This window comes from Pezoporus wallicus, unplaced genomic scaffold (genome assembly GCF_028554395.1).
Source record: "Pezoporus wallicus isolate ANWC-B61680 ecotype Strahan unplaced genomic scaffold, APGP_CSIRO_Pwel_v1 contig_3710, whole genome shotgun sequence".
NCBI lineage: Eukaryota > Metazoa > Chordata > Aves > Psittaciformes > Psittacidae > Pezoporus > Pezoporus wallicus.
In genome coordinates this window covers 358,245-420,494 of record NW_026640315.1, presented here as the reverse complement: position 1 = coordinate 420,494, position 62,250 = coordinate 358,245, and the positions used below count along the sequence as shown (strand labels likewise).

The 62,250-nt window shown below is 55.2% G+C and overlaps 6 protein-coding genes, 1 long non-coding RNA gene and 1 other non-coding gene across 14 annotated transcripts in view; 3 read left to right on the top strand and 5 right to left on the bottom strand.

Moving 5' to 3' along the window:
- Positions 1-6,445: 6,445 nt before the first annotated feature.
- SPATA20 (spermatogenesis associated 20) lies at positions 6,446-14,005 on the bottom strand. The gene is made up of 15 exons (XM_057418411.1): positions 13,868-14,005; positions 13,537-13,601; positions 13,135-13,289; positions 12,738-12,881; positions 12,312-12,513; positions 12,089-12,219; positions 11,905-12,009; positions 11,374-11,448; positions 10,966-11,178; positions 10,677-10,869; positions 9,818-9,986; positions 9,217-9,425; positions 8,894-9,093; positions 8,712-8,792; positions 6,446-6,671 (listed from the first exon to the last, which is right to left on the bottom strand). Exons 1-15 carry the CDS (start codon positions 13,975-13,977, stop codon positions 6,501-6,503), a joined length of 2,223 nt encoding a protein of 740 aa, XP_057274394.1. The 5' UTR covers positions 13,978-14,005; the 3' UTR covers positions 6,446-6,500.
- Positions 14,006-15,197: 1,192 nt separating this feature from the next.
- EPN3 (epsin 3) lies at positions 15,198-24,307 on the bottom strand. 4 transcript variants are annotated; one of them, XM_057418412.1, is made up of 10 exons: positions 24,075-24,307; positions 20,948-21,593; positions 20,497-20,615; positions 19,137-19,217; positions 18,761-18,868; positions 18,565-18,649; positions 18,023-18,331; positions 17,098-17,208; positions 16,605-16,826; positions 15,199-15,777 (listed from the first exon to the last, which is right to left on the bottom strand). In XM_057418412.1, exons 2-10 carry the CDS (start codon positions 21,516-21,518, stop codon positions 15,458-15,460), a joined length of 1,926 nt encoding a protein of 641 aa, XP_057274395.1. In that variant the 5' UTR covers positions 21,519-21,593; positions 24,075-24,307; the 3' UTR covers positions 15,199-15,457. The 4 variants fall into 4 exon arrangements, with proteins under 4 accessions (XP_057274398.1, XP_057274396.1, XP_057274395.1 ...); XM_057418415.1 differs by lacking the exon at positions 17,098-17,208 and having other exon boundaries at positions 15,198-15,777; XM_057418413.1 differs by lacking the exon at positions 24,075-24,307 and having other exon boundaries at positions 15,198-15,777.
- On the top strand, positions 23,494-28,339 carry LOC130604119 (uncharacterized). 3 transcript variants are annotated; one of them, XR_008973374.1, is made up of 4 exons: positions 23,494-23,593; positions 24,481-24,583; positions 26,061-26,141; positions 26,943-28,339. It is a non-coding gene; the product is annotated as an uncharacterized LOC130604119 (long non-coding RNA). The 3 variants fall into 3 exon arrangements; XR_008973375.1 differs by lacking the exon at positions 26,061-26,141; XR_008973373.1 differs by lacking the exons at positions 24,481-24,583; positions 26,061-26,141.
- Positions 27,855-38,865, bottom strand: MYCBPAP (MYCBP associated protein). The gene is given in 19 exon segments (XM_057418409.1): positions 27,855-28,000; positions 28,484-28,654; positions 28,808-28,920; positions 29,389-29,501; positions 30,201-30,322; positions 31,157-31,423; positions 31,596-31,742; positions 32,103-32,290; positions 32,817-33,006; positions 33,321-33,429; positions 34,064-34,176; positions 34,881-34,996; positions 35,252-35,402; positions 36,061-36,176; positions 36,498-36,672; positions 37,150-37,326; positions 37,328-37,510; positions 38,053-38,177; positions 38,766-38,865. Coding segments are annotated over 19 exon segments (2,781 nt in total). The 3' UTR covers positions 27,855-27,895.
- Positions 38,866-38,930: 65 nt separating this feature from the next.
- RSAD1 (radical S-adenosyl methionine domain containing 1) lies at positions 38,931-41,224 on the bottom strand (the record flags this gene model as incomplete). Its single annotated transcript, XM_057418648.1, has 9 exons — positions 41,087-41,224; positions 40,578-40,711; positions 40,288-40,492; positions 39,848-40,213; positions 39,695-39,758; positions 39,470-39,617; positions 39,336-39,390; positions 39,162-39,259; positions 38,931-39,084 (listed from the first exon to the last, which is right to left on the bottom strand). Coding segments are annotated over exons 1-9 (1,362 nt in total), but the record flags the coding sequence as incomplete, so codon positions are not given.
- Positions 41,225-43,101: 1,877 nt separating this feature from the next.
- Positions 43,102-43,183, top strand: TRNAS-GCU (transfer RNA serine (anticodon GCU)). Its single transcript has one exon. It is a non-coding gene; the product is annotated as a tRNA-Ser (tRNA).
- A 3,934-nt stretch (positions 43,184-47,117) lies between these two features.
- The window catches only part of ACSF2 (acyl-CoA synthetase family member 2), a 35,157-nt gene continuing 20,024 nt past the window's right edge, over positions 47,118-62,250 (bottom strand). Inside the window, exons 11-16 of the mRNA XM_057418416.1 lie at positions 50,783-50,890; positions 50,499-50,650; positions 49,961-50,102; positions 47,611-47,721; positions 47,396-47,464; positions 47,118-47,304 (exon numbers count right to left, since the gene is read on the bottom strand). Coding sequence (XP_057274399.1) covers positions 47,254-47,304; positions 47,396-47,464; positions 47,611-47,721; positions 49,961-50,102; positions 50,499-50,650; positions 50,783-50,890 — 633 coding nt within the window. The 3' untranslated portion in view covers positions 47,118-47,253. The remainder of the gene's footprint in view (positions 47,305-47,395; positions 47,465-47,610; positions 47,722-49,960; positions 50,103-50,498; positions 50,651-50,782; positions 50,891-62,250) is intronic.
- The window catches only part of CHAD (chondroadherin), a 7,985-nt gene continuing 5,089 nt past the window's right edge, over positions 59,355-62,250 (top strand). Inside the window, exon 1 of one of the 2 annotated variants that reach the window (XM_057418422.1) lies at positions 59,355-60,438. In XM_057418422.1, the coding sequence (XP_057274405.1) occupies positions 59,665-60,438 (774 nt within the window). In that variant the 5' untranslated portion in view covers positions 59,355-59,664. The remainder of the gene's footprint in view (positions 60,439-62,250) is intronic. The other variant, XM_057418421.1, reaches the window with a different exon arrangement.

Sequence of the window (62,250 nt, the reverse complement as noted above, 5' to 3'; positions counted from 1 at the left end):
CTCTCGGCCGTGCCGCCAGCAGCCCCTTTGCAAACAGGCTTATTACTAATAATCATCATAGCAATAATATCATCATTTCCAGAGCAGTGTCTGCACCAGAGGCTGATTACCTGGCTCTGGCGACCTGCTCCAGGCAAAACAAGCCTCTGTCGGGAACACACAGATCCCTGACCACGGCAGGGGTGAGGAACGGTCAGAGCAATAGGGAGCTATAGACTGGAAAAGCAAAGCCAGAGACCAGCCTCCCCATGGGCTGAAGGGTGCCCAGACACCATAGGGAGACCCGTTCTTGCTTCCAACCTCCGTCCAAGCTGCTGGGACACATCCAGCCCCTGCGGGGTTGAAGTGCAATCCTTCATCAGTGCTCAGGATTCACATTAAACCAGGACTCCCTCCAGCACTTTTGTCTTTGTATACTCTTTCTAAATTAGATTTTGCTCTATTCTCTGTTATCCCTGCCAATCCCCTAGGAGCTCTGAAATAGCCATGCCCCCTTCTTCTCCCCCTTTTCATTTCCAGTTGCTCACCAAACGTCAGTTCATTTTCTTGCCTGCTTTTCCAGGAGATAACCATGTCTGTGCTGGCCACGCTTTGCACATCCCAGAGGCAGCTGGCATCCCTGGCATGCTGCAGGGGTAGCAGCTCCCCCATCCCTCAGAAACTGATGGAGACATCGGTCAGAGCACAGACACCTGAGTTGTAAAGCATGAGACAGACGGTGAGGAAGAGGTGCTGAGGGGTGTAGAAAGCCTGGTGCTGTCAGCATCCTGAGTAGGCACTCAGGAGGGATCCGGGGGTCTCATGCAGGAACAGGGTCTGGTCCAAAGGCAGGACCCAAGGGCTGCTCATCCCCTGTTCCATCACACTGTGGGGCCACACACAACCACCATCCATCCCACCATGGAGCCGGGGGTGACATCAGTGCCACGGTACCCAGCACCCTGGCTCCATCCAGGGCCCCATGACTAATTTGAGATGCAGTGGACGTTTTTAATATGCTGCTATAAATATTCATGGGCTGTCAGCTATGAGGAAGGACTCTGCCTCCCACCGCACTGCCCTGCCAGAAGGCAGCACACGGGAGATGGAGCGAGCCCTTGCTGGTGGCCACGGTGGCTCAGAAAGCTTGGGGACCACTGGGACATCCCAGCGAGCATCCCATTGTGAGGGTGCCTGATTGTGGCATGCGCCTTCCGTGGCCTGACCCAACTTCTGCCCAGGTTCTGATGGAACCTCAAGCCAGTTCCCTTCACGGCTATGACATTCCCGGCAGGCACAGAGGAGAAAACACCGGCACGGCGGGGGCCGCCTGTCAAACCCGTGCCTCGAATCCCACAGAGCCGAAGCTCGCGCCTGTCACGGCAGCCTCCAGTCTGCTGAGCCGCACAAACCCCGATGAAAGCCTTGTGCTGAGTTGCAGTTCTGCTTTGCTCGCATGCATCGCCCCAGGGATCGCCTGCCACCCGCTCCTACATCTCCTGCTCTCCCTCCTGAACACACCACTGGAGCATCACCACTGCCCCGGCCTCAGCAGCATCATCCCGTAGGGATATTATAGCCTGTTTTCTGCATTCCTGAATACCTATTGATTCCTCTTTTATGTGCTTCACCCCAACGTATCGATCTGATTTAGCCTCCATAACTCAAAGCAAATTAGCTGCCTTTAATCCGTGGATAATTGCAGCAAGCCCAGCTCTGCCTGTCCCAGATTCGCGAGGGAGGAGAGCTCTGGGTCATACAGGGACATTCAGGTTCTTTGTCTGTGGGTACAGCCCCCAAAGCAGCCCAGAAGCACTTTGAAAAGGGGCCTCATGAGAGTCATGCTGCAGCCAGAAACCAGCTCCTATGCCTGGGGACCCATCCTGCTGTTCCCATGGGAGCTTTGACCCCAAAGCCTGGGCATCACCACCTGCCTTCTGCTTTCCCTGGGGTCCCTGATGTGGGTTTCAGCCTTAGCTGGTACCATCAAGTGCTGCTGCGTGCTCCAGCCAGGCTGCAGCACACAAGGGGTTAAGCCCAAAATCCACCCTTGCTGGAGCCTTAGACAAAACCCGAGATGAAAAGCGGAGCCTGCTCCCCTTTGATGAGCAGCCCCGGATCCCTCAGCATCTCTCGCCTCTAATTTAGCAGCTCACAAAGCACCAAAGGCACTGGAGATGCCACCAGCACCTCACCTGGACTGACAGTGTCTATTGGGGACATCGCTATGGTGGTGATGAGGCTGGTTGGGATCCACTGGGGCCCTGGTCCCTCTGCGCACCCTCAAAACCCCCCTCCCACCCGGGGACCCACAAACTGCACCCTCCTCCCCGGACATCCTCCTCCTCCCTTCCGTAAAGCCCCCAAAATCCACATTTAATTGTGATTTAACGCAAGTTACCGTGGTCAATAAACGCCAAAACCCCAGCCCACCCTAGCCCATCTCCCCTGGGCACTGACCACGCACTGCACCCAGCAGCATCCCAACAACAACCCACATGCAAAGGCAGAGGCATCTTCCCATCTCTGGGGTTCCCCCACTTCGGGAAGCGCTGCCTGAAACACAGGACTTGGGGTGCCCTCTTTATCCTGGATCAAGAGGAGCTGGAGCGCAGGATGGCTCTGGGAGAGGCCAACCCGGGCACACATTCCAGAGCTTAGTGATGGATAGGAATCGCCAGGATATGCTTTCACGGGAGGGGAAACTGAGGCAGCAAGATCCCCCTATAGAGCCGCCCCCATTCCCTCGCACCAATCCACATGGAAAGCCAGCTTAAAAGGGGGAGATGGGAGAAAAAGCACATTTTGAGCAAAATTTGGCCGGCTTCAGCTGCAAACTCACTTGTCAGGAGCACTGGAATTAGCGGAGCTGGATGGCGTGAACATCTGTGCAATGCAAACAGCGAGGGGGGAGCGGAGCCCCCGCTGCTGCCTGCGGATGCTCTAGTGGGATGCAGGAGGAGGGCAGCTGGGACACAACATGTACCCCCCCACCCACCCCCTGGTGCAAGGGGACCCCAAAATACCCTGGATAGGAGGCTGCAGCTCAGGGACTCGCCATTGCAGCTCGGTGGCTGTGAATTCCCTATGGATGAATACTGGAGTAACTGGGCTCAATGGTGCACAGAGGGACTTCTTGCACCAGCCCCACGTCTCCTGCCCCTTGACAGGCTCCCCTGTTGTGGACATCGGGCTTTTCAGAGCAGCCACAACCAGCACTTCCCGACCTCCTCCTGCATCAGCACCGCTGCAGCCCTCAGCTACCAAAATCTGCCGGTTTATGCCCAAAATAGCCCTCGGGCAGGAGCTGATCAGCCCCTGAGGCATGAGCAGCTCGGGTGCTCAGGTGTGGGGTAATTAGGTGTTCAGGTGCTAATTGGCCACCCAAGCATGGCGCAATGGGGTGCTCAGGCGTGACTTAACTGGGTCCTGATGTGTAAATTAGTTGAGGGATCGGGTGTGAATGAGACACCCATACCCAGGCAAAGGAACTGGGTGCAGAAAACTCATTGTTTTGCCCAATTTTGCCCTTGTCGGAGGGGCTGGAAACAGAGATTCCCAAAATACATCCCAATGTGTGTCTCGGGAAGGGAATAAGCATTGGAGCAGGGTTGGACCCGGGCTTGGGGACATCCCTCTCCATCCTCTCTCCTGCACAGATGCAACACCACAAATAGCAAACAGCTTTCAAAGCCCCATCTCCCATTGATGTCACATCAATGCCAACAGAGATAAAAGCCGAGACCCAAAACCAGCGCCGGCTTTGCCAGGGAATATTAATTAGAGGGAAAGCCTCATTAGAGCAGCAAGGGTAGCCACCGGTGCTACCTCCTCCATGTACCCTAGACACCCCAAAGGGGTACCATGGGTGTCAGAGGGCTGAGTAACGGGGTGCACTGCAAACCCTCCAGCATAGGCATTAAACATTGAGATGCTGAAAATGTTGGGGTTCTTATTAAAAAGAAGGAAAGAGGGAAGGGGAAAACCTACTTCTCGCCATCCACAGCCCTTGAGGCTTCCAGGCAAGCTCAGAGCCCCAGAGCTTGCCTAATGGCAATCCCCAGGGTTTAGGGGGGAAGAAGCAGCACAACAGTGATTGATTTGATGCATTCTGGGGTTTCATTTTGACAACTTTGCAGCTGAAGAGGAGCAGGGGGAGTGCAGGATGCTGCCTCCTGCCGCCCTGAGCCTTCCCATCCATGGGGAAAAGGGGTCTGGTGCTGCCCCACGGAGAGTCCCCAGCATCTGCCACCAAAGGGAATGTGGGAAGGGGTCAGGGAAATGGATACCGTGAAATGGCACAGGATCCCTGAGCACCAAGAGCCTGCTCCAGCACCCTGCTAGAGCCCAGCCCTGTCCCCCGTTAATCACCCCAGAATACAACACTTGCAGCGAATCAGTGGGTGAAATCAGTGCATTAGTGACAGGACGAGGAAGCAAGCAGCACGGGGAAGGTTTAACTGTGCCCAGCTTCTGCAGCCAGGCCCTCCTTTGGCAGCACCTCCCAAGGAGGAGCATCACCCATGGGTGCCCTGGTGCACAGCCTGGCCGAGGGACACTGAGAGGATCGGTGAGGGGGGTGCTGCAACCGAACTCAAACCACCCGTTGCCATGGCCATAAAGCCAAAGGAGCAGGCAGGTGGCCCCAGGGATGGGGTAGACAACGCGGGGCTGCACTGGATGGGGCCATGGTACCCAGGCAGCAGCGAGGCAGTGGCACCAGGAGGACCGAGGTGCCACCACATCAGTTGTTTCTTGCAGAGCTCTTCCCTTTCTGTTGTGTTTCTCCCAAGAGGTGAGCCCGATTCATCCTGACACTGTCTCTCAGCACACATTTGCCCAGCGGCTGCTTACAGGGACGTGCTGACAAGCAACACGGTGCGGGAGAAAAGCACCCTGTGCCTGTGCCACAAGGGGCTGGCAGGCACCAAAACAAGCTCAGCACATCAATCCCAGCCCCGTGCCACCTCCGGGATGGCTGCTGCACATGGGCCTGGCTGGCCATGGGGTCCAAGGCATCTGGGCTTCCCCATGGGTGCTCAGCACCAGCCCTGCTCTCTGAGGATGCTCTCCCAGTCCCAAGTCGGTCCCAGCGCTTGTGCGGATGGGTGTCAAATCAATCCCTGCAGCACAGATGCCAAGTTAAAATGACAAACCCAGAGGAGAGCAGCCACCCATCTGCCACAACTGCAACTTTCAGCTGGATCTCCAGAAACACTTCAGCTCTGAAAACCAAGAGAGGAGAGAAAAGAAACCCCCCTCCTCTTCCACAGGCGTAGAAAGCATTCACAAGATGAGGTGCAAAATTCCTCTTTGACTTCAAATGCGTTTCTCCTGGCTGGTTACACCAGATCTTGGCACAACCCATTGGAAAGCCAACAGGAGCACAGTTCAGAGCCGCTCTGCTTCCAAGTGACAGCATCCTGCTGCCTAGGGTGCGGGATGCTGTGCTGGGGAGCCCTGGGGTGTCAGAGGGATGCTGAAAACACAGTATTCACCCCTCTGGAAGCAGGGAGGAGGGATGGGGAGGGAGGAAGGGAAGGATAATGCTTATGCTGCAGCAAAGGGAGATTGTGTGGCTGGCAACAGCATTCCACTTTTGAAAGGGCGGGTTACATCCCTCTGCCAAGATCCCACAGTGCCATCCCCATGGCCGGCATCAGCAGGATGCAGCCAAGCTCCCAGTGAGGCTGGATGAGACCCTCGGTCCAGCCTAGGTTTTGTTTGGAAAGCTCAGGGCAAACCCTCCCTCCTCAAACACTGCTCAAAAGGTGGTTTTAGGGCTTATTTCTTGTGCTGTTACTGAAACATTATGCAAGCAAAGGCAGCCCCAAGCACCCCAGCATCAGCACCCACCCAGAACAGTGCATTCCCAAACCCCATCCTGGTGTGGATGCAGGCACTGCCCTGTTACAAACAGAACAAGACTTAGAAATGTGCTTTCTCGAGCTGAGCTGGGTTTCTGCACCCTTGGCAAAGCCAGTACAAGCTGTTTAGCTCTTTGGAAGTGCTCAGGCTGAGTCGTGTGGCACGTTTTCATCAGCTGTGGTGACCAGCAGGGGTTCTGCACGCACTATATGTTAACTTAATGTACGTTACAATCCACCCTGTAATGGAAAAACACTGTGGCTGCTGTAGCTGGTAACACTTTCAGAAGCACTTGACTCCCAAGTCATCCAGGTGCTTTTGACAGTGTTATCCTGGGTTGCTATAGGAACTCTAATAGTTTTCCCATCTGACTTCTCCATTAATACTGGGATTTATAGTTAATTTGTTTTCCTTTTCCTTGGTGAGAAGAGGCGAGGAGCAAACGTGTGTGCACAGGGGGAGGAGATGCTCCTCAGTGGGTACCTCTTGGCCATCCCAAAGCCAGCACTGGGGAGCAGAGCTGGTTCTGCTGAGATGCTGCCAGAGCCATGGTGCAAGCAGAGCCCAACCACGCTGCCAGGGACAGGCCAGGATGCAGTTGATGCTGAGGGTGGGTTTATTATGGGTGTCTCAGACCCTCAGGAGCAGAGGGCTCACGGGCAGAGCATCCCACGCAGCTCCTGGAGCGAGGTGACGGGCAGGGAGCAGGTGAAGTTGCTGCAGACATAGGCGGTGGCTTTCCCATCCTTCCTCTCCAGGGATGCAAGGAAAGGCAACTGGCGGTAAAGGAACCCAGCTCTGTCTCCATCTGCCAGCATCAGCACCTGCCCGAGAAGGAGCTGTGAGAGCTGGAGAGCACAGGCAGCATCCCCCATGCACTCATCCATTGAAGGGATACGGACGGGGAGCCGAGGGGACACAGCCAGCGCTCTGCCAGGGTCCCACAGCGGCAACATCCCCATCACACCTGCACTGGAAGGAGTGTGTGATCCACACCATCCCCAGCAGCTTTGCCTCCCTTTTCTGGCAGGGACCAACACCCAGTGTCCCAGAGGCAGTCAGCTCCCTGCGGATACCCACCCAGCCCAGGGGCAGCTCCCATCCAGTATCAGCATCACCCCATCCCACCCTGCAGCCCTTCAGCTGCTTCCCAAGAAGCTCAGTCACAGGCAAGCGATGGGCTGGGGGCTCTCCCAGCTGACAGAGCAGCACAGCCAGAGTGATGACAGGGCTGCCGGGATAATTAGCTTTTCTGAGAGGGAAAATGTTTGTTAAAGCCTCAGGGCCTGTGGGCTCCTCAGGGAAAGGCCAGGAGCCAGCCGGGAGCCTGATGCCCACACAAATGCAAAGGGTGAGCAAAACGCCAGTCATTCCCAAAGTCCAAGGCACAGCGGCAGCATCCCACTGTTGGGAGTATATGGCTCTCTCTCATCTGCCCCAGCCCTACCAGATGCACCCACTGTGGTGCCCACCGAGCACTGACACACTTGCCACTTGTTCATGCTGCCGCCACCAAGGGATGCTGACACTAAGCACTGCCACCCACAGCACACACATCTCCCACCCCTGCGTGCAGCATCCTCTGCTGATGGACCAGGAACAAACACAAAGCCAGGGATGACACCCAGCAGAAACACCATGCAGCCTCACCCAGACCTGGCAGGGGCTGCTCCATGGGGTCACCATGTCCCCAAGTCCTTGTCCTGGATAAGGGCTGCTGCAGCCCCATGCTGTCCCCCATCACCCCTCATCACTGCTCAGCCCCTGCCTTGATGCAGCGCTGGCTCAGCCTGTCTCCCTGCCTGCCCCTCCTGTTCTTCCCGCAGCCTCCTCCCCGCTCTCCTTTGTCTGGAATTAATTCCAGGAGTGATTAATTACCAATTCATGTCCAATCTGAAATTCATTATTCATTTTTCTCACAAGCTCCCTAAGGTCCTCTTGCGGGGCCAGGATGAAGGCGAGCACAGGCTAGCGCTCTGCAGCTGAGGAGATAATGGGATCCTCCATAATTACCCTAAAGACCATTAACGGGGCAGGGATCTATACCAGGAGCAGGGATCCAGTCCCCTCTGCACCCAGCACCAGGATCCCCAGGGAAGCAACCACTGGCATCACCCTGGAGCATTAACAGCCCCATGGCAGTTGCCTGTGGCAAAGGGCTGCTCCGGTCACAGGGTCCGCTGAAACCTGTGACCTCAACGTCATTTTATCATTACAGCAAGAATTTCAACGTGAGGTTTATAAGGAATTAATTACTGGAACGACCTAACTAATTGTGCTCCTGTAGACGAGCTTAGCCCCCAGCACCCTGCCAGCACTGAGGGAGCATTGGTGGCAGGGGACACAGCTGAGATGTTTTCCCAGCTCCTTGGCAAAGTTGATTCCCAAAGCTGCTATGTCCCTGGAATGGACCCGGGGCTGCCCAGCCTCAGGCAGCTCCTTGGGGTGGGGAAGGAGAGATGAGGGGAGGCTGAAAGTGGGTAGAAAAAGGAGCGCCTGCATCTCCGTACGATGCAGCATGGAAAGGGGGATGGCTGTTGGGAAGCAGCAGGATGGGGATGCTGGGCTCAGGCTGAGCTGTGTAAACAGCCAGCAGTGACAGCAGCCACTGCTGCAGCCGCTCCCTGGGCTGGGCTGCCAGTGCTTTGTGCCAGGGAGAGGGGTGCAGGGGCTCAGCCATGGCTCTGCAGGCTGTGCTTATGGATATGGAAAGGATAGGATGCTTCCCAAAAGGAAGGCAGGACAGAGGAGGAGGAGGATGGGTGCTATCGCACTGGGAGAAAGGATGCAGGCAGCAGCAGGCAATGCGATGACAGCCAATGGGAAGTGGCTATGCAGGGAGTAGGGAGGGCTGGCACCTCTACCTTGGTTGGGCTGAAGACAGAGTGGACACAGCGCAGCATCTCTTTGGTGTCTTCTCCTTGTGGGTCCCCGCAGATAACGACCTGTCCAGGGAGAGCATGGATGGCAGGAGGGAGAAATCAGAGCTGTGACTGCACCCACACCACCCAGGTCATGTAAGGGGCACCGAAGCCCCAGCCTGTACCTGTTTGACGCTGTGATGGAAGACAGCGGTGGCCCGGGCCATCTCTGGCAGGATTATTGGGATCTTCTGCAGCCTCTCTGAGTAGGCAGCCAAGATCTGCCTGGCTTTTTCCACCCAGTCTGTCTGGCCAGAGTAACAAGCTGCTCGGAGCAGGTTTGTGACAGTGACAGAGTTGGGAGTGGGCTCTGCTCCATCTTGGTCTGCAGGGGACAATATCTTCTCCATCAACCCAATGAGTCAGCACCCCATGGCTTAGTCCTCCAGCCAGGCATCACCCCTGCCCCACAGCATAACCCACGGCATGGCCATGTCCCCGAGCTCACCATCCTTCAGGCGCAGGAGCAGGGAGGGATCGCCAGCCTCACTGGAGAAATATGCAAAGCCCTTGGGGTCCCAGAAGAGCTTGTCTTGCATGTGCTGGAGCTGCAGGGCCCACTCCAGCCAGCCCTGATCCAGTGAGGCTTCATACAGGTCAAAGAGAGCCTGGATGACGAAGACATAATCCTCCAGGAAGCCCTGGATGGGCACAGCACTGCAATGGCAGGGGAGGAGCATGAGGGTCTCTACACTGGCCAAGTGGGAATTGCTCTCCAACCCAGCAAAGCCCTACATACTGGTCTCTGCTAGCCAAGCAGAGCTCAGTCCAAGACAAGTGGTGGTTGTGCCATCACACAGCTGAGCCTGGGGTTTCTATACAGTCAGGGGAAGGTTCATGCCAAGATGAGGAATGGGAAAGGATTTGACCTTCATTCCTCTGCACTGGGTGAAGGGCACTAATCCATCCAAAACAGCACTGGAGGCAGCTCTGCACCAAACAGCCTCCCTCCCTCCACGTTCAGCCCTGCCTGCAGGAGAGGAGGACGTGGCCTGCAGAGGGCAGGGGGTGCCCTGTCGGGCTGCAGACACCCCGGTACCACCGCTCACCTCTGCTCCACCGCGTGGTCCTTGCCCCGGTAGCAGCTCCGCAGCAGCCTCCCGCTGCTGGGGTCGAAAAGGTACCTCCGCAGGAAGGCGGCTGCCTGCGCAGCCCGGCTCACGTACTCCTGCCTGCCCAGGGCTGCCCCGGCCTGGGCAAAGCCCGAGATCATCAGCCCTGCACAGGCACAGGGACAGGGACAGGCTCAGGGCGGGCACAAGGAACCGGTGCGGATGTCACTGTCTCTAAAGGATGCTCAGCATGAAGCTCACCCTCCCTGATGCTCAAGGCAGGGCTCAGCCATCAGCTCTTTCCTCTAAGTCACCTGCTGTGACCAAAGAGCAGGGCAGAGCGCTGCACAGCCAGCAAGAATTAAACCTTCACCTGTAGGCAGAAATGGGGCTTAAGAGAGTCTTTCTGTTTGCAGGACGTGGTCTAACTAACACCAGCTGCACACTCTTCTATCCAGGCACTCATATCCATGGGAACACTGCCTGGGGCACTGCATTATTACCTGCTGCAGGACACCCGGACACAGAGGTATGGTCCCCGTGCTAAAGCAGCAGTGAGATGGGCTCTGCGCCCTGCCGGGGTCCTGAATCCCCACCTCCATCCCTTTCCCCAGACCCACACCGAGCAGCTGAGCCATGGGAAGAGTTTTGCTGCTCTCTACTGGCAACAGGGGAAGGAAATAAAGCCTGACACTCGGCAGCCCCATGGCTTTCAGGTGAGGGTCTGCTTCCCCACAGCGCTCTCGCATTCCACACCCCAGCCCACCCATCACCTCCGTGTCCCATTCCCATCAGGACTCGTTGCTACAAGCCCCCAATAACGTGGTGGCCCCTGCAGCCCAGAGCCACCTCTCACCGTTCCACGCCGCCAGCATCTTGGAGTCCAAGTGCGGGCGCGGGCGCTGTGCCCGGGCAGCAGCCAGCCTCTGCCGGCCCTCCTGCAGCACTGCACCCAGCCGCGGCGGCTCCAGCCCGAACCGGGACGCTGTCAGCTCCGGGGAGCCCCGCACAATGAGGACGTTCTTGCCCTTCAGTTCCTGGTGGGGGTCCTGGAAGGACAGCCCCGTTCTATGAACACCACCGGGATGAGAGGGGTTGGACCCTGCGCGCATTGGGGATGCTTTGCCGTTCCCCCATGCCCTCACCTTCATGGGGTCCACGTTGCCAGTCTCCTTCACTCCATAGTGGTGCATGAAGACATCTCCCAGGGTTGTCCCCTCTGCGGCTCCCTCGACAGGGTCCGGAAGGAGAGCCCGGATTTCCTCAGCTGCCCACACACAGAAAGCTCCTTCTCGCTTCTCTCTGGATTCGGTGGTCGGGTGGGAATCTGCATCTTCTGCGCTGTAAAAACCTCCTGACTGGGAAAAGAACAACAGAGAAACCTTTTAGTTATAGCCAGGTCTCCATCACTGCTGAGCTGGCAGCCCACAGTGAGACACAGCAGTGCCCCAGACCAAGCTCAGCTGGGAAGGGAGGCAGGGAAAAGCAGCCCCAAGACACATCCCAGGGCAGGGTAAGCAGCTCCCTTTGGCCCAGGTTGGGGAACAACTTACCTGGTCACTCAGGTCCCGTGAGACATAGAGCAGAATGTCCTGGGCAACATCGGCAAAGAATTCATCACCAGAGACCTGCAGGGCAGACATCAGTGTTACAAGGACAAGGGGGCAGGCAAGAGACGCAGCAAGAGTGGAGGTTGAGATTCAAAAGAGAGGAAACACATTTGAAAGTCCAGGGATTTTAAATGTGGGATGGATTCAGAGTAAGATCTCTGATGGGAATCTATGGGCACTGGAGAGCAACCCTGGAGTTACACCTAGAGGCAGCAGCACGTGTTTGCTGACTTGCAGGCCAGCCAGAAGGCTGTTGCCTCCCATTATACCGAAAACCCTGGGGCTATACCGTCACGGGTTTTCGCTCCATCTCTGGATGAACAGCAGTAGATGAATGGGAGTAGGGGCCTGCTCCAAGCCCATGGGATGAGCATCATCTTGGGGAACAGGCTTCGAAGCTGCTCCTCAAACCAAGCCAGCCTTCCCAGGCAGCATTCAAGTGAGATCCACAGCAGAGGGATGCCACAGCCATACCTGAAACGCTCTGCTATACGTAGCTGCCAACTGGCCCTGGTCATAGAGCATCTTCTCAAAGTGAGGGACGTGCCAGTGCTGGTCAGTGGAGTAGCGATGAAAGCCCTGCAAAGGCCAAGAGGACACATCCCATCCCACACCTCCTGGACATGCCAAGGCTTTACCCCCACGGCTTCCCTCCTACCTGACCGATGTGGTCATGGATGCCCCCATGGGCCATCATCTTGAGAGTATGCAGAACCATCTGCAGAGCACGGGCACCCTGTGGGGTTGTTCGGTGCAGGGCCCAGTATGTGAAGAGGAAATTCAAATTCACTGAAATACAGGGAGAAAATGGGAGGCTGTGGGTTAGGCTCTGCCCCACAGCGCTGCCTGCCCCACAGCGGGGCTCAGCACCAGAGTCTGACCTGGGGTGGGGAACTTGGGGGATTCAGAAAAGCCGCCGTATTCCTCATCATAGGAATTGCAGAGCTGCTGGAAACAAGTGGCCATCACCATTTCGGATGGTGGGGGTGACTCCTGGCCCCGCACACGGATCTCAGTAGTGTGTAGCAATGCTTCCAGGATCCTCTGGCTGTTCTGCAACAGGGCATCTTTGTTCTCCTTCCACTAAGATGCAGAGTGAGAAAGTCAGCTCTTCCCTATCTTGTCTGCTTCCTGCCTTGCATCAATCCAAACTGCTCCTTCAGGTCAAATCCACCTCTAAGCCAGCCAAAGCTCTGACAGGGGACACTGCTTCTCATGACTGTATCTCAACAGTCACCCATCAAGCCACAATCTCCCCGTGGTCCCTTTGGTTGAGCACTGCCTGCTCCCCCATTCCTGCTCCATACCTGCTCTGCGATTCGGAGCAGCACAGTCCGAAAGCCAACGCGATGAACTCCATCCTCAGGGGGAAAGTACGTCCCCCCTACAAAGGGCTTGAGGTCCGGTGTCAGCCAGACACTCATAGGCCAGCCACCTCCACCACTGGTTGCCTGAGAGACAAATCATGGGGGCACCAAGGTCATACAAGAGGCACCTTCTGCTCTTTAACATCAAGGTGTCTCACTGCAGGACAGACACGCACTTCTCTCCACCCTTGTGGTCATGCATGGCCCCATAGAGACCACCCCATATATCAGACCTATATATCAGACCACCCCACACACTGGTTCTTCTTGCCCGAGGAACATGACCATGAACCTCAACTTGAGAGAGCCAGTCCGATCCCTGTCCATGCCTCCTCACCTGCACGAAGGTCATGTACACCTTGTCCACATCTGGCCGCTCCTCGCGATCCACTTTGATGCACACAAAGTTCTTGTTCATAATCTCCCCGATCTCCTCATTCTTGAAGGACTCCTCCTCCATCACATGGCACCAGTGGCAGGTGGAGTAACCCACTGAAAGCAAGCTCAGGTGAGTGAGGAAAGGCCCTTGGCAGGGAGCAGGACACACGTTATGGGGAGATCTCCCAGCCGGGGGGGAACCCTGCTATGGGCAACATCTGCTGCCCCCCAAGAGAAGAGATGGAGGAGCAGGGCCATGGACACTTGCAGGGCCTCCTGGACTCTGCTCCTCCAATCTGGCCAAGAACTCTGGTCCTAACAACACGCATGGGAACACGAAATATGTTTCATTTCTGGTTACCTGACAGGAATATCAGCTTGTTTTCCTGCTTTGCCTTATCAAAGGCTTCCTGACCCCAAGGGTACCTGTGGAGGGAAGACAAGGAAGGAGCTTCAGTGGTTATAGCTGCCAGGACCTGGGCTCCTCTAAAGCTTCCCAAGAAGCTGCTGCCTGGTGGAGAGCAGTCAGGACAGCCAGAGCATGAATGGCTCAGGAGCATGGACTCAGAGCCCATTGGGAGCTGCACAGGAGGCCAGGCTGCTTCGCCTGCCATCGCTTCCACAGCACTGAGTCCCTCAGCCCCGTGGATGCAAGGAGAAGAAGAGGGAGAAAGGCAGGAGCCTGCTCTTACCAGTCCACAGGGTTGTGAGCGTGCTGCAGGAGGTACGGGGACTTCTCGTTAATGAGGCGGTTGGTGTGACGAGGGATGCTGGGGGGGGGCGTTGTGCCCCCCGTGGCCATGGTCGCGCTCCCCGTTAGAAACGTGAACCTGGGACACCAAACGGGATCATTTCCTTGCTCGCAGCAAAGCACAGCCCTGCACAGAGCTGGGACGCCCCAGAGCAGCACCACCTCCACCCGGCTCCATGCTATTCACTCCCTGAGCCAGGGGAACCACTCTTAGCCCCAGGGCTGGGTGGCTCTGCTGGGGTTCAGCCCATCCCTAGCACCCTACAAAGTCTTCCCTACTTGTGTGATGCTCAGGTGAGGTTGCTCTCCTGCCCTGGGACTGCCATCCCCTAGGCTCCCTCCCTTCCAGCCACCTGCCAGTGCCCTTTGGGGGCCACCCTACAGCCATGGGTACAGGCACAGCACCTGCAGGATTTGACCTGTGCATTCTCAGAGAGGAAAATCCCCTCCCGTGGGTGCAGGGGTAAGGGCAGGGCAGCACGAGCTCCCCATGGCAAGGGGATGGAGGTACAGGAGGGGAGCAGGGAGATCCTCCTGCTGCTGGGCAGGATGCAGGGAGTAAGTAAATGCACGGTCATGCCCGGGATACAGGGATGCAGGGATGTTTGCTGAGCTCCAGGGAAGATTTCAGGGAACACAGGAGGGCTGCAGGGATGATTGCGGGAGGATGTCAGGGAACACCGGAGGGGTGCGAGTGCGCGGAAAGGATTTAGGAGGCATTCAGGAGGGCGCAGCGGGGTTTAGGGGAGCTGCAGCAGGGGCACAGGGCGCCGCAAGGACGCAGCAGCACTGAGGGGGATGCGGGAGGCACGGGGGAGATTTCGGGGGGCGGCGCAGACGCGGGAGGGCTCCCGGTGCCCCGCACCGCCCCCGGGGCCGGCCCCGCCGCTCCCACCGCCCCCTGCCCGGCTCCCCCCCCGCCCCGGTACCTGCGGGCCAGGCGCAGCACATCGCTTCGGTCCGAGCGTTTTATTGTCTCACAGGCAGCCCCGAGCCGCCGTTTTCAGCAGCGCCGAGCCACCGGCGCTCCCACAGACCTCCCCCCCCCCCCCACCGGAGCAGGGCCCAGCAACGTGCGGGCGGTGGCACCCTCCCCGCAGCTCCTTCGGGGGGGGGGGGGGGGGGGGGGGGGGGCATGGAGCAGGAAGGGGGCGAGGAGCGGGGAATAACGGGCAGGGAGCGCGAACCAGCCGGGGACCGCGGGGAGCGGAGCGTGGAGGGGGGTCCGCAGCTCCCTCCGGTCCCCCGCAGGTACCCGTCCAGCAGCGAGCCCCCCATGCACCGAGTCCCCATCCGCAGCCCTTTCGGACGCCCCCCCCCCCCGGGCAGGGGAAGGGGGTCCCCTGTGGTCGGTGAAGCGCGGGGCTCATGCTGCTGCTCCCCCGACGGCAGGCAGGGGGCTGGCATGGGTGGCACTGTCCCTTGCAGGGAGCGAACCGCCGGACCTCCGAGGTCTTGGAGGGAGGAAAGGGGGGGGGGGGGGGGTGTTGTAACAGCGGGGAAGGGGCGAGAGTCTGTTTGTCCATAGGGTTCAGAGGAAGGGGTTGAGCCCCCCCGGAGCGGGCGGCGGGGCCGGGGCTCCGCTCAGCGGCAGTAACGGCTGCGGCAGGTTGCCGGGGAGTTCGGGGAAGGTGCCGGCCTGCGGGAAGGCACTGGCGGATGCAGGGAGAGCAGCGGAGGTGGTGGGGATGCTGCTGAGCGGCAGCGGGAGGGATGCGCTGTAGGTCATGGAGTTGCTGGGGAGGCCGGCGGGCAGGCTGGGCACCGGGGAGCTGGTCCGCATCTGGTTCAGCGTCGGCTTGGGCTGCTCAGCGAGGCTGAAGGGGTTGGTGGGGGACGGCGTGCTCAGACCTAGCAAGGAGAGGATGGGACACATCAGGGCAGTCAGAAGAGATCCAGAGCAGCCCTGTGGAAAAGAACCTGGGGGTGCTGGTCAGTGAGAAACTGAACATGGGTGTTGTGTGCACTCGCAGCCTGGAAACCCCATGTCTCTTGGGCTGCATTAAAAGGAGCATGACCAGCAGGTCAAAGGATGTGATCCTGCCCCTCTGCTCTCGTAGGACCTCACTTGGAGTGTTGTGTGCAGTTCTGGTGTCCTCAACATAAAAAGGACATGGAACTGTTGGAACAAGTCAAGAGGAGGCCACAAGGATGATCAGGGGACTGGAGCACCTCCTGTATGGAGACAGGCTGAGAAAGTTGGGACTGTTCAGCCTGGAGAAGAGAAGGCTGCGTGGAGACCTCATAGCAGCCTTCCAGTGTCCGAAGGGGGGCTATAAAGATGCTGGAGAGGGACTCTTCATTAGGGACTGTAGTGATAGGACAAGGGGGAATGGGCTTGGGCTTAAACTTAAACAGGGGAAGTTTAGACTGGATATAAGGAGGAAATTCTTTCCTGTGAGGGTGCTGAGGCACTGGAATGGGTTGCCCAGGGAGGTTGTGAATGCTCCATCCCTGGCAGTGCTCAAGGCCAGGTTGGACAGAGCCTTGGGTGCCCTGGTTTAGTGTGAGGTGTCCCTGCCCATGGCAGGGGTTGGAACTGGATGATCTTAAGGTCCTTTCCAACCCAAACCAGTCCAGGATTCTACGATTCTGTGTCGCCCCCGAACCTCCTCTTCCTCCCCCACACACCCCTTTTCCCAGCCCAGGGAAGCTCCCACCACTGCACCAGCACCTACCCGAGAGAAAGGGGTTGCGCGTCTTGGAAGCAGGTGTAGGTGCGACCAGGGAGTCCAGGTTGACCAGGGAGGAGGCGGCGGGGCCGAGGAAGGCCTCGGGGGTTTTACAGTCCTTCCGCTCCTTGCCGGACTCGGGCAGGGAGTCGGCCAGGTTGGCGAGGTCGAAGCTCTTCGCCCCATCCTGCCTGGTGCTGGGGAACAGGTCACCGAAGGGGTCCAGCTCTAGGGCAGCGGGGGGAGATGAGCCGCATGAGACAGCCGGGAGACACCGAGGGTGATGGTGTCCCCGCACCGGGTGGGTAACAGACCTATCCCCTTGGCTACGGGGCAGCCCGAGCCCACGGCACGCAGATGGGAACAAGCTTTGCCCACACCAGCAAGCAGCCACGCACAGCCCGGCCGGCCCTGGAGCTGCCTCTGTTGCAGTGGGCAGGGGCAGGTCACTGTGCCCAGCCTGCCCCAGGTCAGCCCCTGCTGCTCCCCTGGCTCTTACCAGCGGGGCTGTTGGACTTGGCCGAGGAGGGCGGCTGTGAGGGGTCCTGCTCCGGTGGCTCGGCGGGCTCGGGCGGCTTTGCAAAGAGGTCGAAAGCGTCCCCCCCTGGAGCTGGGGGGAAGAGGTGAGACTCAAGGAGGGGAGCAAGCGGGGAGGTGAGAGGCAGGAGATGGACGGGCAGGAGAGAGGCAGGGGCGGCTGCCTGCAAGGAGACAGAGAAGAGGGCGTGCGGTGGGGGGCATGGGGCTGGGGGTCAGGAATGTGCATTGGTCTGGGGAGGGGGCTAAGATGAGCCGGACCACTGGGAGTCATTGCAGACCAAGGCAGCCCCACAGTGCTCGCAGCCATCCCCCCAGCAGCAGGCAGGTCCCTTTCCCAGCCCCAATGAGGTCTGCAGCAATGTGTTAACAACCAGCACTGGCCCCAGACCGGGTTTCATCTCCTCCCCAGCACTGAGGCACACACAAGGAGCTATATGAGGCCAGAGGAAGCACCAAAAGGAAGCACCGAGGAGGAACTGAGAGGGGGTTTGAGCTCTGAAACACAGACTGGTCCTGCAACCGCTCCCCCATCTGCAATTCAACAACCGCCCTGTCCCAGCGGGGCACAGGGTGCTGCTTTGGGGTGACCAGGTATCACCAGGACACACACACACACACACACACCCCATCACCCCACTGCTGCTATCCGCTCCCATGGGAGGGCTCCGTTAACTGTGCCATGTTAATTAAAGCAGCTTATTCTGTGTGGAGAGAAAGCCTTGAGGCCTTCAAGATGGCAAGGGGTGAGCGGAGGTCCTGCTGCAGGGCAGGAGAGCAGGAAGGCTGTCTGCAAAGCTAGCTATGGGAGCAGTGGGAAAGCACCTTGGGGCTGCAGGAGGGCAAAGCTGCCCGCAGTCCCCAGCAAAGCCAGTCAAGCCTCTTACCAGGGTTAGGAGGTTGCTCGGCCACCGGGGCCCAAGGGTCGGGAGCTGGTGTAGGAGCAGGGCCCTGGGCAGGGGGGGACGCCGTCACCCAGGGGTCCGCAGCAGGGAAGCCAGAAGACAAGGGCGCCTTCCCCCAGGGGTCGGAGGCTGCCGTGGTGCCGGGGGGGAAGTCCCAGGGCCCGGCAGAGGTTTGCTGGGATGAGGCACTCGCCTGGGACAGGGTCTCCCCACCAGCGGCTGGGACCGGTACCCATGGGTCAGGAGCACCGGCCCAGGCAGAGGCTGCCGGCTCCGCTTTGGGTTTCATATCTGAAAGAAGAAGGGAAGCTGTGGAACAACGCAGGGTACAGAGGGATGCTGAGAGTGGGGATGTGCCCGGGGGGGACCATGGCTTCCAGCAGCACCACCTGGGCATGAAACAGACATGGCAGCAGAGAGAGAAGCAGCAAAAGGTCCTTTCTGCTGAGCTCCTGAGGATTGGGAAGGGACAGAGGCAAAGGAGAGGTTTCTGCTGCTGTCCCAAGCCTGCGACTTGACCCTACCTGGCATATCCCATGGGTCAGCAGATGTGTGGCTGGAAGGGGCTGGTGCTGGCCCGAATATATCCGCCAGCTCCAGGATAGAGGACTGCAAACAGAAAGGGAATAAAGAGGTGAGGGCAGAGCTGTGGCATCACCCCCCATCTCCCCACAGCCCCCGGGCTGGCTGCGTGGCCATCCAACCCCATCAGTGCTGTACCTGGCTTTTCTTCATCTTATCTTCCTCCTCCTCTTCCTCCCTGCCCTGGGCAGTCTCCTCCGCACCTCTCTGTAGCAGGGAGTTCTCCCCTTGCCAAGCCCTCACCTCCTGTGGGAAACAAGGGACAGGCCCATGAGCTCCAGCCCCGCATCCAGCACCTTCTCCAGGAGACAGACCAGCACAGGAGCTGCCACCGCATCCCGAAAGGTCCCGGCATCCGAGCAGAGGCTCCTCCGGGAGCGAGCTCAGCAGGCAGCCCACAGCAGCGAAAGCGAAGCAGGCAGCGGAGCGAGGCAGCGTTGTGGGCTCCAGAGCCCCAGAGAGAAGCCCGAAGTGCAAGGCGAGAGGAGCGCCCAGGGCTGCGGGGCACAGGTACCTTCTCGTGCTCCTCTTTGCTCAGCGCGAGCGCGAGCTGCAATTGCCTTTCTTCATCTGTGCTGGAAATTGGAAGTGGCTTCTGCCAACAGAGGAAATGGGGTGACATTTCAGCTTGCCCTCAGCGCCGAGGTGCCTGTCCTCACCACTGCCTGCACACCATCTCTGTGCCTCTTTGCTTGCGAACCAGGCTCCCCTGCGGCCACTGCCCCATCTCCTTCCCCTACCCCTGCATCAAGGCTGGGATGACCCTAAAGCAGGCAGGGAGGTTTTCATGGCCTCAATGCAGGCAGCAGAGAAGGGATTGATGAGGCATCCCCTCACCCTGGCAGCCTGATAGGGAGAAGGACTTGTGGTGCCTTAACTTGGGAATCCTGCCCAGCTGCACTCTGCTGGGGAATAAGCACCCAGCCCTGAGGCAGATTTGGGGGGAGAGGCTGTCCCCTTCCTGCCATGGCAGCCCTGATCACTGCGTGTGATGCTTGTCCAGCGTGGGACCGGCTGGGAATGGTGTCCCTGGTGGGGCTGTGCACGCCTGTGCAAGTGTGTGTGAGCGTGCACACGTGTGCGCAGCCCAGATGGACTCCAACAGGCAGTGCTTTCAAGAGCGTGTTCCTACAGCGCTCATCGCAGCAGCATGTGGAAGCTATAAATACTCCGATTCCAGGACAAAAATAGGGATATACGCTCTGCTCCATCTCCAAAAAAGCCTCCATCGGGCAGGGAAGACAGGCAGCAGCAAGAGCTGTCTCCAAAGCATGTCCCCTGCATGGCAGGACCAGGCTGATGGTGCTCAGTGCCAGCTTGGGCTGGGGAGGACACACGCAACAGCTCATTTGGTGCCTGCATCCCTTTGGTGCTGTTTTCTAGGGCTGGTCTGAAAGGATTCAGCCCCATTGAGCTTCCAGCCCAGTGCACAGCCATGGGAATGCTGCTGTCCCACCACACAAACACGGGGAAGACATCACCTAAAACCTCTGTGGGAAGGTGAGAGAAATGGGGGAGCTCAAACCAGAAGCCCTCAGCAGAAGAGGGCAGCCAGGTCTGGGGAGTCTCAGGAGGAATCCAGACCCTCAAGCCCACCCTGGGGTATGGGATGATGGATGGGTCTCAGCCTGGTGCTGTCCCAGCCAGTACGAGGACAGGGAGCGGGGACAGCCATTGCCTCCATCTGCCTGCTGGCCATTCTGGATGCCGGGCACAGTGCGAGCAGCCTGGTGCGGTTGCAGGTGCATGCACCGGCCTCGGGCAGACCCCAAATCCTCCCTCCTCCCGGGGAATGACCCACAATGCCCACAGACAAGGCAAGGTGCTGGGAAATGCCCATCCTCTGTGTCCCAGGGCAGGCAGAGCCCTCCTACCTTCTCTGCCTCCTCCCGACTCATGGCCAGCGCAAGCTGTAGCTGCAGCTCCTCCTCACCCGTTGTCTGGGGCCTCGCTTGCTCCAGGTCTGAGGCGAACCGTGGGGATGAGGATGATGCTGGAAGATAAAGGGGGAAAAGGGGAAGGAGCAGCATCAGGACTGGGGTATACCAGGGAGCACATCAGCAACCTCCTCCTGGGCCCCATCCCAGCACATCAGGGGATGTAGCCCCACGTTAGAGCTCCCTACCATGAACAAGCCACGGGTTTAAGGCTCAAGGCATAACCAGCTGCCAACACTGCGGGGCTCACCACTGGCACAGCCAAACCGCTACCCGTGGTACAGGATGGAGAGGGTCTTCACCGCCACCACCCCAGGTGAAGGGGAGCGACGGGCACCAGGCTGGTGCGACCCGAATGCACTGCTACACCCACCCCAGCAACACTCACAGTTAAAGGAGGAGGGTGAGCCCCGTGCCCGGCCATAGTCTTCGCCATAGGGAGATGCACGGCGGCCGTAGGCGACCTGGTGGCTGCCGCTGCCCATGCCCTCGAGGGCCATGCGCTCCTTGGTCTGCAGCGCGTGCGCCCGCTCCTGCTTCAGCCGCTCCTCATCCTTCAGCAGCGCCATCACCTGCTTCACCTTCTCCCGGATGTTGATGCCCTGGTCTTTGCCGTCACGATCCACGTACTGGAAGTCCTTCAGCGTCTGGATGGTGTAGAGGTTCTCCCGGCACTGGTGGGTCACCTTCTCGGAGCCGGTTTTGATGAGGTAGTCCAGGAGGGTGAGGGCTTTGTAGACGTGACGCCAGTTCTTGCCGCTGTCGTTCAGCCGCCGCCAGATCATGCCCATGACCTCGGCGAAGGCCACGGTGTTGAAGGTGAGGTCGGCGATCTCTGACATCAGAGAGCTGGGGGGTCCCCAGGGATCATTGGAGGTGGCCTCCCGCACCTTGATCTCTGCCTCCGAGTAGTTGTGCACGATGTTCTTCACCTGCCGCCGCAGTGCCGAGGTCGTCATGGCTGCACGGTGCCCGGCAGCGGGCAGGGATGATGGAGAAGGGATAAGCACTCACGGCCGCAGCCTCACCGGTGCCTGCAGCAGGGAACAAGGACACACAGACCTCAGCATCACCCTGACCCAACCCCAGAGCCCTTGGCTGGCATCTGGGACACTTCTCAAGGTGGAAGTGCCCACCATCGGGCTATTAGGTGCCGTGCAGGATGCTCAAGGGGAAATAAAACCCTTACAGCAAGCTGATCCCCAGCACCGCAGAGCCGCTAAGAGATTTGGCTCCAGATTCAGCAACATTTGGAGGAGATTTTACCCTGCACTCCTGCTTCTAAAAGTAACCACCTGAAAATGGCAGCTCCCTCCTCCAGATCCCAGCTGCCTCAGCACCACCGTCCCAGCAAAGCTGGTTGCAGGCCCTCAGCCCTCGCACCAGCCAGGGGCTCCCCTGATGCTCCATCCACAGCTCTATGTGGCCCTGCTCACCCCGGTCATCACCCCAAGGCTCTCAGTGCCACCAAGGATGCATCGTGGTAAACCTAAACCCTGCTGTGAGTCAGAGCCTGCCACAACTGACCAGCCTGGCAGCTGCTTGAGTGGGTTTTCCCAGCAAACTCAGTGATCCTGCTTCCATGAGAGGCTGTGGGTACAGAAGCATGTACTGTGGCGGGATGGTGAATTCAGGGTGCAAACCTCCTGCGCCAGGATGGATAACACAACCCTCTGCCCCCAAAAACCCCAAGCTGCCTCAGGGCCTTCTCTGTACTCAGATGCACATCCAGGGCAGCAAGGGCTGGTGTAGCCAGGAGCTTCCTCGCTTGCTCCCCATGGAAGCAATGCCTGTCCTTGGGATGCAATGCACCCGACCTGATTCAGAATGGCATGGGTCAGTCTGGACCCATCTTCCCATGAGCTCATCGCAACTGCGTCCCCTGTTCTGTGCTAGCCCTAATCCTCACCTTCTGCCTGCACAATGAGAAGACAGGGCCAAGCAAAGCCAGGAGGTAGAGACTGCCTGGAGCTGCCTTGCCCTCAGCAGGGCCGCACTGCAGGGCCAGGGAGCCAGAGCTCCCGCTGCATCTGCTACAAAACTCACTGGCAATGTGCTCCCCATCCAAGATAACACTTGCAGGCAGAGCAGTATCTCCCCTGTGCAGCAGTGCCTGCAGACAGCGATAGAGCATCCATCCCACCACCCACCTCGGCGCCGGTACCTCCCCGGACCGCAGCCGCTGTGCTGTGTCCAGCCCTCTCCTGGCTCAGGACACCGGAGCAGGGCCGGGACTGTGCTGACGTGCCCACGAGCCACGCATGGCACCCACCACGCTCCCGCACAACCCGTGCGACCGGTCCAGCACCTCCTGCTGCCGTGGGCCGGCGGCCAGGAGCCCCATGGCTGCGCCGGCAATGTCTCCTGTGAGTCAGAGAGGAGCCTGGCACCGCCACGCCGAAGTTTGTCTCCAGACACTTCCCTGCATCAATTCCCTTTCGCAATGCAGCCTGTCACCGTGGCCTTTGGATCCTGCCGGGACAACCCGTGCTGCAGACGGACACGCTATTGCCAGCCTGGCGCAGGAACGCATTCAGGACAAGGGCAACAACACAGCAAAGTCCTCCGGGACTTGGCTCCGTGCTCTGCTTTCCACCAACACCCAGGTGGGAGATAAAGTCATGTTTTCCAAAGGTGCCACTGGCCCAGCAAACACCATCACTCCTCCTCTGGGGCAGGATGATCCCTCCTGCCTCCAACAGGTTTCCTGGCAGGATAAACCCCAGGCCCAGCATGATGGGCTCCAGCACTGCTTGTCCTGGACAGAGACCTGATCCCAGATGGACTTTGCTCGCCGTGAATGAGATGGGCCAGGAAGTCTGAATGGGAAGCAGGGGCAGGGGGGGAGAGCAGCAGGGCCCTGACTGAGCGCTGCCAGTGGCGTTAAGAGCAGCAGGGATTATCAAACACAATATCTCTCCCCCCCCCCCCGGAATATAAAGGCAGTGAAACAGAAGCTGTGCAGGAGATAAGGCAGCAGCACCCGGCAGCTCATATGGAATTACTGCAGTGACCTTGAGCGAGAGGCTGCCAGGTGGGAGAAGGACACAGGGGTGCGGGGACAGGTCCCCATCGCCCCGCTGCCCGGACAGGAGACTGCGGACCCGCACCGGGGGGGGGGGCGACAGGAGCAACACGGAGGGGAGCAGGAGGAGATGGGAGGGGAGGAGAGCGCAGAGAGGAAGACGGGGGGAGCCCGGCGGGGGATTACAGCCTCCTCCATCCCCGATCAGGTGCGGGGCTGGGAGGAGCAGCGCCCGCCATGGAGGGAGCGGCGGGGGAAGGCTCCCGGCAGAGCCCTCGGCCCGGCTCCCGGGGCCGCATCGCACCCGCACTCCCCGCGGGGCCCCGAGCCCGGCCCGGGGGGGCCCGCAACCAGCGGGGCCCGGCATCCCCCGGCCCGACGCAGCCTGCGATGCTCCGGCGTCCAGAACCTTCCTCTTCCTCCTCCTCCTCTTCTTCCCCTCCTCCCCCCGACCCCGCAGCCCGGTGCCGAGGGGCACAGCCCCGCTTACCTGCGCGGCGCGGAGCGCGGCCCCGCCGAGCCGGTGGCGGAGCCGGAGCCGGTGTGAGCGGGCTGGAGGCGGCCGCAGCCCGCCCGCTGCCTGCTGCGAGCTGCCGGGCTGGCTGGGCAGGTCCCGGCGGCAGGTCCCGGCTTAACCCCTTCGGGGCCGCCCCAGCCCCGGCCCGGCTCCCTCCCGGGTACCGGCAGAGGCGCTCAGCCCGCCCCGGCGCAGCGCGGTGCGGAACCGGCCGCGGGGGATGCGGCTCCGAGCCCCTGCCCCGCCGCATGCGGGAGGCGGGGATGCTGTTAAGTGCTCAGTCACTGCCCCTCGCTGGCAGCCGCCCAGGCGCCGCTCGCTGCTGCTTGCTTTGCTTTATTTTAATGATTTTTGCCCTCCCCATCCCCCTTATTTTTAGACAGAAATCAACGGTCCCGGGTTCGGAAGCGGCTCCGGGGGATGCCGACCCTCCCCAGGGCGCAGCTCCCGCGCTGGTACCCAAGGCCACGGCTGCAATTTGGGTTTGTTGCGCTTTTAATTTATATGGGTTTGGGTGTTGTTTTTTTTTTCCTTTCCTGGGATCTAAATTTGGAGCGGATTCTTCCCCAGCTCTGAGCAGCTCCCGGAGCCTGGCTGGGGGAAGAGAGGGAGGCATCAGATGACATGACAAAATAAGTCATGTCTCTCAATCGTTTCAATGCCACCCCCTCTCTCCCGGCCTCTGCCTTCCATTTTAATCACTGACAGGCCTTCAAGTATTATGGATATATATCATCTTTTTAATATCACTGACATTTTCCATAATGGAAAGCATCTCCTGAGTGCTGAGACATTCTGGAGGGGGAGCGTGGCTTCCTGCGATGCTCCTGCCACGCAGAGCTGGGACTCATCTTGCCCCCGGCACTGAAGGTCCTGCCTTGGGCAGCGGGGGGAAGGCGGGGGGGTGGGCTGGGAGCTGGGGGCACTGCCTCCGGGAGCTGTGTGAATCACATCAGTGTACATGTAGTCCCATTCTCAGCTGCAGCATCCAAACCATCCTCCAGGTCACCCTGGAGCACATCCCAGCTCAGGCAGTAGGAGGCATTCTCAGATCCAGGCATTCCTCCATTCCCAATACTCCCAGTACAGCTGTGTCAGGCAGCCGAAGCAGCCAGCTTGCCCCTCTTCAGGCACTGATCTTGTATGAGCAAAGGAGGGTCAACACCCTACGAGCTGCAGTGGAGATGTACAGACATAGGGTTCGCTTTGACAGACATCCCATGATGCCACCACAGCCATAGAGCCCATCCAGGCTCTAAAGCTGATTTCCCTCAGCCCTGGCCCAAGCCAACTGCTCACCCAGACCCCCTTTGCCATAGAGAAGCCTCCGGAAATGTGCCAGCACCTTCTGCTTGCAGCATTTTCCTGCAATTCCCCTTCCCGGCCTCTCTAACAGTTATGGTGTCTTCAGGCCCTGCCTCACGTGATGGGGTTGGTATGTTAACTCCCAGGGCCAGGAAGGTTGCTCACCTTGGTTATTTAGCAAACACAACACAAATTATTAACAATAATACAAATAATGCCTACGTTTGGCAGAGGAGAAGGAATACTCTGTGTGCCTGGCTGATAGGAATTGTCATTATTGGGGCTGGAGCATCCGTATGTCCTTTGGAGCGTGGGGTCTAAAGCTCTAAAGGCTGTATATCTAAAGGAAGGACTCAGATCTCATACCAGGCCTTTCTAAAGGTGCTGTGTGGCAGCCAGCTCTAATTCCACTGCAGTTCGTCATGTAACTTCACAAATCAATGCAAAAGGAGGGGAAAAAAAGGCATCTGGCTCAGAGAAAGCCACAGCAGCAGCCAAAGAGCAGCGCAATGCTGACCCTGCATGTCCCTTCCTGCATGCTGCTCGTACCTTGTCCCTTGAGGACACCCTTGCCCAAGGCTGTAAGAGACACAGGCGATATTAATGACCAAAAAATAAGGTTATTCACAGCATTTGGGTTTGTTCTCCTTGCAGAAGTTCTTGCGTCACTCAGCTGCCCTGTGCCACCAGGCTCCTCCCTTGGAAGGGAAGGAGATACGAGCACATTCTTCCATGGTACATGACTGACGTGAAACTCCCATCTATCTACCTGATTTTGTATGAACAAATACCCCTGAGAACAGAGGTACACATGGAGCCTGGTTTCTACAGGCTGCACTGGAGGCACAGCTCTTGCGAAGGGGCCTTGCCATCTTTTAAGGCAAAGCTACCACGTTAAAGTATTCCTGCCTTTGAGACAATCACGTTGCCTCTATAACGTGCAGACTCCCTCTTGCCTAGAAACAGATGGCTTGAGCTGCTTGAGTTGGGCATATTCACAGGCTGATAATCATCTCCAGGGAGGCAGGAGCTATTGTCAAAGCCTGTGAGACACGCCCCAACTCCAGGCCTTTTCCCTTCTCAAGCTCAAAATGTTGCTGAAATTCTCACTACAGGAATGCTGAGCAGAGACATTCCCGTTGTGGGTCTGTGCCCGCTAAAGCCAGAGGAGGCTCCTGGCTTCCACACAAGTCAAAGCGCTTCCCTGCTAACAGAAAGCATCCCAAAGCACAAGGAGCCCCACCTGGCCGGCAAAACCAAATGAGCTGTGCTTTGCCAGCAGGAGGAACATCTCCTCTCCCCAGAGACAGCACACGAGCTGAAATGAGAAAGCAAAAGAGAACAGTTCTGCAGAAGGAACAGTTATTTCATGCGTGTCAGGGTAGGGGAGCACGTGCCCGAGGCTCACACGGCGGGTGCAGTGACGTGCGGTTTGTAACAGCGATGCTCAGCACGGATACACATCTGCTGCCTCAGAACCACCAAGGTATCACAAACCTCAATTAATAATCTAACACTGATGTCATCTCTCTGCAGGGCCAAAGCCTTTCCGGGGAATGCTGTCCAGCTGCTTTAGCAGGAAGACGACACTTTACTGGCATACGCCAGGTCTCTCGTGATGATGCCAGGTCAAGAGACCCTGCACCCAGTTCATCTGCCTTGGAAACCTGCTCTGAGCCAGGCCCAGCTGCAGTGTGTGTGACAGTCCAACCTGGAATGCCGCTACAAAAAGCTCCATTCCAGCTGTGATGCACAAGGAAACCTGGACAGGAAGCAGTGCTAAGCCCAGACACAGACTGATGGAAGCAAGAGGGGTGGCTCTAACTCAAGGCCTTACCATGCTCACACTAGTTACAGTGTGGCTTTCACCCATTTTAATTCAAGAGACATTAGTCTCAGAAAAAAGCAAGCAAGAGCTGGCTCAGAATGAGGCATGGGTACCTTGAGCTGGATGGAAAGAGATGGCAAGATCAGCACAAGAAGTAAACTCATGGGTGCTAAACCAGGCAAGGTGGCACACCCCTTGGGACAGTGTGTTTTCCCAGGGACCCGGGATGCCTCAGAGAAGCCTGGACAAGCAGCCAGGAACATGACCCAAAATGGAATGGATTTTTCAACGCCACTGTCCTGGCACTTGGGCTCATGAACACAAGGGACACCTTCTGCTCACCCACCCGCTAACCAAGCAAGACCAAGAAACAAAGCGTAAGACACATCTCGTGTTGACTAGCGCTTTTAAAGCCTTCCTCTTTAGCAGAAATGTCAGTATTTGCTAGTCCTAACGGCTTCTGAGCTGTGATATTTCTTGCCTTGTCTCTCCTTGGCAAGTGCTCATCTGCAGAAGTAACAGATGATCTAGCAATCGTCTCGCATCACAGCATGTCAGAAAGGAGGCAGCCCACTATCTGTAATCACTGCATCACCTCACAAAGAAGAATCTCCGCTTGATCTGTGTAAATGTGCTTGTTTATTGGTTTAAAAGTCTCTTTCTAGTTACGAAGGGCTTCACTCTCCCACTTGAGAGCACCTTGTTTCTTTAGTTCCTCAAACAAAGAAACCATTTTGCTCACCATTGAATCCAGCAGCCCATAAACCTGCAGCAGAAATTAACAGCAGGTTAATTGCAGTGAATACACAGGGAGAAAGCCTGGTGATGAGATGACAGACACAGAGATGGTGTCTCACAGTGGAGCACATTAACGTATGGGCACGCACTCATAGAAGAGGCTGCCTGCTAACAGAGCTTAGCTCTAGTAATAACTTTTCTGGCTATGAAGTGTGTTTAACATTATCTGAGGTACAATTAATTCTGTTCATCCCTCAAGAGTCCACAAGCATGCTAAAGACATCCCAGATAGAAATCCTGCACGTGGCTATGGGATGGCTGGGTTTATGATAGCAGGTTCCAGGCGGGAATAAAGGACATCTTACTTTGTGTTTCATGCTCACCTTGCTACAGAATTATGGACATATGTTTGGTAGCTTTCCGAGTTGATGCTTACCCCTCCACCTAAGCTTCGATGTAAGCTGACAAGCAGAGAACAAAACCAAGATACAAGCTTTGGACACAGACTTACTTCAATATAAAGTTTTTCCTGGTATATCCCAAACAAAACAGGGTCCAACTGCTCCCGAGGAGGTTCAGCTCCCTCCATGGGCTGTGCTCCCCCTTTCACGTCCAGCAATGAAACAGAAGATTTAATCTTTTTATCATCTTTTCCTCTTAACTTTCTGCTGCTTGGATGTTCCTATTGAGGGACAGACACAAAAAACACCCCAAGTGACACAGGTCAGAACACTTCAGCTTGTTGCAAGATGCACCTACCCCGAAGCAGCACCTCATCCATTGGGTGGATGACAGCCGCCAGCACTTAGGTTTCAACAGGCATCCCCCCACACACCTCTTTCCCTGTCTTTGTTCTTCTTTTGCCTTCTCTGTCCTTCCCACCAAATAACCTCTTGTCCTCTCTCCTGATGGTTATTCTGTCTCCTTTCACAGGTACCTTTATTTCCACTATAAAAGAAAGAATTTCAATTACTCAAAACCAACATTTGCACACCCAGAAGCCAAGCCCCCCGCGTCCATGCAGTGGAATTATTACTTTTACAATCTGCTTTCCTCTTTTGATTAATCTGACCTGTGTATAGCACTGAAAAACAACACTTTGAAGAGTACTTTGTTTAAATAACGACTTGTATCAGAACAAGGCTGTAAAACAGCTTAGGGGTTTTCTGGTTAGTCTGTGTGAAAACCATGTACATCTAGCTAAATTAAAAGGCTTTATTTGTGTGGTGGGTTTTTAATGGCACCAAACCACAGATCACAACCGGCATCACACAAATGCCTTTTTTAATGATGCATTTTCTCACAGAAGCTTTGAGGGGAAACCACTGAAGTTGTCATTTCAGTTGAACTTCAGCACGTGTTGAGGATTCACAACAGTTCACAGACACAGGGTGCTGTGCTACAACCACCATTTACCTGCTTCCTCTGGACCTTCTATATAGGTGTCCTTCTCAGGCAAGCCAAGCAGGGATCTCAGCTTCATAGAGGCACCCACCAGAGCATCAACTGTTTCACGCCACAGCTGGAGACTGAGGGAAGTATCAGAATCAGAAAGGAGACAGCACAGTGATTGCCAGGGGTGAAGGCAACTTCCAGAGCTGCTCTGTCCATGTAAGCCAGTAAAACAGCACCCACTGTCCGGAAATCCATCCAGAGGGATGCTCAATCACCTTCTTCATGTTAGAGCCCTCTGAGGTCTCTGAGGCTTGCAAATCAATGGGCTCCCATGGACCCACATGTATTACTGTGAAACTAGATCTGTGCATTCGCTAAGGACATGTAAATCAGCATTAGTCTGCTCTGTGTTCACCAAGAGAAACCTGCATCCTTCTCACTTAGAAGGAAACAGAAGCTTGTTGATATCTTTACAGTCTGAAAGCCTGAGCAAAGAGCAGAGACTCAATACAGTTATCTGAGTAAAAGGGTAGAGAAAATTACCCATAGGTTTTATAAATACAGACTGGAACAACCTTGCCAGAAATAATCCTGTATACTCCCCAAAATTACATGAATTTCATATTCTAAACTTATCTCCAGGGAATAAAAAAAACCCCACTTGGGTCCTAGACAGCTGCTAAAACTCAGCTATAAAAAAAACAGAGTGTAAAGACAACTTCTAGACCTTGTATCATTATCTGCACTCTGAATCACAACGCTTGCAACACAGCTTGCTAAGGCTGTTGATCACACAGCGCATTGACAAGCTTTATCTTGCAAAGGTAACACACCAGATTTGATGCAAAAGGTCTGACTGAGTTGGCCTCTGTTGAACACACAGGTCCAGTGCTGCCTTATTGAGCTGGGCCAGCGCTGCTTCCTGCTGCTCTTCCATGGGGATTGACTTTATAGCCTAATGTGAAAGAAAACACACGGTGTAAGCAACACTTCTCCTCAGCCTTCACTACCAGCGTGTGGACCCTGCAGTCAATACCATGGCTCTCTTCTCGGACACGAGTATGAAACCAGGCTGCACTGGGCACTTATACACCCAGATCTGGCTTCCTCTATGGCTGGGGTTTGGCCAAGGTGCACACATGACCCTAGACCTGGGGAGCATTCCCAGACCCCCAGTTAGGTTGCAATAAGCCCCTCTGCAACTTCATAGGTGTGCTGGAGAACAGGGATTGAGGCCAGCCAGAAGACCCTGAAGTAAAGATTAGTTATGAAAGCAGCAGAGAGATTTCCAAGAGAGCAATCTATATAAAACCAGTGATGACAGAACCCAAACCACTCTTGCTTTCATCTAGGGAGGTCTGTACTTTATCCACAGCCTGTTATGAGTGCTCCCTTAGTGCTTGGATGAATAGGAAGGACTCTCCAAGGAGACAAGCCCTTGGGGAAGCCACAGGAGGCTGTAGGATTAGCCTACCCCCCCCGCATTCAGTCCTGGGATGACAGAAAGCTAATGGCAGAAGAGCTTAAAATATCTATTACATTGTCTGGTTCTCTTTTCTTCTCCACACAACAGCCCTCAAAGGCTCTCTTGGGAATGTCTTTACAAGAGCACTGAGGGTGTGGGGAGCAGAGCTGAAGTGCTTTTCTGCAACACACATCATAAATCACCCCTAACTTGGGGCGCGTTGGAGGCAGCGCTTTGGGTGGGCTCACACTGCAGCACGCCTGGCTGTAGGGGAATGAAAACACCACCACTGCTCACTGCAATAGCGGGAATAGAGGCCACCACCTGCTTAAAGTCCTCTAAGGAAAGGTTCCATCCTGAAGGGGCTGGTTCTTTCTCCTCCACATTCAACATTTGACTCGGAGCTCCCTCGAGTGAATTCCTCCAACCCAGGCTCTCTGTGATGCTGCTCTGAGCAGAGGGACCCTCTGCAATACTCTCCTGGTACCGCACGTCCTCCACACTCGTCTGGCCCAAGGGCACTTTCTCCTCAGTCATGTGCTGTCTCCACAGTTCATGCAGCTGCTTTACCACTTCGTGCTGATAATGCAACTGTGATAAAGGGGAAAAAGGTAAACAGTGAAATGAGCTATGCCTTTCCTCTACAAACCTGACTGTTAAAGCCACCACAGCAGACTGTGCCTGCCTCCAAGGATGCAGCAGTCCCACTGGTCTTCCCTCCCTGCTGTTTCAGTTGTGTATCCCAGCAAACAGCAAACATCACCTCAGGGTTCTTCCAGTGGAACAACTCTTCCTCGGTGACATAGGCATCCACGGGAGATGGGGTGCGCTCTGGGGTCCGAATTCGGCCAAGAAGTTCCTTTATGCTCTCTTCTACTATAGCAGCACCTTCTCGAGCAGCCAGGTCACTCTGAGGCACCACAACCAGAACACGTGAGAGTCCCTGATATCACAGTGTACAACACACAATCCCATCCTCACCAAGTAACTAATAAACACATTACCAACAGAGCTTTAATTCTTTAAAGGACCAATGTGACCAGTTTGGGAGACACAATCATGTCTTTATTAACAATATCAGGCTGCAGAGTTCTTCCTTCTTTCTCTTTTCAGCAAACCTGTCCAAGTATGTGCAGGTGCTCTGTAAATCAGCTCATTCTCAGCCCTAATTGCATAGCAATAAAAATACCATGTCATCCACTCCCACCCTTATCCTCTATTTGCATATTAAGTTCAAAGCTCACAGTCACCCAGTTACATGCTTGGTTACCTCCAGTTTCTCTCTGAGGTCAGCCAGTTTATCCTCAGACACAGCAATTCCCCAAAGGGTCACCTGCAGCACTGCTCCTGCTAATAATAGGGGATGTGTCCTGAATTCCCAGGCCTCGCTGAAAATGCCTACTCTCTCTGACTTGAAAATAAAGGAGAACTTCCTCGTTTCTCCAGGCAAAATTACACCTGAAATAAGAGAGAAAAATGGACTGGTCTGCAAGAAGCCACCTGGTTAATTTGACCCTTTTCCAACCCCACCCTGCATGTCCTTATCTCAGTACGAGACTCTCTCCCCATAGCTTAGCTGGTTATCGCATTTCATCCAGCTATTTTTCTCCTTCCGCATTTACTTCCAGTCACCACGTTACTGAACTGGTGTTATTTCCACTACACGCTGCTTCCACAGCGAGCTCAGTGCTCTCTCCAGCAGATTATGCCCAGTTTTTCATCAGAAAATGATTTGCTTCTCAGTATTCCACCCATTTGCATTCAGAGCAGGGGCAGCCTCCTTTCCTTTAAGGGATCCCACGAAAGGGATCTGCTCACACACCTCTTTAGGTGTGAGTCAGCTCTGACACGCAGGGTGGCTTCCTAAGGAGAATCATCCAACAGGCTTGCTCTGCCATTAGTCAGACTCCACATCTCAGATAACTCCTGCATACGTGTTCTCTGGTCTCTGTACAAAGGTCTCTGAGATCAGCAGCTCCCATACCTGGTCTGGTATCAAAGTAAAAACACTGCATCCTCTTCCCCTTGTGTTCTCTGGAGGGAATCTTGTGGGGAAGCCTCATCCAGTTATACCAGATGGCAGCTGTGCCATTATTGCTCACTGTCAGGGGGCTTTCAGCTTTCTCACCAGCCAAAGTCTCAAAGGTGAGGCGGGCAGCAATGCCAGTTAGATCCTACAAGAAAGAGGGAGAGGGCAAAGATAAGTTCTCCTCTTGCCTGAAGTCACACCACAACTAAGAGGGTGAGCCTTGAACCTGTAAGGCAGGTCCAATGAAGTGGCCATTATACACAGAAAGCCTGAGAATCTGAGCTTCACACCACAGACAGAGCAACCCCTTCTGCTTCTCCAGAGCAAACACAGGGATACTCTATTCTGCTCAGAATAAATCCCCTATTCTCTGGCCCAGAGGTGACACTCATTGTACAGCTGTGCGCTGGGAACTCGAGCAGGCTTAGCTTGACTAAGCAATAAGAAGTGCACAATTACCCTGCAAGAGCTGCAGTTGATCCAACGAGCAGGCTGGCCACAGAAAACTAAAGAGGGACCCAGTATGTCTTCTGGAGCTGCAAAGGGGTGGTCACTTAAGGAGTCACTGCTGAAGAAAACAAGAGCCACTGTTTTCATGGAGTAAAATTCACTTTCAGGGAGGGGAGAACCAGGGGTGATTCACAAGACCCCATAGGAAATCATTCCAACCACTGCTTTTCCACATCTCTTCAGGGACAGAGCCCTGCAGGTGGGGTAAACTCCAGCTGCTTGTCACCATCGAGGAGGATCAGCCAGCCAGTATATTAAAGGATGATACCTGCATCCAAGGAAGGCTGAGGGTATCTGACTGAATAAGGAAAGGCCCTTGGGTTGTGATAACAGATGGAGAGGACAAGGGGAAAAGGGCAAATTAATGATGGAAGTGGAAGGCTGGAAAAAGACAAGCAGATGGAGGTAATTTAGAACAGAATCCCCACCCTGCCTGATGTAAGCTCTGGAACCACACAGAGGGAAGGCTGGAGGAAGGGACTAAAAACCCCTTCTGATTCTTGCTCCTTAGGCCCCAAAGCACAAAGAAACAGCTTGATTCCTAAATTGGGTGATTATAATATCAGACTATGTCTTTTATTGTGCCCCAGTGGAGACTCCTCTCCATTTCAGGTAAGAACAGCCAAGGATAACCACATAGGCTGCTGGTGCATACCTGGAATTCTCTATTTCTGCCATGAAGGAAAACTTACCTTAGGCTCTCAAGTGTCTCAGACTCTTCAGAAGTGATGAGGCATGGAATAGGCTCTGCTGAGACAGATGTGAAAGGCTGCCCTTTACCGATCACCTCCAGCCCATCCAGATCCTGGACATACAGAAATGACCAACTCTTGATTTCTCTCTTTATACAGGAAGGAAGTAAAAATACCAGACAAATGTACCATCTGAGCCAAGTAAAGTGAAGTGGAGATATCTTGCTCCTATGATGGTTTTTAGAGCTATCCAACATATGTTCCAAAGACACTGGAAGGAACCAGTTCTGGCTCCCCCAAGAATCCTAGATGACTGCATTGCCCACTACAAGTGATGCATGGATGGGAAAAGTCTCCTTCACACACATTTCTCATCCCCAGAGCCAGGTCTCAGAAAGGAAAAGGTGAGGTTTGCCCAGCTTTTAAGAGGAGGGGCTACCTGCCTGCAGGAGATGATTTCAGATGTGTGTCTTTCACATGGGTAAAGGTGTCTTCCCTCTGCCCTAAGGCACTAAGTCAAACCCCTACATCACTATTTGGCAGGTTTCTTCATTGCCCGGGTCTTGGCAGCTGCATGCTGCTGGTTCAGGGTCCTATTCTGAGGCTCCTAGACCATTCCATGCAACACTTAGGGAGGGTCAACAACCCCTTCATGGCCCTTTGGAAATGTGGGAACTTCCAAGAAAACTTCTGTGGGGATTATGGTTTAGATTTCTGATGCTTTTTTCAGATCCAGCTCTTGGCAATTTTATGTTACTGTATAGCATCTGAGAAGAGAAGAGAGATGCAAAGAATGTGCTTGCTCCTCCAGTCTTACCGGCTTATAGAAATCTAGCTCCTCTAGGACAGATTTTAGCTCCTGCCGCCGATGTTTCAGGAAAAGACTCTTATCCCAGGTTAGATGGAAGGGGATCCTCTTTGGAGGCTTCAGGCCTGTGGAAATACCCATATAGGAGCTCACTGTCTACATACCCACACGCCTGTTCATTTCCTCCTCTGCCAAACTTTGGTCTCATGGTGTTTTAAAGAGGAGAACCAACAGATGACTGGGAAGCAGCTTGTGCTGCACCTATCAGAAGGGACAATTCTAATGTGAGCCTTGGTACTCCTGTGAGTCACTGATTCTGCTGATCCCTCCACACTGGTACCCCATTTCTATGAAACCACCTCTCTGTGATGTTCCCTTACCCGTCTCCATCCGGACAGTGTGGGGTTTCCCCACGTGAGTGACTGGCCCTGGGTACCCACGTTCACTCTGAGTCAGGGTCATCGTCAGGCCTGTGAGTTCACTTCCAATACGCTCGGGCTGGCTCCAGAACTCGCTTCCTTTTCGGTAACCCTAGGGAGGAAATCAGGGCTCCCACTGACACTCTGAGCTATTCTCACAGAGACCAGACGCTAAGAAGAAGAAGGGGTCCAATTCTGCTTATGGGAACACTTAAAAAGCCTGTAAGTTATCACTTTCTGCAGAGCAAGCCAAAATTCCTATCAGGCTGCTGTCAAAGACAAAAGCACTTTCTTCTACCCAGTGCTATATGAAGGTTGAATGATATTAAAATAAAGCCTCACACAAATATGAATTCTTTCATAGTGCTATAAATGTCAAATAAAACATTTTAACATAGGATACTCCCATAATCCTCCTGACTTGCCCATACCCCTTTCTCCATGGCAACCCTTTAAAAATCGAGCTTTCTGTCGCTGGAACAGCATTTGTGCCACTCCCCATGCACGACAGCCTTTGGTGAGAATCGTGAAATGGCACTTGCCCACATACAGCAGCTCGTAAGCAAGGAGCCAAGCACATCACCACTTTCCTCTGACCAGTGTTCATGGCTTCAGTTTTAAAGTCTCTGCTTGCACACTGGGCTAAAGGACTTGGAGTGGCTTTCATAAAGACCTAATGACAGGTCTTCAGGGATGTTACTCATAACACCGTGTCTCAGCTCTGTCACAAGAACAGAGCAGTCAGGATGCAGATGAAGCGGGGCTCTCACCTTTCCAGGAAGCAGGGCGGGGAGAGTCCTGTCAATGAGGTCACGTTCTTCCTGGATTTGCCTGTAACCCTCTGAGATGCTCATCAACAATTCATTCTCTGGCCTCTGAAGGACTTCTATAAAGAGGAAACACCAAATCACTGGTGCTGCACTTCTGGTCACACCCTTTACCGCTGCTGTGATTCATGTGTAACCCCCTTACACTGTCCCCCACCAAATCCACTGTCCTTTTCCCAATTAGAACCACCAGCTCACCTCCCCACAGCACCCATGGCCGCCAGTACTAGCACTGTGGGGAGCCCTGAGAACATGGAATTAAGACTGCAGTGGCAACAGGATTAAACCTGGTTGGCTATGACCACTACACTTTGTTGTGGTGCCACCAAACTCCACCATCTGCACACAGTGTCACAGAATGAGGCCTCAGCTTTTCTCACCTCCTATATATTTCTCCTGCTTCTTCCTGATTGCCATATTATGATACCAGTTTTGGAGAGCTTTGTGCCCTTCTAGTGAGGTCTGATGAACCTTTTTCTTCTTCTCTCCTCCATGTTTCTCTTTTAAAGCTGCTGCAGTAACATCTGGATGAGAAACCTCAATAAGATCTGCTAACTGAAGAGAAGGGAAATACTAAATTAACCTCTGCACGCACACAGGAACACCACAATGAGAATGGGAGAGGCGAGAAGAAAAGAACTCTTCAGATTGACATTACTTTTACCTTATCACCCCGAGAGGAACAAAACCAGGGCATTGGGAACACACTCAGAAACAATGGAAGGATTTATCTGAGTCATTTGACTCGAGCAATGGTATTGCTGCAATTCGACTCAAGCAATGGTATTGCCGCAACAGCAGAAGCACATACGGAAGTGGAAGCCACCGTAACTCTTCCCTCTGTGACCTCCTCCTGCATACAGGACTTCAAAACCTGCTGGTGCAGTTTGTCTGAAGGCAAAGGCCTCCCTGCAGAGCGTGACAAGGCTGGGAAAACCACACCTCAGGCCTGAGCTGCTCCTGACATGCGCTGGAGAGCATCGGAGGGTACAAGTGCCACAGAGCAGCACTTCTGTAGCTTTACGAACTAACCCGAGTGTTTCCTCTGGCCAAGGCTTCCATCTTGAACTCCTGGAGACTCCCCAGAATGTGATGAGGGAGAATCTTTCCACAGCCATCACCAAACTGTCCTGCTCCTACAACACACACAAAACCACCGACCCCAGAGGTCAGGCCACCAGAGCTGGGCTCGGCAAAACCAACCCACAAAAGGTAAGATGTGAAGCTTGACCCTACCAGCAAATGTCAGTGGTGCTGTGGGCACCTCTGGGGAAGCAGGACACGCCACGAGGAGCTGCGTCTCCTTTGTCTCTTTGGGTTGGTGCTTTCGAACAAAGTATTTCTTCCTGACCGAAGCTTTCCCAGCACCTTGGGGAGGGCGCGGAGCATGAAGCTTCAGGAAAGAAACAGTCACAATGCAATCAGGTACATGCTACTCACCGCCATTCCTTCTGATCCTTCTAGGATACACAGTCACTCAGTGCAGGATGGTCCTCCCCTAAGAGGCACGTTACACAACTGTGCAGATACCAGCTCAGTTATTGGCTCATTCTTATAACTGGGACAGGGAAGAGAGACTTAAATCACTTTCCCAATAGTTTTCTGCTGTGTCACTTGGTGTCAAGGTGCTTCCACTCACACAGGTTGACCCCAGTTTTGGAAGTGATGCCATGACAGCTACTGAACAACTTCCGTATCTTTTTAGACCGGAAAGTTGGAACCATAACTGTGAAGATGCAGATGACTTCTCCTCCTACCTGAAGAGGCTGTGTAAGGATCAATACTCCTCTACTTTTGGCAGCTGAACCGCCAAGTCATAAAAAGCAGGACAAATGGAAGGAGAACTGAACCCCAAGAGTGAGTTCTGCTTGAAGTAAATGGCCTCCAGAATCAGTGTCAGGTAAGGGAGCTCCTTCTATCAGTACCCATACATACTTTCTCCAGGTCCTCCACCTTAATGGCAAGCGCCTGGATGTCATCTTCTTGCAGGACACATGGAACGGGCTCCGGCTCTTCTGCAATGGTTGAGGGGGGCGATTCCTGTGTCTTTTCCTTCTTGTCTGAAAAACAGATGAAGAAACCTCCTCTTCAGCCTCCCGATTCCTCTCTCAGCCTGGCCGCTCATTGCTGAACTCTGTTTAGTTCAGTATATTTAGGGCTGGGGTTTTTCAGGTAGCACAATACAAACTCAGCATCAATTCTAATTGGAAAAACCAAACTGAGAAGCCACAAGGACCAAAGTGAGTCACCAGGATTCGACTACCTCACGCTTTATTCTTACACACGACACACACACAGCCCGTGCTTCCCGCACGGAGAACAAATTCCTGCCGTTTCCCACCCCAGCTCCGGAGCACAATTCCAACAGCAAGGCACGGATTTTCACAAGCTCTTAAACAGCGAAACAGCCCTTAAATACCAACTGCCAGCACAGGGGACCACCAGGCAGGCCCTCAGCTCAGACAGACCCACCGCAGGGTTATGTGCCCGCTTATCCTCATCCCGCGTCCGCTCCAGCTGGGGCTGGGTTAAAACGCGAGGACGATGAGGACGGGGAGGGGAAGGCGCTGATTTGCGGTGGCTCGGGAGCACCGGGGATGCTGGGCCCGGGTCCGGGTCATGCCCAGGGGGGTCCCGTCCAGCCGTACCCTGCGCTGTGCTGGCCTGGCTCTCCCTCCGGGTCAGCGCAGGCCGGGTCCCCCCGTACTCGGCCGCACCGCCTCGCCGCGCTCCTCGGCCGGGTGCCATGGCAACAACGCCGCTTCCCGCGGGCACTGCGCAGGCGCCGGAGCCCGCCCCGTCCCGTCCCGGCTCCCGCAGGCAGCGACCGCCGGTTCCAGCACCGGGATCCTTCCGCCCGAGGTGGGTCCCGGTGCGGCCGGGCCCCAGGCCCGCTGCAGCTGGCAGAGCAGGTCGGGCAGCAGCGAGTCCAGCACCGCCAGGCCCCGCGCCGTGCACCGCAAGCCGCTGTGGGGAAGCGTTGGTTGAGCCCCGGTACCGGAACTCCTCCCTCCGTCCCGGTACCCCCCCCCTCCGGTGCTCACCCGCCGTCCAGCACCATCCATCCCTGCTGCTGCAGCGCCTGCCCCGGCGCCCCGAACACGGCCTCCAGGCTGACGTGGGGGGAGAAGCGGCCCCAGCGCTGCACGACCGGGAGCAGGCGTTAGCACCGGTGTTAGCGCTGCGGGGAGCCCCGGCCCGGCCGGCTCCTCACTCACCTCGGGGGGGATGCCCTCGTCCGTCCGCAGCCCCAGGGCGAGCACCTCCTCCAGCCTGCGGGCACATGGGGAGATGCAGAGAGTGCAGCATGAGGGGAGTATGGAAAGGTGGGGGACCATGGTCCTGTACTCACTGCTCCAACGGGCTCAGCATCACCCGCTTCCCGGTGCCGTGCCCCCGGCTCTGCACTGCCTGCATCCAGGCGATGGGTTCCAGCACCTGGACACGGGCCTCCCGGCTGCAGCCACCCTCGCCCCGCGGTACAAACCGCCCGTGTGCCCCTGCAGCGGCAGAGAGGGGGCAGTGGAGCTTGGGGAGGCACACACAGCCATGTACAGCCCCAGTCACCCCTGCTTACCAGGCCCCACACCGATGTACTGCTCAGCCCGCCAGTAGGAGAGGTTGTGGGTGCTGAGGGCGCCCTATGGGAGAGCATTGTATGAGGTGATGGGGCTGAGCCTGCTGCAGGGGTGGCACAGCGCATGGGGGGGCAGCACGGAGGGCACCCCACCTTTCTTGCAAAGTTGGAGACTTCGTAGTGCCGGAAGCCAGCAGCCACCAGCGTGGTGCGTGCTGCCTGGTACATGTCAGCCAGGAGGTCCTGGGGGGGTGCAGGCAGGGCTCCCCCCCACACCTGTGCTGCCAGCGCTGTGCCCCGCTCCAGCGTCAGCTGGTACAGGGAGATGTGGTCATCGCAGAGCCCCAGCGCTGCCTCCAGCCTCTTGGTCCAAGCATCCAGGCTCTGCCGCGGCAGCCCAAAGATCAGGTCGATGGAGGTCCGGCCAGGGAAGAGGCCTCGTGCTGCTTCCACAGCCGCCTGTGCCTCCACTGCCGTGTGCTCCCGGCCCAGCAGCCGCAGCTCAGCATCGTCCAGTGACTGCAGAGAGAGCACAGTGGCAGTGGGGAGCACAGGGGGGCTGCAGGGGATGAGATGGGGAGAGCAGCTCTCACCTGTACGCCGATGGAGAGGCGGTTGATGCCGGCTGCCTTGAAGCCAGCGAGGCGCTGTGTGGTGGTGGAGCTGGGGTTGGCTTCCAGCGTGACCTCGGCACCAGCAGGGAGGTGGGCAGCCCCTGCCAGAGCCTCCAGCACCGCTGCGATGGTGCCAGGGCTGGCCAGGCTGGGGGTGCCACCACCAAAGAACACAGAGGTGATGCTGTAGGGCAGATAATGGAGTGGGGGGGAGCTGTGGGGGGAGCACTGAAGGGCTCTGTGCTCCCCCATTGTCCCCATGCACCCACCTCTTCACCTGGCTGAGCTGGAGCAGGGTGCGTGCCTCCTGCACCAGGCAGGCGCGCACGGCCGCCTCGTCCACCGCCGGCACCACGTACGTGTTGAAGTTGCAGTAGGAGCAGCGCTTGCGGCAGTAGGGCCACTGCGGGCATGGGTGCCATGGGGAATGGCAGCACACTCACCCCAGGACACCCCGCTTTGAGCACATAACCCACGGGGGCCACCCTCCACATGCACAGCTCAGGGACCCACATAGCATCCCCACCACTCCAAGGCAAGGGAGCCTCATGTGTGCACCATGACACCTACAAGGACAGGGTGCCCTCGCACGTGTGCACCCACATATATATAACCCCCAAGGTCCCACTTTCACCCCCCGAACATGCGCAAGCATCAGAGTCCCATGTGTACCCCTACATGTGCAAGCTCCTGGGTCCCACATGCACCAACCCACGCGTGCAAACCCCGGGGTCCTTCCCCCCCCCCCCCCGTGTGCAACCCCGGGTTCCCCGCTCACATGCACGTAGACCGAGGCTGCGGCGGGGGCAGCCGCTTCTGGGACCGGTTCCGAGGCAGGACCGGCTCCCGGGGCCCGTCCCGGGCCGGGCCGCACCGCAGCGATCGCCGCCGCCCGCCGCCAGCCCCGCGCCGCCATGGGCACCGCAACCCCGCCCGGGGGCGGGCACCGCGCTCGCCCGCCCCTCGGTGGGGACGGGAAGGGAACGGGGCAGAGCCGGGGCCGGTGGCGCTCCCAGCGCCGCACGCACGGTCCCGGGGAGGCTTTGGTACCCCGGGAGCTGCCCCCGTCCGGCGCTAGCGGAGGAGGTTCCGCTTTTCTGTGCCTCCGCAAACGCGGCACTGAGGTCCCAGACGTTACTTGCTCTGTTAATAGCCACGGGGGAGCGAGAGCTGCCTGCGGCACGAGTCACGGCACCAGTTCCTGTTAACAGGCCACGAGTTTGGGGTATCCCACGCTTGATGTAACCCTCTCTGCCCGCAAGAGCCCCCGGCTCCGGCAGTTTCCGAGCGTTATAGGAGCAGGAGCAGGTACAGGGAAGGGCAGGAGCCATGGAGCCTGCTGCCAGCCCCGGCGATCATCCCTTCCCCTCCTGTGCGTGTTTACAACCGGGGTTGCTTTGTCCTGGTGGGCTGGGGTGGATGTGGGACTTCTCAAGGGGTGGCCTGGCTGGTGGGAGCCGAGCTCCTGCCGCTCTGCCTGCAGGAAGGGGCCTGCGCTGCCCTTCTCTCTCTCCCCAGGAAACCTCTGTCTTTCCTTTTCTTTCTCTGCTTTCCTCTCAGTTCCCACGTCTTACCTGGGCTTTACTTGCCCTCCAAAATGCATTGCTTAAGTTCTCGTCTGTTCCATTTTCCCTTGATTATCTCAATAAAGACATCAGGCATCAGCTCTGGAAGACATCTTTCTTTCCTCCTTCCAATCCCAGCCAGCAGAGTATCCAGAAGCGTTCTTCCCTTGGTAAAACTATGGCTTTCTCCATAGTTTCTGGGCTTGACAGAGCCTCCTCTTTTGCCCTTGACATCCCATGGCAATGGAGATTGCCTTTCCACAAGTGCAACGAGCTGGACAGCTGGGCCCTCCATGGCTGTAGCAAGAACTGTGGTTGCCTGGCAAAGGTAGAGTGCAGCACTCAGAGATCTGGATGGTTGTGGTCTCCCTGGCTGTACCCAGAGAACTTCTGGGCTGAGCAGGCATTTCCTGACAACCTGGAATAGAACTGTTGTGGAACACACACACCACTGAGGTCAGGATGGAACTGATGGCTGAAGCCAATCATCTTATGAGCCTGTAAGTAATTGCCCCAGGAGAAAGACACTTTGGGCTCTCCTGGACTGCACTGAGCTGCAACCAGGTCTCTCCCTCTGAGTGGGGCACCCCTCAGAGTTCATAAACTCTCAAGGTTATGTTCCACTGCACGCACCATTGGCCAAGTCTGAGACCAGGATAGGAGCCAGGCACAACCAGGCTCCATCAGGAGTTTAGAAAGCAATAGGGGTCTGTTCTGAATGTTGTCACTTAAGGGGAGGGTCCCCCTTATCCTTGTCACCTTCAGTCTCAATACAAATCATTTTAGCTTGGTTCTACCTTGATTTTCCCTTATGCATTCCATTAGACACAAATTGTTGACCAAGTCTGAGACTAAGACAAGATCCAGCTGCATCCAGGCTCTGTCAGGAGTTTAGAAAGCAGGGGGCATCCGTTCTGAGCCTCACGACTCAGCAGCAGCATCTCCCTTACATCTTTGTGTCTTCAGGCCCTATATCAATCCCCTTTAGCTCGGTTTCACCTCAATTTTCCTCTCTACATCTATGTAATAAGTAGTAGAGTGAGCCTTGCCATCAAATTCTGTTCAATCATGCCTTATTTATAAACTGCTCTTGCTAGTACCTCTGATGGTCATTTTTTGAAGCATCATTGGCATCATCAGTAGCAGCAGCATTAGGATAAGGAGCAGCAGCAGCAGCAGTGGCAGCAGTGGCAGCAGTGGCAGTGGCAGCAGCAGGAGGACTGACCTGGACGAGGTGGCCGAGTGGTGAAGGCGATGGACTGCTAATCCATTGTGCTCTGCACGCGTGGGTTCGAATCCCATCCTCGTCGATGAGCTCAGTGTGTGCCCCAGATAAGACTTTGTTTTGAGATGACAATGGCCTGAAGAGACCATGCAAGGTTTTCACGTGGCTCAGCACACACCTCAACCTCTTCTGTCTGCACCTAGGCAAGAGGAACAAGAAGGGAAACAAGGGAGATCCATAAACTCACAGATCCTTGTTTCCTTGATCCCTGCAATGATGGGAGAGCAAAACACCTGGAAGTGTTTTACAAGAACAGGTAGCACAGGAAGGTGCTTGGGAGTTGGAGGCATGGATTTATGAAGGAGAGAAGTCTTCCTTACCAAGCTGGTAGCCTTCTATAGGGAAGTGACTAACCCGATGGAGAAGGCAAGAGCAGTGGATGTTGTTCACCTTGCCTTCAGAAAAGCTCAGCAGGCGATACCCAAAATAGGCGAGGTCTCCTAGGGGGACAAATGAAGCTCTTAAGCCCCACTGGCTTCAGGAACTCAATTAAAGGGAGTGAGTTCTGCTGGGATTCAACTACAGCTGCAGCCTCTGGCAGGCCATCCTAGGCTGGCTCAGCATTCTTCTCATGCTGAGGATAAGCTCACAGGAGGGGGTTTCCACTGAATATGACCAATCAGCCTGATACCAAGGCAAAGAAACCAACACAGGCTGAGAAACAAAACTCAGCAAAGCAAGAGCAATTGGAAGCAAGTGGAAAAACAGAAGGAAGAGCTTGGCCAGTCAGAAACAAAGTTTAAATCACCGTCCCCTTTGGAGAATAAGCTGCCCAATACTAAAGTGTCCTGGTTTCAGCTGGGATAGAGTTCTTGAGCTCCCTAAGAGCTGAGAGGAAGCAGAGACAGGACACCTGACCCCAACTAGCCAAAGGGCTGTTCCAAACCACAGCACGTCATGCCCAGTATAGAAACTGGGGGGAGTCACCCAGAAGGGACCAATCAGTGCTCGGTTCAAGCTGGGTATCAGTTGGTGGGTCCTGAGCAATTGTGTTGTGCAGCAGTGTTGGGTTTTGTCTGTTCCCTTTTTAGTTTCAGATTGTCTCCCCTTGTTATATCCATTATTATTATTATTATTATTATTATTAATTATCATTGCCATCACTATTGCCACTCGCCTGGGTCATCTGTGGAAGAGCTGAGGCTGAGAAACACAGGTCCCGCAGGGCCACGAAGGGCTCAGTAACCAGCCAGGCCCTGGCTGGATGCCTTTCTGGCCGAGGGACACAGAAAGAAGGGAACTCAGATCCCCAGAGGTGGTCGGAAGTTGAAGGCCAAAGAAGGACCCTTTGTGGGATGGAGAGAAGCACCATTGTGTGAATGAGGGGGACACTGGGAGCATTCCTAGAGGTGGCCTCAATACCAGGATAAGAAGGCTGAAGGGGGAAAGGTCTTGCTGCAGGGCAATGTGTCATTTCTCAATCCCAAAAGTCTCATTCCCAAAGTGAGTCATCAGCCCCAAGGGTGCCAGCTCAAAGGGGCAGAGGAGCAAACCCATGGGCATTTGGCTGAGGGTGCTTTCCACTTTGGGTGTCCTTGCCCAGGCTGGGAAGGATGTGTCCTCTGGTGCCTGCAGTTCAAAGCAGAAGGCTTCCCAGGGAGCAAGTGCGGGACTGTGGTGTCCGCTTCCTGCCCTCGGGTGTTCCCATGTGGATGCTGAGGCAGGTGGATGCGAGTGCTCTGGAAACGTCTCTGAGCAGGAGCATCAGGGCGCATCTGTGCTGTCCTCCTTTGGCTGCTGTTTCACCCAGGAGCACAACAGGGTTGCAAGGAGTCCCCAAGTGTTTGGGCAAGATGCTGACAGTTATAGCATCATAGAATGGTTTGGGTTGGAAAGGACCTTAAGATCATCCAGTTCCAACCCCCTGCCATGGGCAGGGACACCTCACACTAAACCAGGGCACCCAAGGCTCTGTCCAACCTGGTCTTGAACACTGCCAGGGATGGAGCAGTCACAACCTCCCTGGGCAACCCATTCCAGTACCTCAGCACCCTCACAGTAAAGAACTCCTTCCTTATATCCAATCTAAACTTCCCCTGTTTAAGTTTGAACCTGTTAGCCCTTGTCCTATCACTACAGTCCCTAATGAAGAGTCCCTCCCCAGCATCCCTATAGGCCCCCTTCAGACACTGGCACACTGTACAAAAAGCTGCATGTCTGCAGGAATGAACACGGATGTGAAGCTGCACCTCTGCACATCTGAAGCCACTTCCCCCAGAGGCCCTGGTGCCAGGGCACGGGTGATTCACCCCGAAGTGGAGCTGAGGTCTCTCATAGTGGCTCAGCACTTTCTGGTGGCTGATGCTGCCCCCTTGCAATTAAAGGGCCCTGAAGGTGCCCATCTATCCCTGAGCTGGGCAGAACAAGCTGGACCCTCTGGGTCAAGTGACCCGAACAAGCCACCCTCCAGTGATGCAAAGAGGAACGATGCTGCCAAAGCCAACAGGTCCACTTGGTGATGGCTCACACTCGGGCATGAGTCAACAGCTCCTTCATCACTCTCCAGGCCACGCTGAGCCACTGCTTTCACTCGGGAGAGGGGATGAAAGGGGAAGGGGAAGCTTCCCAACCTCTGCTGAGACTTAGGCCCATGAACCTATGATGCAAGTAAGGCTCAGGGAAGCAGGGATGGGGTGACAGGGGTCTGTACCCATGTGCTGGCTGTGCCCAGTGCTTGCTGTGTTTCTCAGCAGTGTGTCTGCCCCTGCATGCCAGAGCCGACTTCACTTCTTGCCAGTAACTCCCCAGCTATGGTGAGTACATGGGGTGTTTCTGGGCAGCACTGGGGTTGGGTAAGGGGTGGTGTTATCAGACAGGAACCAGAGGAGAAGCTCCTCTCACTGCAGGCCTGGCAGGGGGAAAGCAAAGGAAGGTAAAAATTCCTTCCCTAGACACCAGACCTAGAGGTCCACTGCATCCCCAAGGTCCCTGGCTGCAGTAACAGCTCCTCTTTGGGGAAGGATGGTTTACAAGGGTCTGAAAACCAGAGCAGGGAGGAGGCCTGGGTTTTGCTTGTGCACAGCCCATTTACTCCAGGGTGGGCAGAGGTGAAATGAGGAAACACCGACTCCAGCTCCACAAGCAGTTTGGGAATGGTGGAAGAGCTTGCTGCAGAGAGACAGCATACAGGAAGGATGGAACGCAAAGCACCGCATCCCCTGTTTGTTTCCTCTTTCAGAAAGCAGATAGGAACAGCGTGCCTGTGTGCCACTGGGTCTGCTTCCATGGGTACAGCCCCCAGTCCAGCTGGATTTGAGCCCTTGCTGACTCTCCCTGTAGCATCGTTTCCCCTGGAGGAAATTCCAGCATGGAAGTGGAGGCCCAGCCGCCAGCCCTGCTCGGGCAGGAAGCAGGAGGGAGATGGCATGGATGTTGGTACCAATGTTATCCAGTTCCCAGCTGGGGTGGGACACTGCTGCGGGCGAGGAGGAGGAGCTCTGCTCTTCCCCTTCTCCAGTAGTGTTTCGTGGCTGGGAGGTACCAAATAACTACCATAAAATGCTGTCCTGGGCGTGCTCTGCTTCACAGTGACGCTGGGACAGGAGCTTTGGTATTCCTGCAACCTCCTCACTGCCTGCCTTGTCCAAAACACCACATAAACCATGCCAAGTGGACAGGCTGAGCATCTCCAAGCTTTAGGGAGCCCCTTCCCATCCAAAGTCTCACTTCTAAAGCCCCTGTCCCTCATTTCAAGCTCATCCGCTGTGTTACATGACCCAGAGACTCAGCAGAGAGGGCATCCCCCTCCCTTGGGAAGCCAGGCTTTAAACACCAGTCAAATACCTCCCAGCATCCATCCAAGTCCTCTGCAATGGCTGCAGGCAAATGTCTCAGAGAGACACAAAGCTTCAAAACCCTCATAAGGTCTTTCAGTAACCCCAGAAATAAGCATCCCTCCTCACACCACAGTGTCTGACGGCAGAGAAACAAACCCAAGTGGGGACAAAGGCACTCTGTTTTATTAACTAACCCTGCCACCGGCCTGATGGCAGCAGAGAAGGTCTCCACCGCACAGCACAAGGCGCAGGGGAAAGAGACCCAGAGCTGGTTGAAGTGGGGCTGATTTGTGCCGTGCTTTGCTCTGCCTTCCGCAGCTCAGAGCTGAAGGTGCTTCTCCATCTGCTCCCTCAGCTTGTACTTCTGAATCTGGAATGAAGTGCGGAGAGGAGGAGGAAGAGAGGCTCAGGAGATGGAAGAGGAGGCCAGGGTACCCACCCTGCCCCAGCCCATCCCTTACCTTGCCCGAGACGGTGAGCGGGTACTGATCCACAAACACGATGTACCGCGGGATCTTGAAATGGGAGATCTGGGAAGAGAAAACAGCTCCGAAGGAACCTGCTGGGACTGCCCAAGCTGGGAATGCCAGGGCTGCATCCCCAGTTCCTCCAAATCCATGGCTGTGCCCAGTGGGATGTACTGGTCTGGTGGGGAACTAAAGATTGCGAGACCCACCTTCCCTTTGCAGAAGGCTTTAATCTCTTCCTCGGTGCATTCCTGCCCAGTCTTCAGTCGGATGCAGGCGCAGATCTCTTCTCCCATCCGTGAATCCTTCACACCAACCACCTGGTTGGGACAGATGATCATCAGTGTGACCCATGGGGACATCCCTTTCCTCCCACAGGGTATGTGTGCTGGCCATGGCGCAAGCCCTGACCTGTATAAAGGGATGAGGGATGCTGGAACCACGGCATGGGGTCTGTAAGGGCGGTTTGAACTGCCTGACCACCCCACCAGTGTTTTCTACGTGACATCGAGCCTCCCTGGAAACACTTCCCAACCATTTGCCAGAGGAAAGCTGGCAGAGCAGGCTGGGTGCCAGGACACCAACACCTTCCTTTGGCTTTGCAAAGCCACTGGAGCGAGGTAATGAGTCAGACCAGGCAGGCAGCAGTTCATTGTGAGTGCAACAGGGACCTGTCCTCCCTCTGTGTGCCTCTGCTTCCCTGGAAAAGGGGGCAAGAGGTTTCACAACCAATAGGGAGATGGGAATCTCCAGATGGAACAGCAGGAGAGGGATGGAGTGAAATGAAAGGATTAATGGCCTGTGATAGCAGGAGATGGACTTCCCACGCCTGATCTCTCTCCAAAGCTTGCTCATGCTATTCCACGAGATTCCTGCCGTCATTCCCCGCCTTGAACCAGCATCTCCAAATCCTAGAGACACGTCGATCCTTTTGAGTCCAGAGCAGTGACATAAAGCCCTAGAAACTACATAAACAGGGCTGGTTTGCAACCCATCTGCACTGGGCCTGTTCCAGGGAGAGATGCTAGCCTGGCACAGGCGCAACGCTGACTAAATAGCTGGTTTATTTATGGGGAAGGAAACTTGTCTGGCACAAAACCTGGAGCAGAACAATCCCAGCAGACTGGGAGCAGCTGCTCCGTGCTGCGAATCAGCGCTGCCTTGTGAAGGACTGAAATCGGCTCTCGCTCCTCATCGCCAGGGACTTGTTGGAGGCGGCTTCTTGGGTTTAGGAGTTTAGTGAAGATCCGTAAATCAGTGAAAGCTTTCCAAGCAGGAATGTCAGAGGGAGCTCTGGAAGTGGACAGGCAGTTTAAAACCTGAAGAAGGATGACAGTCACTGCTGTGCAGACGTGAAGCTGGTGCACAAGAGGAACTGACATGCCCTATGCATGTCAACATAAAAAGGACATGGAACTGTTGGAACAAGTCCAGAGGAGGCCACAAGGATGATCAGTGTCTGGAGCACCTCCTGTATGGAGACAGGCTGAGAAAGCTGGGGCTGTTCAGCCTGGAGAAGAGAAGGCTGCGTGGAGACCTCAGAGCAGCCTTCCAGTGTCTGATGGGGGGCTATAGGGATGCTGGGGAGGGACTCTTCATTAGGGACTGTAGTGATAGGACAAGGAGGAATGGGCTTAAACTTAAACAGGGGAAGTTTAGATTGGATATAAGGAGGAAATTCTTTACTGTTAGGGTGGGGAGGCGCTGGAATGGGTTGCCCAGGGAGGCTGTGAATGCTCCATCCCTGGCGGAGTTCAAGGCCAGGCTGGACAGAGCCTTGGGTGTCCCTGCCCATGGCAGGGGGGTTGGAACTGGATGATCTTAAGGTCCTTTCCATTCTATGGATTCTATGCCAGGAGCTCTGCCTGCCTCGTTGTCCCAGTTCCTGCTGGGATGGAGTTAATTTTCTTCCTAGTAGCTGGTGCAGTGCTGTGATTTTGGATGTACTGATAGGATAATGTTGATAACACACTGGTGGTTTAGTTGGTGCTCAGTAGCGCTGACCCTAAGTTAAGGCCTTCTCAGTTTTTCATGCTGTGTCAGCGAGGAGGGGCACAAGAAGCCAGGAGGGAGCAGAGCCAAACTAGCCAAAGGGATATTCCATACCACAGCACATCCTGCTCAGTATAGAAACTGGGGGGAGTTGACTGGGAGCCACTGATCACTGCTTGGCATGGGCTGGGCATCAGTCATGGGGTGGTGAGCAGTTGTGTTGTGCATCACTTGTGTTTGTTGAGGTTTGTTCCCCTCTCTCTCCCCTTTCCATTACAATGATTGTATTTTACTTTATTTCAGTAATTAAACTGTTCTTAACTGATGGGTTTTACCTTTTCCTGATTCTCTTCCCATCCCATCAGTGGTGCTGGGGCAGCGAGCAAGCGGTGCCATCTGGGACTAAACCACAACACCCCCCCCATGCCATGAGCCTCTGCCTCCTGCTTGCCAACCAACATTACACACAAATTGATGCTGAAAACAGGGGAAGACAACCCCAAGCAGCAGTCCCAGCAGCTTTGTATACAGGTTGCCCACCACAGGAACCATCTCCCTCCCACTCACCTGGGCCTCGTCAACCTTGGGATGGGTGTGCAGAAACTGCTCAAGCTCTGCTGGGTAGATGTTCTCTCCTCCACGAATAATCATGTCCTTGCATCGGCCTATGATCCTGCAGTAGCCGTGCTCATCCAGGCTCGCAAGGTCCCTGTAACAACACCACACCTAGTCCTGGCCTAACTAAGGGGAGGAATGGCTGATGCTCCCATCCAGCCTTGTCTGGAGGCTGAGATGCCCCCTGAATACATGGAAGGGATCAAAGAGCTCCTGCTATTGCCATCAGCACTGTCCACACAGATAGCGGGGCTTGGGGGAAGGCAGTTGCTGTCCCTGCTGTGTACCCCACAGCCCCTCCATCCTTCCAGTAGCCAAGTGATGATTCCCTTCTCCAGGTGCACTTGACACAGGGGGCTCTGTGCTAAGAGCTGCTCTGAAGTTTCAGGGGCACCGAAATCACAGCCAAGGCACTTCTGTTCACATCCATCCCCATCCAGCATCACTCTGCAGTACAGACCAGCAGGAGCGGGGCTGTTTCCAGACTCACCCTGTCTTGTACCACTTCTCATCAGTGACCACTTCACTTGTCTTGGCAGGGTCACCCCAGTAGCCCAGCATCACGCAGTAGCCACGGATCTGAAGCTCCCCAGGAGTGTTCAGAGGCATGAACTGGCCTGTTTCGGGATCCTCAATTTTTGCCTGCAATGGAAGAGAAGGGCTCAGTAGATCTCCAAGCCGATTGTGATGGTGTGCCCCAGCACCAGACAAGGGAGGACACTGAGGTCTGCTGCAGGCAGAGGACCTGTAGCAGGCAGGGAGGGTCACTATCACCTCTGTGTGGGGTAAGATGCATCCCACCGTCTCGGTTTTCCTGGTGATGCTGTCATTGGGGAATCCCATGAAGGTGACGGGGCTGTTTTCCGTGGTCCCATAGGCAACCTGCAAACACAAGAGGAGAAACATGCCAAAGGGGACCACACATCCAGGCACGGGGGAGACAAACCTAGCAATGACCACATGGGAGAGCGGGGTGGGAAGGGGTTGTTCTCACAGTCACTCAGGTCACAAGCAAGCACGGCTCTCCTGGCCCATGGATGGACACTTTGGCTATCAGGTACTTTTGACACCCCAGTTACTTTTCCTGGAGGATCCCAGGGTTCACCATCCTCCTTTTAATCTATGTCTCTCCAAGCTCTGCCCCACTGACTCCCTACCAGACGCTGATTTGGCCTTGGTGCCCATGCAGCCATCTACTCAGGGTGCTGAGTTCACCTCGCATCTTCTACAGCTCCAGGCACATCAGACATTGCTTTGGATCAGCTTTGGATCAGCAGTGGGCCCCTGTTGGACACGGCATGTCCCACAGCATGGCTGCTGGCTCCAGATGCTTCAGCACAGACCTCAGCTCCTGTAACCCTCACAAAGGCATCACGAGGCTGCACAACGCTCGGCGCAGCTGCATTTACAGACCAAAAGCCTCACAGCGGGACAAAAGCTGCTTGCTGCTAACCCTCCCTCAGTGCTAATCCCAGCAGCAGGCTCCCAGTCACCTCAGCTCGAGGTCACTGCTCCTTGGAGGAAAATTCCAGCTCTTTATGGCAGCAGGAGCCGGGCAGGAGGAGCTCTGGACAGCTCTGACCTGCACCTGCAGTGGATCTTTGCTGCAGGAGAATGGCTGGGACATGGGAAGCGTTTGCTCCTTTCTCCTCCTCATCTTCAGGCTGACACACGAGCAGCTCTGACCCACTGCATTGCAAACATCTTCCTACAGCTTTGGCACCCAGAGCTGGGTCCTGCCTTTAGAGCCAGTGCCCAGCTCCACCACTGGACGGTGATCACCAAACTCCAGCCATTGAGCCCAAAAGTTAACAAGGGGCTTTGCAAAGGACTGTGATGAGGCCTCCTGGACAAGCACACCTATAGCACGTGGTGCTTCCTGCCGCTTGGGGCTGCTGAAGGATCTCACCTGGGACACAGCCTAAGGGCTGATGCTCTTGGCTCGACCGTACCAGGGTCAGCATGAATCCAAGCTGGAGATCCGCAGGAGCCTGCTCTTAGGAATCTGGAGGAGATCATCTCCAGGATGCTGCAGGGACCATCTGGTGCAAACTGCTCTGCTAGGAGCCTGGCAACCCACCGGGAGCGACTGTAAATAGGCTTCTCCTACCAGATGCAATGATAGCTTCCCAGCCGGGGTGGAAACCTACAGCGCCTAATGCTCAGACAGGATTTCTCTCCCACCCACTAATACGAGTCCTGTGGCTGGATCAAATGACTGACGAGACACGGATCCAAGATCCTAAACACTCATTAAGAATCCCAGCGCCTTTGTTGTTCTGTTTCACTCTGCTGGATGAATCGCAGCGCCCAGGATCCCAGCCAAGCCCTGACTCAACCCCTTCTGCCTCCCCGCGTCTCTCCAGCACTTTAATTGGATGCAGGAGCAGGCAGCTCCCTGGCAGGGTGATGCTGTGGTTCACCAGGCTCCTCCAGATGCCTGGCACCGCTCCGGGTACCCCAAGCACTGCCTGTCCGTGCCTTGGCCTGTGGCTTGTCCCCATAAACACCCTCACACCATCAGCAATGGGCTTCCCAGACAGCAACGTGGGTCTGAACCTCCAGCCTGATGCCCGATCGCTGCCTTCCCCTGCCCGCCTGCACCAGCATTGCTCTCTGCAGCCAAACACCAGGATGTTGCTCCTGAATTTCTCAGTATTTCTCCCTTGGGATAGTGTTTTCCCCAGCTGCATTCCCAAGATCAAGCCAGGGGCTGCAGCAAGCCCTCGCATGAATGCCGTGTCCTTCCCTATCCTCATTTGACACGTGGAGCATCCTCCAACAGCTCCATCGTCAGCAGGAGATGAAACAATGCTTCCACAAAACCCCATCTAGCAATTTAAGCTTGGAGATATCCACAAAGATTCCTATCTCTCAAGGCCCAAAGGGATACTTAGCATTATCTATCCACGCAGATTCATAGCTTCCAAGACCCAAAGGGACATTTAGCATCCTCTATCCACGCAGATTCATAGCTTTCAAGACCCAAAGGGACACTTAGCATCCTCTAGCCTTGTCATCTGGTATAATTTAGTCCAGAAAACCTCACCCAATCATTTCTGCATCGGCTCCATAATTTCCACTGGAGCTGTATCTGGTGTCAAAGCAAAGCTTTGCAGAGGCAGAGTCCAGCTCAGACCCTTGGCTCTGGGAGAAGCTACAAGAGTACAGAGTATAATTGACTGTAAAGCTTAGTTTATTGTGAGGACCACAAGTGACCCTCAGTGCCCAGCACGCGGATCAATCCTGCCTTTAGCAACAACGGCTCCAAAACAAACTGCTGCCTAACTCCTACCGACAGGAGAATCACTCTTTGTGCCTCCCGAGCCTCTGTCTAAACCAGGAATAAAAAGAACACCTTAGAAGTGTGTTTTTCAAAGCACATTTCACAAACATTTCCTGCTCGCGCTGTTTAAACACCGGCCACTGCGGAACAGGGAAAACAGCCTGGAGAAGGAAGCATCTAAAAAGGCAAAATAAAGTGCAAACAATGAGACTCCAGTCTCCTCAGTAAGCAGTGGGGAGGCAGATTGAGCTGGTGGGGAGAGAGGGAACTGTGAGGATCCTGGCTTTTCCCCAGCCATGCCACTTATTGATTGCATTACTCGGACCACATCGCATCAGCGCTCTGCTCCTCGGTTCTCCCCAGTGTTCAATGGCAATAAAACACCCACCCGTGTTCAACTGCTGCTGAGAGGCTGTGATGAAAAGGCTGGTTTCAGTCCCACCAGTGGGGTTATACTGGGTGAGACTGGAGCAGAAGGGCAGAGCTGCAGGGGGTACTTAGAGGAAACCCCCTGCCCCGGGCCTGAATGATGCTCAGAGAAGCTCTTCATGGCCCTTGTCACCACCCTTTGGTTATGCCACGCTGGAGGATGATGGCAGGGCTGGAACCACCAAACTAAACCCTACAGAAACTGAGCTTTGCTGAAGACAATGTTGGCTTTGGAAAAAAGCAGCAAATTGACCATGAAATAATAGGGATTTTAAGACTTCAGAGAGGGCATAATGAGCAACAGAAAGCAGACTGGCAACCCAAGAGGTGTGCTAAGAGACCTCTAAGAGGCCTTTTGGACCTCTCTCAGCGTAACATGCCCAATGGATCTCATTATCCCTAAACCCATGCTGAGCATGTTGTCTATCTTGGGTACCTCCATCAGTTAAACCCAGCCTATCCCTTCACAGCCAGCTCCAAATCATCCTCAACCGAGCATCTTCCCTCACTACCAAGATCACCCTGAACTTCACTGTCCTTTAGGGACGTGTGTCCCTTTGCTTTGGAGCTCTCCCACTATCCTAAATTGTATTGGAATATTCCAAGTCAACTTTAGCACTGCAAAAAACAACTCCTGACCATGTCCAGCCTATGTCACAGCGAGGTTTAATCTCCTTCCCCAGCAACAGTACCAGCTTTGTGTCAAAAAGGACACAAACAAGCAGGTCTTGTAGGACAAACCAAGCGTGGCCACCCTGCTGGCGTTTCTCCCCACCCAGGCTGATCCCAAACAGTCCCAGTTTGGATGGGGCTTAAAGAGCTCCCATAAATATCAGGTGCCCAAAGCACCGTCTTTGTGCTGTAGCACGCAATGGCTTTGCCTCGGGAGGAGACCACTGCAAAAATGGGCAACCCAGAAGGCGGCTGCTGCTGCAGATTAACCTCCTGCTATGGTGCAGTCAGGACAAGCTGCTCCTCGTGGTTTGGAGTTAAAGCTGCCTCTCTTCTATCCAGGCTGAGCTGAAGTCTTAAGGCTTGCAAGTATTTTCCCAGCCCTGCCAGCATTACAGAAGCAAGCAGCAAAGGCATGTGAAGTTACTTACTGGCTTATCCACAGCTTGGTTAAAGGTCCTTGCTGTGTAATTAACTCCATCCTCCCTGGCGCTGGGTGCCAAGGCAATTAGGAACAGTGGAATTGAAAGGAAAAAGGGAGAGGAGATGTGTCAGTAGAAAACCATTGGGCTGGGGGTACCTGAATGCTCAATGCTGCTGGGGAAGGAAAGTTGGAAAAAACCTAGGGGCAAAGGTAACATCCCTATGGCTTTGGAGAGCTCAGCTCCCACTGAAGACATGGTTAGAAGTCCAGGATCTATTTGCTTTCATGCTGCATTGTAAATGTTCTCACGGCACATCCCTATAGTTTCTGAAACCACCTCCTTGACAGGTCCTCTCCAGAAATGGGATAGGATGGGGAGGCCTCACTTTGGCCAAGGCAATCACCACGTGGAGTCAATTTTCCATCTTGACAACAGAGGGGGCTCATTGCTGGGGAGCATTTGGGAAAGACCCTGGTCTTGCATGCATCTGATGTGTTCTGCAAGTGAAGAAAGCCCCTTCTTCGTCAGAGCCTGCAAGGACAATGGGCTGCTGGGGGATGCCCAGTGCCTTGCAAGGGTGGGGAGAGGCAGTAAGGGCAGGAGAGGCCACGAGCATCATGCCGTAACTGCTGGGATCAGAAGGGAAGGGTGGACATCAACAAGGAGCCAAACTGGAAGCCTGTCAATGGGTGGAGGCCATGCTACAATGGAAGAAAACCATCAGAGGGAATGGCTGCACCCACCATCACCTCTTCCAGCTCAACAAGCAGCTTGGCCCCCTTATCACAAAGAGCAGCATCCTTCAACATGTCAAATAGAAAGGGTAACTCATGTTGAGCTCAGAGCCTCACGTGCCATTGTCACTGAGGGGGACACAGCACATCACCCAAAACCAGGGATTACTCAGGTACTGCCTGGAAGAGGAGGAAGGACCTAGGACACCCTCTGGGGCTCCCCATTGCCCACCCACTGGGGCTCCTCAGACACTGCAACCCCCCAGGACACTGCAGAGATTGCACCTTCTCCCACCTAGTGCTGGGTCTTGTCAGGGGCTCAGCTCCACAAGGGATGATGCTGTGCAGGCTGCAAGTGGGGACGGCTTGTGCACCCCAGGCACCCCCAAAGCTCCAGCCAGCAGAAGGAGACCACTTCAAGAAGGTGATTGCTGATGAGCACTGTCAGGCAAAACCAGATCTGGAGCCCCTTAAAAGCTACAGGGTCAGGCTTAAGCAAGCAATGGAATATTTTAACATGGAGCTATCTTGATAGGCCAGAACCATTAATACTAACAAAAATACAGATTAAACATGGAAAAGACCGTCCCTAGTGCCATATCAAAACAGCTCTGACCTGCAGCACCAAAGAAACACCCCATATCTATATTTATACTGTTTCCAAAGCTGTATTTATTTGCTTATCCCACAATGCCTCTGAGGAGGCGAGGAGGGAGCCCAGCATCTGCAGCTTACCCAGCACCAGCAATGTTTGCACAACTGTTAATCAAGTAAGAAGGAGAGGATGGCAGGAGGATAATCCTGCCTCTTCTGCCGTGTCCCAGCAGCACCGGCCCCGGGGGACCAGTGGGGTAGGGGCTGGACCAGCCCCAGCTCACTGCGGCATCCCACTGCTGCGGAGGGAACACTGACACTGCTGCTATTGTCACCTCCAGACTGCCAGCCACCCACGAGCGGGACCCGGGAGAGCTTTTGAGGATCACTGGATGTTTGCTGGCCGGTCGAGGGCTGAGGAACCCGGTGTGGGAAGAACACAAGCAGCCGGGAGCCCAGGGAGAGGAGCCAGCCCAGGCAGATGCCAACCAGCTCCAGCCGCAGGAATGCGCTCACCAGGGCACAGCAGCCAAACAGCATGAGGGGAAAGAGGTTTCCTTTATCCAGCGTTTGCGCCTGGAGAAATGGAGCTGAGAAGCAGACACCTTTGCCCTGGTAGCACTGCCCTGCTGCATCCCACCTGCTGCATCCCACCGTGCATCCACTGATCTCTGCTGCAGGCACTGGGGAGCCCTTAGGGACAGCTTCCACCTTGCACCAGCATCGTGGCATCTTCACAAGGAAGTTACAGGTCCTGCTTGTGTTCATAGCCACAGCACGGGCCCCCTGCAAGGACACAGTGTCCCTGTCCCCCAAAATCTTCAGTCTCAGACTGCAAAGAGATAAAGGTTGAGAGAAAGGGAAATGTATCCTCAGAAGAAGAAAGAAAAGAAGGTGGTTTGGGCAGTTTAACCTCTGAAAAGGGTCTGGTTCCAGAAATACACATGGATGGGATGTATTTATGGCCCTCACCTTTTCTGCTCCAATCTGACTCTTCCTGCAGAAGCAGCAAGCTGTTAGGCTGGTATTTTTTGTAAGGAGATGGGAAAACCAAGCATCAGCCATCAGCTGCGCTCAGGGAAGGAGCATGGAAGGATACACGACCTAGCTTCAGCATCCAACAGAAACAGGCTGGGGTTTAAATCTCACCCATCAGCTGCTCTCACACAGAGCAACAGCTGGTATGTAACTGCAGGAACTGGCCATCAAATGATTACAAGACTGAAGGTGGTTGAACCTGCTCAAAGACTATCAATCAGTAAATGGAAGATGATGCTTTAGAGGTGAATTTTCTCTTTCTCCATCATTCACTCAGCTGAGCTTTATGAGCAGCACACACTTATGGGGCATCTCAGTCCTGATTGACCTGGAGAGGCAAAGGAGGAAAACACAGGGGATTCTTCTGTCTGCCTCCTCTTTCACTGGCTCAAAGGTCCTGGCGAAGACACTCAAAGAGCTACTCCAGAGGTTAAAGCATGCTATGACCATTGTGGTGCCCACTGAATCAGGCCTAAGCAAAGATACCACTGTTTTGGTCAAAGAGTTTTAAATCTTACAGTAGAAGTCTATCAGGAGGTCCCACTGAGCAGGAGCCTGGAGCTCCTTTGGTCAGAGCATCCCTCTGGAGATAAGGCAGGAGAACAGTTGAGCATCATAGAATCAACCAGGTTGGAAAAGACCTTCAAGATCAAGTCCAACCTTTACCTCAGCACTGCCAAGGCCACCACTAACCCATGGCACTGAGGGCCTTGTCTACACGGTGTGTGAACACTCGGGCAGCCTGTTCCAACACCTGAGCACCATCACCATGGTGCCGAGGCGAGTGGCGAGGCCACGGCTGCTCCACAGCAGGGCTGGCGAGCACTGGAAGCCTGACATGGAGCGGTTTGCACTGAGATCCCACATTACATCATCATTCCCTCCGCACCGCAGGCTCACCAGAGCCTACAGTCACACCCCAGACACCCTTTTTCTCCCCCAAACTGGTCATGCAATGAAAACAAGGTTCATACTGACAGCTGCTGAGCAGCGGCCGGGCTGGCAGGCAGCTTGCATAGCACCACAGGAGCACGCTCAGCGGTGCTGGCTGATTCCTCACAGCAACAATGGAAAAACCCAGGAATCTCGGTGAATAACCAGTCTGTGTCCTAAATCAGCCCTTGGATTTCCTCCCTTTCTTGAGCCTGTCTCGCCTCTGCAAAAGCTCCGCTGGGGCTCTGCAGCCGGGCTCGGGAGCACAGCTCTCAACAAGCTCATAGTTATGTGCTGGGCCCTCGAGTGTGTGCTGCAGCCAGGACCTGGCTGGAAATCAGTTCAAAATGTTCCAGTTCCAAACCCCACCCCGCAACCCCTGGATCTCTCCCTTCACACTCACAGAAGCAGGCGCTGGGGCTTTTAACCACTTTGCTTTAGCCTTCTCCATTGGCATCCCTTGGGTTAACTCACCTTTGCCATTGCTACCCTGAGAGAGAAGCCAGGGCAAACCCCACTCCCAGCTCCAGCTGTGATTTCCTTGCTCTGTCACCATCCCTTTACCAATGCTTACACTTATCCCTGTCCATAGCTTCATCCTGGGAGCCACAGGCATTGCCACCCACCGAACCTACACACAGCAGGGCATTATTGTCTAGCATTTCATATCCCATACCCCAACAGGCTCTTTCACTGCTCCATCCCTTGTTGGAAGGCAACAGCCACTGCCCCACAGTGCCACGTGCTGAGATAAACCCCCTCACACAGTCTCCTGACCATGACCATCCATGTGTCACACTCAACTGCTCATAGGAAAAGATGCAGCAGAAATGAAGACCTGTCTTTGTTCTCCCTTTCTTGGCCAACTCCTAGGTGCAGCCTGGATCTGCAGGTCTTCAACCTTGAACTTGCAAGAGCAACTACAGCAGTGCTGGCCTCTGGCATGACCCTGTATCGCTCCCATCATTTCCCATCCCTTCTCAGGCAAATTCCTTGGAGATCAGCAAGATGAGATCCCCAAAACACCTTCCTCTGTGATAACAGAACACGATGCTTCTCCCCAAGCCAGCTGAGCCTAAATACATCCCAGGAGCTTCAGCACGAGGTGCCTGTGGAGCACAGCAGTGCTCCCTGCTACGCTGTTCAACCAAAATAGGTTGTTTCCCCCACAGCTGATAAACCTGGGCCCCGCTCAGCTCAGCAGGGACCAAAGGGGTTCTCCACAGAGCAGGTCTCTGCTTGTTCTCCCCGTTGCAGAGAGGAAAACTACCTCAGCTCAGTCTCTTCAGCAGCAGGGCCTGGCAGGACCATGGATACTGCTCTCCCTGGTGCCAAGGGGTTAAGCTCACAGTAAGTTCCCAAACCCAGTTGCTTCCAACTGGCTGCTGCCTGCGGTTTGTGGGAAGGGATTTTGCTTTTTAATAACATTATAAATAGGGCTGTGTTCAGCATGCTGCAAACACAGTTCCTCTCTTCTCTCCCACCCATCTCCCTCCTTCTCCTCCTCCTGCTTCTCTCCCCACCACACCAGTTCCACATCTGACCATGTACCGGCCGGGCTTCTTCCTCAGTGTCCTCCTGGCGTGTCTCGCCTCCGCCGTGCAGGCATGTCCCCCCAGCTGCCACTGCCACGGTGGGGACCTGCAGCACGTCATCTGCGACAACGCGGGGCTGAAGAAGATCCCCAAGGTGCCCGAGCAAACGCGGCTCCTCAACCTGCAGAAGAACAACTTCCCCGTCCTGCCCACCAACGGCTTCCGTGACATGAAGAAGCTGGTGTCCCTGCACCTCCAGGGCTCACGGATCAAGGAGATCTCAACCGGAGCCTTCCGGGGGCTCAAGAGCCTGGTCTACCTCTACCTCACTGACAACCAGATCAGTGTCATTAAGCCAGGAGCCTTCGATGACCTCTCCGAGCTCACCTACCTGTACCTGGACCAGAACAAGATCCCAGACCTACCCAAAGGGGTCCTCTCCCCTCTTGTCAACCTCTTCATCCTGCACTTAGGCAGCAATAAGATCCAGGAGCTGAAACCAGGGGTCTTCAGTGGGGCTAAAGACCTGCGCTGGCTCTACCTCTCTGACAACTCCCTCACCAACCTCCTACCTGGGGCCCTGGAGGACGTGGAAAACCTCGCTGTTCTCCACCTGGACAAGAACCAGCTGAGCAGCTACCCTGTGAATGCAATGAGTAAGCTGAGAGTGCTGGAGGAACTGAAGCTTTCTCATAACCCAATTGAGGTCATCCCTGACAATGCCTTCCAGTCCTTCGGGCGATACCTGCAGACGCTCCACCTGGACAACATGAAACTGAAGAAGGTGAGTCCTTTCTCTTCCGTTTGCTCCGGATAAGAAACATGGGGCTTGATTTGCTTCTCCTTCACAAAGCCCTCTGTTTGCTGTCCCTCCCTTGCAGAGGAGAGGGGAGATGCAGGTCTGCAGGCTCTGCAGACATCAAGGCATTGGCCAGCCAACAGCAGCTCAAGTGAGGGATGAGAGCACTCCACCCTTCTGTTGAGTTATTTTATGCAAACCCAAATCATCTGGTGTTGTTCAAACTCCCTGGAAAGGCAGCACATTCCCTCCCAAGCTGGAGGTGACACCAGACACTGACAAAGGCATTTGGGATGCTCCAGGACAAATAGTAACCTTCCATCATGCCAGACACAAGGTGTGGGATGAGAGGCGGGTGTCTACCTCCTGACTCAAGGGATTGAGGAGCACTGCCACCTTGCAGAGCTCAGCTGCTCTGCCTCCTTCCTTCAGCCTGGGTACCTGTTGGAGGTTGGGAGGGGAGAGGGGCTATGAACAGCAGTGATTTCTCACCCATGCCTTGCAGATAGGTAGGCATAAGGACCTTCACCTCCCCCTGTGCCTCCTAACTTTACACGTTACAAAGAAAGGTTTGTTTATTGATGCTGTCTCAAAAGGAACTCATGCAGCATCTTACAAAGGGGCCCTGTTCCCACTGGAGAGGAGGAGGAGGAGGAAGGACATTCAAGTATCCCAAATGGCAAAACAACCCCCTTCCTTTTCTGTGAGAAAAGGCAGCAGCATCACACTCAGGGAATCACTTGCATTTGGACCTCTGAAATACCAGAACAGAAATAAGCACAGTGCAAGAGCAGCAGTATCCTGACGTCCTAGGTGCACCCCACATAGCTGGAAAGAGAGGGGACTGCACGTGAGCAGAACAGTTCTCCCTGGGATGATGCTTTGCCAGGAAGCCCATAGATAAAGGGAATCCAGGTGAGGACTTCACAGCTGAGCAATACCCACCACATGCAGGAAGATGCGATGAAAAAGAGAATTTCTTAGCAACAAAGAGCAACTCATAGAGCCTCATAGGGATGAAAACACCTGAAAGCTACCAGGAACAGAGAACACCAGAGTTTTCAAGGGGATATAGCACCCAAAATGCTCAAAAACTGGATTAGAGCATGTCCAGGTGGAGAGCAACACTACCCGTAACAGCTCAGTAGCACTCGGTCAGTATTTAAGCCCTTGTCCACTCTCAGCACTAACATCTCCAGGATGAGAATAAGCAAACTCAACACTGAAAAGAACCCAGTGACCTCTAGGCAAGCCCTCAGACATGCTGTCACAGCACTTCTGTAGACTTGGGTTTAATGCAGTTTCATCATGCACAAGTCACAAATCACAGGTTAAATGATGTACCAGCTGTAGAGACATCAGTGTCCCAGGTTACACGTTAGACTAACTCATGATGCTGGGGTGCTGCAGGGAATTAAATGTCCTTTGGATTGGCCAGAAAGCAAGGCCAGTGCCAGTCAGCAAAGCCCACTTTCTTCTGTTCAGTGAGCCCCTGTGGACAGGACCTTTAAAGGTTCTTCTGCAGCCAGATGTCTCCTTTCCTCCCCAACAGCCCAATAGGACACCAGTCCAGGGGATCAGCACTGCAGCTTTAGGACTCACATTCCTTGTTAGGAACACAGCTCAGAGCTTTCTCTTCAAATCCTCAAAGGTCTCATATCCAAACAGCCCACGCATGAGCTGTGCACTGCTAGGAGACATCTCATCACAGAGGTCTCACGACCTAGGAAATCACCACCAAATACTTCAAGTGCCGCTGGCATCTTGACTGCAGCTCTTCCTCGTACACAAAAACAC

Bases quoted from the DNA above. Each gene is read 5' to 3' on its own strand.
- SPATA20 (XM_057418411.1), bottom strand. From the start codon at position 13,977: ATGGCCACGGGGGGCACAACGCCCCCCCCCAGCATCCCTCGTCACACC. The intron at 12,882-13,134 runs GTGAGGAGGCAT...TTTGTCTCTCAG, and splicing joins TGTACATGACCTTCGTGCAG to GCAACCAGTGGTGGAGGTGG. The intron at 12,010-12,088 runs GTAGGAGGGAAG...TGGCCTTTGCAG, and splicing joins TCCATGACCACATCGGTCAG to GGCTTTCATCGCTACTCCAC.
- EPN3 (XM_057418412.1), bottom strand. From the start codon at position 21,518: ATGACGACCTCGGCACTGCGGCGGCAGGTGAAGAACATCGTGCACAAC. The intron at 18,650-18,760 runs GTACAGCACTGA...TTCTGTTTGCAG, and splicing joins ATAAGATGAAGAAAAGCCAG to TCCTCTATCCTGGAGCTGGC. The intron at 18,332-18,564 runs GTAGGGTCAAGT...TTCTTCTTTCAG, and splicing joins TGACCCATGGGATATGCCAG to ATATGAAACCCAAAGCGGAG.